This window comes from Amblyraja radiata, chromosome 17 (genome assembly GCF_010909765.2).
Source record: "Amblyraja radiata isolate CabotCenter1 chromosome 17, sAmbRad1.1.pri, whole genome shotgun sequence".
Taxonomy (NCBI): Eukaryota; Metazoa; Chordata; class Chondrichthyes; order Rajiformes; family Rajidae; genus Amblyraja; species Amblyraja radiata.
The window spans coordinates 26,965,976-27,038,064 of NC_045972.1; the positions used below are offsets into that span (position 1 = coordinate 26,965,976).

At 46.3% G+C, this 72,089-nt stretch overlaps 2 protein-coding genes across 2 annotated transcripts in view; both read left to right on the forward strand.

The window, feature by feature from the left end:
* Window positions 1–3,043: 3,043 nt before the first annotated feature.
* Window positions 3,044–51,217, forward strand: LOC116982594 (cadherin-5-like). Its single transcript, XM_033035871.1, has 13 exons — window positions 3,044–3,055; window positions 11,059–11,219; window positions 31,506–31,694; window positions 33,678–33,969; window positions 35,033–35,152; window positions 36,721–36,888; window positions 37,837–38,015; window positions 39,243–39,484; window positions 41,714–41,847; window positions 43,555–43,667; window positions 44,778–44,886; window positions 45,233–45,481; window positions 48,921–51,217. Exons 3-13 carry the CDS (start codon window positions 31,521–31,523, stop codon window positions 49,406–49,408), a joined length of 2,268 nt encoding a protein of 755 aa, XP_032891762.1. The 5' UTR covers window positions 3,044–3,055; window positions 11,059–11,219; window positions 31,506–31,520; the 3' UTR covers window positions 49,409–51,217.
* A 6,411-nt stretch (window positions 51,218–57,628) lies between these two features.
* The window catches only part of bean1 (brain expressed associated with NEDD4 1), a gene marked incomplete at its 3' end in the record, with an annotated part of 26,461 nt that continues 12,000 nt past the window's right edge, over window positions 57,629–72,089 (forward strand). Inside the window, exons 1-3 of the mRNA XM_033036510.1 lie at window positions 57,629–58,124; window positions 60,646–60,720; window positions 65,226–65,360. Coding sequence (XP_032892401.1) covers window positions 58,094–58,124; window positions 60,646–60,720; window positions 65,226–65,360 — 241 coding nt within the window. The remainder of the gene's footprint in view (window positions 58,125–60,645; window positions 60,721–65,225; window positions 65,361–72,089) is intronic.

Genomic DNA, 72,089 nt, shown 5'->3' on the forward strand with positions numbered 1-72,089 from the left:
AGCAATGTGATGGATGTTTATGTAAAATATGTTGTGTCTTGGGTCTATTTGTTTGTAATGTATGGCTGCAGAAACGGCATTTCGTTTGACCTCAAGGGGTCCAAATGACAATAAATTGAATTGAATTGAAAAAAAAAGCAGTAAGTGTCCACCCTTTACCTTGATCTTCCCATCATTGCTGTTGTTACCTCCTCTCCTGACTATTGTAATCGACACCTCACCTCAATGACATCGCAGCCTGTAACTCTGTGTCTCCACCACTGCGCCCCCCACCACTGCGCCCCCCACCACTGCGCCCCCCACCACTGTGTTCCCCCACCACTGTGTACCCCCCCCCCCACCACTGTGCCCCCCCCCCCCCCACACCACTGTGTCTCCACCACTGTGCCCCCCCCCACACCACTGTGTCTCCACCACTGTGCCCCCCACCACTGTGCCCCCAACACTGTGTGTCCCCCCCCCCCCCTAACACTGTACCGCCCTACCAGCGCTTGGTGTTTAGCTGATGACTGACATCCCCAGCGGCAGTGAGATTGGCAACAGCAGAGGGAGCAGCTTGTCTCGTGGATCAGAGAAGAGAACTTCCCAACACTTCTGTGGCACACACCTGATTATCCCCAGCAGCGTAAACCAGTCAGGATTTCAGAGCGCTTCGCCGTCTTTACTTCAGTTTACTTCACTGTACTTTAACGAGGCGGCATGGAACCCGGCTCCTCTGAAATCTTCCGATCCTAATGCCCTTTAAAAGTCATAATTTTCTTCGCAGCTTTTTTTCCCCTGAGCCTGAAGAAGGGTCTCAACCCAAAATATCACCTATTCTCTTGCTCCTGCCTGCCTGACCCACTGAGTTATTCCAGCACTTTGTATCTATCTTATGGTCATACCTTCCTTCTGTGTTAAGAAGAATGTGTTACTCTGTTGCGGCTCACCGACTCACACTTCTTCCCCCTTGTATTTGAGAAGTGAGGGTTGGAAGGCGGGGGTGGGGGGGGGGGGTGTGGGGTGGCGGGTGATTAACAAAGTGCACATCGCTCATTTCTTTACCGCGGGTCAGAGAAGAGAACTTCCCAACACTTCTGTGGCACACACCTGATTATCCCCAGCAGCGTAAACCAGTCAGGATTTCAGAGCGCTTCACTGTCTTTACCAAAGATCCTATAGCGGAGCTCCGCTATAAGATCTTTGGTCTTTACTTCAGTTTACTTCATTGTACTTTAACGAGGCGGCATGGAACACGGCTCCTCTGAAATCTTCCGATCCTAATGCCCTTTAAAAGTCATAATTTTCTTCGCAGCTTTTTTTCCCCTGAGCCTGAAGAAGGGTCTCAACCGATAATATCACCTATTCTCTTGCTCCTGCCTGCCTGACCCACTGAGTTATTCCAGCACTTTGTATCTATCTTATGGTCATACCTTCCTTCTGTGTTAAGAAGAATGTGTTACTCTGTTGCGGCTCACCGGCTCACACTTCTTCCCCCTTGTATGTGAGAAGTGAGGGTAGGAAGGCAGGGTGGGGGGTGGGGGGGGGGGGGGGGGGGGGGGGGGGGGGGGGGTGGAGTGGAGTCTGACTAACAAAGGGCACATCGCTCATTTCCTTACCGCCCACGGGTTTCCTGTAAACAGGACAGCAAATTAATCCCGGCGTCTTGTGTCACCAGTTTGGCCTCTTGGAAATTTTCCTTGTAGTTAACGTCACAGGAACTGCCGTAAGAACTGGATTAGAATGTTTTAGCTATAAGCAGAGGTTTGACAGACTTGGTAAAGACACAAAATGCTGGAGTAATTCAGCGGGTCAGGCAGCATCTCTGGCGAGCATGGGTAGGTGGCATTTCGTCCCTTCAGAATGAAGAAGGGTCCTGACCCGAAACGTCACCTATCCCAGATTCAGGGACAGTTTCGTCCCAGCTTTTATCAGGCAACTGAACCATTCTATCACACACTAGAGACTCACCCTGACCTACCATCTACCTCATTGGAGACCCTCTGATTATTTTTAAATGGACTTTACCTTGCACAAAACGTTATTCCCTTTATCCTGTATCTGTACAGTGTGGACGGCTTGATTGAACTCATGTATAATCTTTCCACTGACAGGATAGCACATAACAAAAAGCTTTTCACTGTACCTCCTGACCTGCCCTTTACCTTATTGGAGCCCCTCAAACAATCTTTAAGTGAACTTTAGCGGACTTTATCTTGCATTAAACATTATTCCCTTCATCCTGCATCTGTACACCGTGGGCACCTTAACCGTGTATAGTGATTGGATAGCAAGCAACAACAAGCTTTTCACTGTACCTCAGTATATGTGGTAAAAAACTAAACTCAACTCAACTTACAGAGAAACTTGCTGTTTCTTCTCTGATTTTACTCGGATTCTTTTGTGAGATGCTGTAGTGTTTCACTATGTCTGAGGCACTATGTAAATGAAACTGGTTGTGTTGTGGAGTACACCGTCAGTGGGAGGAAACAGCTGTGGGACACAGTTACCGTCGGCAGCCACCGAACAGGAACCTGACGAGGAGCAGCAACGGGAAGGGAGAACAATGGGACTTGGCTCGGTTCAAAGCCAGACCTGGCTGGATGTAAATGGACAGAGGGCAGGGTCTACAGCTGTCAGCCCCGGGTCAGTGTTACCATCGCCCTCCCCCTGTTCGCCCTGATGCTGATTGAACCTGCTCACCAGTGCTCTGTCCACCTTATAAAACTATATTTGTTACCAGGACTCGAGGGCTTGAGCTAAAGGGAGAGGTAGGGCGAGAGAGAGAGAGAATGAGAAAGACAGACACACAGACAGAAAGAGAAGAGAGAGAGAGGGGGGGGTCTGGAGAAATATCGAAAGAGAAAGCGATGGAGAGAGAGAGATAGAGAGTGTCTTACTATCACATGTCCATAAACCGAACTATTACATTTTTACTTGCATGCTAGGACTTTATTCCTTGGAGCTCAGGAGCATGAAGGGTAATCTTATGGAGGTGTATAAAATCATGAGAGCAATAGGTTGAATGCCCAGTCTTTTTTCCAAGGACAGGGGAATCAAAAACCAGAGAACATGGGTTTAAGGTGAGAGGGGAAAGTTTTGAAAGTTTACGTTTCTAATACATAGGAGCAGAAGCAGCCCATTCTGCCCATCAAGTCTATTCCAATACATCAAGTCTCAGCCAATGGTACACAAAAATGCAGGTGAAACTCAGTGGGTGCAGCAGCATCTATGACTACTTAATAACTACAGGCCTGTCGCACTGACCTCTGTAGTCATGAAGACCTTTGAAAGGCTTGTGCTGGCCAAGCTGAAAAACATCACAGTGGACCCTCTGCAGTTTGCATATCGGGCCAATAGATCTGTGGATGACACAGTCAACCTGGGCCTGCACTTCATCCTCCAGCACCTAGACCGCCAGGGGACCCATGTGAGGATTTTGTTTGTTGATTTTAGCTCTGCATTCAACACCATTATGCCAGAGCTACTACACTCCAAACTTTCCGAGTTGACTGTGCCTGAACCCCTCTGTCGGTGGATCACCAGCTTCCTGACAGACAGAGAGCAGCATGTGAGGCTGGGTAAGCACATCTCTGACCAGCAGACCCTCAGCATAGGAGCACCGCAAGGCTGCGTACTCTCTCCTCTACTCTCTCTACACCAATGACTGCACCTCCACAGTCTCCTCTGTCAAGCTTCTCAACACAACCCTGATTGGACTGATCCAGGATGGGGAGGAATCTGCCTACAGACAGGAAATGATACAGCTGGCATCCTGGTGCCATCGCAACAACCTGGAGCTCATTGCTCTTAAGACAGTGGAATTGATTGTAGACTTTAGGAGAGCTCCCCCTCCCCTCACCCCACTCACCATCAACAACACCACAGTCACATCTGTGGAGTCTTTTAAGTTCCTGGGAACCATCATCTCCAAGGACTTTAAGTGGGGGGCTACCATCGACTACACAGTCAAAAAGGCACAACAGAGGATGTACTTCCTGCGGCAGCTGGGGAAGCACAATCTGCCACAGGCAATGATGGTCCAACTCTATACGGCCATCGTAGAGTCTGTCCTCACCTTCTCCATCATGGTCTGGTTTGGCTCAGCCACCAAGCATGACATCTGGAGGCTGCAGTGAATTGTCCAATCAGCTGAGAAGGTTATTGGCTGCAACCTTCCCTCCATTGAAAAAACTGTACACTGCAAGGGCCAGGAAGCGAGAGGGTAAGATCATCTCTGACTCCTCTCACCCTGGCCACAAACTCTTTGAATCACTTCCCTTTGGAAGGCGACTCCGGACTGTCAAAGCTGCCACAACCAGGCATAAAAGCAGCTCTACTCAATAACCAAAAATCTGTAGCCTCCTTTTAGCCTCCTGTAGCCTCTGGTATTTTATTTAATTCACATGTTTAATCAATAATGTTTTATTATTAATGTTTAATGTTATATGTGTTATTCCTAACTGTCACTGTGTGTCATATTGTCACTTGCAGACGGAGCACCGGCAAATTCCTTGTATGTAAATACTTTGGCCAATAAACCTATTCATTCATTCATTCAAAACAGGCCATTCAACCCAACGCCCACCCCAACCAACATGCCCCATCTGCACCAGTCCCACCTGCGTTTGGCCCGTATCCCTCGAAACCAATCCTATCCACGTAAAATGTATCCTAACCATGTAAAACCTATCCTTCTGAAGGCATGAAAAAGATTAGATGGGTGAGCTAGCTTGTATTTACAAAGCTATGTTTTGCCAACACCGACTCAGTGGAAAGGAAATGGGGGAATTTCAGTATCAGCTGACACAGAGTAACAAAAGTCCATGTCCGCAATCAGGAACTTGCATTCACCTCGAGCAAGATCAGTTCCTGTTACTGACAGCTGAAGGAAAAGGATGTTGATCCAAACCTCTTCCATTTGGCTGGAAGTTCAAAAAAAAATCCTCAGAAGTCTCCGTCATCAACTCCAACGGCAGCGGGGGAGCGGGGCAGAGAAATTGCTGCCTCCACAATGGTCTGTTACATAAAACCCCAGACTACAGTCACCCAGTCACAATGTCATTAGCTGGAAAGACAGCAGAGATCTACAAGGATGTCGCCAGGACACAAGGTCCTCGGTTACAGGGAGAGATTGGCCAGGCTGGGCTATTCCTTGGAGCACAGGGAACAGAGGGGTGATATTATAAAGATGTATAAAATCAAGAGGGGAATAGATAAGGTGAATGCACAGATCCTTTGCCCTAGGATAGCGGAATCAATACCTAGAGGGTGTGGGTGAGAGGGGATGAGAGGGGAAAGTTTTATTAGGAACACAAGAGGCAACTTTTCCACTCATAGGATGGTGGGTGTATGGAACGAGCTGCCAGAGGAGCTAGTTGAGGCAGGTACTACAACAGCATTTAAAAGGCAATTGGACAAGTACAAGGATAGGAAAGGTTTAGAGAGGGTATAGGCCAAACGCGGCCAAATGGGAATAGCTAAAATGGGGCATCCTGATCTGCATGGACAAGTTGGGCTAAAGGGCCTGTTTCCATGCTGTATGACTCTATGACGATGACTTTATGAATCACTGCATGGTGAGTGTACAGAAGAGACTAATTATCCCATTGAATCTGTACTTACTCTTAGCAAGAGCATCCAGCCATTCTCCCTCTTCACACAGTGCTGCAAATCCTTCTTTTTCAGACCCATAATCCAGAGTGCAACAATGAAATCCACTTCCACAATTCATCCCATGTGTGCATTCAAAAGTCAGAAGTCAACACAAGAATGTTTAATGGTTGTATGTAGCTTTTAAATAATTCAAAAGATTCACCCTCCACAACTTTGGGACAGAGAATACCAGGGATTCACTGAGAGAAGACATTTCAACCTCTACCCTGATGTGCCAAAGCAAGAACACACCAAAGACGTACAAGTTTGTAGGTTCATTGGCTTGGTATAAATGTGAAAATTGTCCCTAGTGTGTGTAGAATGGTGTTAATGTGCGGGGATCACTGGTCGGTGTGCGGACTCAGTGGACTGAAGGGTCTGTTTCCGCGCTGTATCGCTAAACTAAATTAAACTAAACTTCATAGTTGCTTAGAAACAAAAAGCTGGAGTAACTCAGCGGGCCAGGCAGCATCTCTGGAGAGAAGTAATGGGTGACGTTTCGGGTTGAGACACTTCTTCTTTCTCTACTCAAGTAACTACCCGAGCAACTGGTCTTGAGACATGTCAAAAATGAGGACGTTAACTAAAAAGAAAAGTTAAGTGTGGTGGGGAAGTTAATGGGTTGTTAAACTGAGGGTCAGTTTACCAGGAAGGTCATTGAAGAAATGGGTTCACGTTAAGTCGAGTTTATTGTCCTAGTCATAAGTTCAGTGAGGTGCAGGCAGAATGGAAGTCTAGCTTGCAGCAGCATCACATGCACATATAGAACACAGAAAACATAAACCACTCAGAAATTACCTATAAAATTGGACAAGTCAATGAAAAGAAAAAATACCGTACAAAAATCAAACATGACTGCAAAAGACAATTAGTAATAAATAAGTCCATGGTGGTGCAAGAATTGGTCTGTAGTAGATACAAGGAACTGCAGGTGCTGGATTACAAAAAAAGACACAAAATGCTGGATTAAATCAGCCAGGTCACTGGAGCTGTGACTGCCTCTAAACTAAATTAGGTGTTCCCCTTCTCCATACCTTTCATGATGCCACCGTACTAGTCTCCCAGCTACAGGAAGGATGTCATTAAGTTGCAGAAGAGGTTCACCAGGATGTTACCTGGGCTTGCGGGCTTGAATGCAGGTTGGATAGGCTGGGGCTATCATCTTCGTAGCATAGGAGGCTGAGGGTTGACCTTATTGAGGTGAACAAGATCATGAGGGATAAAATGAATGCTCACAGTCTTTTTCCCAGGGTAGAGGATCCTAAACCTAGAGGGCATAGGCTTAAGGTGAGTGGGGAGAGATTTAAGTTGGACCGCAGGGCAATTTTTTCACTCAGGGAAGTCCGTATCCTAAATTGGTTGCCTGAAGAAGCTATAAAAGCAGATAAAATAGTGAGATTAAACGAGAACTTACCAGTTTGAAGTTTGATCTGTATTTTATGAGGAGTTACGATGAGGGTATTACGTGAAGAACCCGCTCAGAGCGCAGGCGCGGCATACTTCCAAGCAGCGGTGTGGAATCACAGATAGACACAGTTATTTTGAAGTAAACATAGTAAAGATAAGGAGACATCAATTTATTAGTTTGATCCATATAATGAGGGTGGGAGCGGAGGGCACGTAATCCCTCGTCGTAATTCCTCATAAAATACAGATCAAACTTCAAACTGGTAAGTTCTCGTTTAATCTTACTATTTTACTTCGGAGTCACGTGAGTGACTACGTGAAGATTTCAAAGCTCTGTGATTTCAAACCGTGTAACAGTTTCATTTCACTCACTGCCGAAGTTCTTGAGGGAGGAAGTGTTATCGTAATGAACCAATGAGTCTATTTGTAGAAAAACACAATGGTATTTTTTAAACAATAACAACAAAGAATTAAGTTGCTCCCCTGGGCTTAAATTAAATATTTGCAGTTCGTAAATCTTTGCTGCAAATAAACCAGGTTTTGCCAACGGCTTATTATGAAATTTCTGAACGGTCTTTTCCCTTCCCACCATCCTGCTGTAGCCAGGATGTGGTCTATAGGCATGTCCATTCTTTAGCCGTCGACATGGATGCTGCCCTGGTGGAATAAAATTTGTACATGTTAGTGTTTATCCCAGCAGTTTCTAGCACCTGCTTGAGCCATCTCGCAATGGTTTGGCTCGTACCCCACCATAAGGTTTTTGTGACTGACCCACAAGGCTTTTCATCTCCCTCGAATATTCTGGTTGTGTCTATGTAGGATAGTAGGTGGGCCATGGCACATAACCGTGGTTCTGGTGGGTAAGCCACGATTGGATTAGGTGTTCCTGGTCTGCTCTGTTTGACCAGTCGCTGGATAACGACAGATCTGGTCTGGAGCTGTGATCATGTTGTCCAGTCGCAATAGGTGTAGTGACTGGACCCTCTGAGCGGATACAAGTGCCATCAACATGAGCGTCTTTAGTGTAGCTTGCTCGAGGCCGGGGGATCTGGCTGGTGGCCATTCCCTGAGATATGTCAGGACCACACTGATATCCCAAATATGGGTATATCTGGGCTTAGGGCTTGATATTGTAAATGCCCTTCATCAGTTTTACCACCAGTGGATGGGATCCCATCGCCTGTTGTCCTGGCGCTGGTTTGAGATAAGCAGAAAGAGCACTCTGCGCTGTGTTGATGGCACTGTAGCTGATCCCTACATCGTGGTGTAGATGGCCAGGAACTCCAGTATGTTGGTGGCTGCAGCTGTTGCGTATGTTGTCCCTGTTTCCTGGCAGTACTTCTCCCTTTTTTGATGCTGGTTAAGTACTGCCTCTTGGTGGATGTTCGAAGGGATGCCGACATGGTGGTGATGGTTTGTTTGGACAATCCCAGTTCCAGGTAAGGTCTGTTCAAACTTGCAACCCAGGCGTTTAATTTTCTCATGGCATGGGTGTTTAGCTTACCTGGTAGGTAAGTAGCTGATAGCCAAATATGTCTTTCGACACACCATTGCCAAATCATGTTGACCAATTTGTCGCATGATAATGATTTTATGCCACCCATATGGTTAATATAAGCCATCACCGTAGTATTTATCAATTTGTAACCGAACATGCAAGTGCTGCATATTAGATACATATGCTTTTAAACCATAAAAGGCGCCCAACATCTCTAGATAGTTAATGCCCAGTGTAAGTAGTAATGATGACTCTAGGTTAGTCCATCTACCACTTGTGCTGGATATGGAGTTAGTCGCTCCCCAGCCTTGAGCACTGGCATCTGTTTGAATAACTAAAGTAGGGTTAGTGATAAAGATAGGGCTGAAACTATGCCAAACGTTTTCTGCCCACCACTGTAGCTCTGATATTGTTTCAGTGGGTAAGTTCATGACACGATCATAGTGACCTGTATGTCGTTTTATTGCCCGTACCTTTGCTCTCTGTAAATTTTTTGATAGTGCAAAGGTCCGAATTGTGTAGCCGGAAATGCTGCTACCATTTCCCCAATTACTCTTGCTACTTGTCGAATAGTTGGTCGCTCGTTGACCATTAATTTGTTGCATGATTGTGCTAATTCAACCATTTTTGCCTTTGGCAAGGTAACAGTCATATGGACTGAGTTAATTGTGAAGCCCAGGTAGTCCATGATAGTGGATGGCTTCAACTTAGATTTATCTGGATGTAGGACGAACCCCAGAGTTTCGAGGAGCTGTTTTGTAGCTGATACTGCTGCCACAGCCAATTCCATCGTTTTCCCTACTATCAGAAAATCCTCCAGATATGCCATGACAATATGTTTTTGTTTTCTTAGTATTGCCATGGCTGGGTTCAATATTTTGGTGAATAATCTTGGGCTGAAGTTCGCCCATAGGGCAATGCTTTGTACCATCCAGATAAATTTTAGGTATCTGCGATGATCCTTGTATATGGGTACTAGATAGTAAGCATCTTTAAGATAAATGCTTGCCATGAAGTGTCCTTTGGAATTCAGTTGTTTGGCAGTAACATATGTCTCCATTTTGAAATGTATATACTTAACAAATTTGTTTAGTGATGTTAAGTCAATGATGATGCGACAGCCACCATCTTTTTTGGTTTTAGTGAATATATTCGATACAAATTCCAAAGGTTCATGTTTGGTCTTTTCGATGACCCCCTTTGTGATAAGTCTCACCAGTTCAGCTTGTCCCTCACGTTTCTCTTTGACGGAGGGAGAATTACCCTTTGGGGCCATTGTTGAACTGGCGGCGTTTTTTCTGACATGAATTGTATTTTATATCCTCTAATGCTGTTGAGTATGTACTTGTCACTCGTGACCATACCCCATGCTTCTTTAAACAAGTGTAATCTCCCCCCTGTTAATAAAGCACCCTTATTATCTATATGCTGGTAGGGACCAGACCCACCTACCTCCATGGTTATTGGCGATTCTGTTTCTTCATTTTCCTGAAGATTTTGTTCTGACGTGCTGGCGATGTTGGGGTGAGGCGCATTTTCCAGAGGGTCTGCTGCGGGCCCTGATCTAAAAAGATCTTTGGGGATAATGTGCGGACCCCAAGCGTTCACCAGTCCCATATTGCGGACGTCGACTGGTGGATGCCGTGGTGTGCTGCCGCTTGGGTATCGGAGGTCTTGGTTTGCTCGTCCCGGGGCCTGCCCTCATTAGGCCGAAGGTTTTTGATGCTTCCTGCATCTCCTTCAGTTTTTTATTGAAATCTTTCCCAAATAGCAGCGCGTCCGTCTCCACAGCTGGACACGATGGGTCGAAGGATGATTGGGTTAATGTATGAGGAACGTTTGAAGGCTCTGGGCCCGTACTCGCTGGAGTTTAGAAGAATGAGCGGGATCTCATTGAAACCTAATGGATAATGAAAGGCCCAGCTAGAGTGGATGTGGAAAGAATGTTTCCAATAATGGGAGAGTCCAGAAAAAGAGTGCAAAGCCTCAGAATAAAAGGACATAACTTCAAACCGGAGGTGAGAAGAAATTTCTTGAGCCAGAGGGTGGAAAATCTGTGGAATTCATTGCCACAGACGGCTGTGGAGCCCAAGATATTGGATATTTTTACAGAAGAGATTGATAGATTTATGATTAGGAAGGGTGTCAAAGACCATGGGGAGAAGACAAGAAAATAAGACTGGAAGGTAAAAATAGATCAACCATGATTGGATGGTAGAGTAGACTCGATGGGCCGAATAGCCTACTTCTCCTTCTATGTCTTGTTGGCTAATGGCGTGTTTCATGCTGTTCAGCTCCATGTCACTACAACTCCACAACAAGCTGCTTCCCCAAACCATTTTGCTGCATGCAACAGTACTATTTAAATCATTTTTCTGGAAGTCAAGAGGCTACTTTAGGATAATTGCGATAATTTATCTGGTTTCCGACCCTCTCAGCTCTCTGCTCTGATATCACAAATATCGGACAATGGCAGGAAATGAGTGAATGGCAAAGGGACTGTGTCTCTCCCACAGCAGTCATTGCAGGCTGGGAGTTTACACTGTGACCACATAGGTCTACCCGGAGTACAATTACTTGAACTCTGCCAGAGATAGCTTTTCCTCCATCGGTCCTTATTTTTGGATGTAAACCGCACTACAAATACTGAACCAAACAGCGAACAGTGATTTAAAGGGAGGTGAGCAAATTTCATTCAAAATTCTACCTGGCTGGAGTACTAAAAAACTATTCTGGGGAGTCTGTGTGGTGGAGATTGAGAAAAGAAGAATCCAATGCTTAACTTAATGCAGATTTGTTCTGGGAGTGTGTGATTGGGCAGTGCAGAGGGAGCTTCACCCTGTATCTAACCCGTGCTATCCCTGTCCTTGGGGTGGGTCGGGACAGTGGAGAAGGAGCTTCAATCTGTGTCTAACCCATCTCTCCATGCCCTTGGAGTGTGTCAGGACAATGTAGAGGGATTCTCACTCTCTGTCTCACTACTGTCCCTGCCGTGTGTGTGTGTGTGTGTGTGTGTGTGTGTGTGTGTGTGTGTGTGTGTGTGTGTGTGTGTGTGTGTGTGTGTGTGTGTGTGTGTGTGTGTGTGTGTGTGTGTGTGTGTGTGTGTGTGTGTGTGTGTGTTGGAACATTGTGGAGGCAGCTTCTCGCAGTATCTAACCCACACTGTCCTTGCCTGGGGAATGTGTGGAGGGACAGTGTGGAGGGAGTTTTACTCTGTATCTAACCTATTCTGTCCCTGCCCTGGGAGTGTGTGATAAGATAAAATGGAGAGAGGATTATTCTGTGTCTAATCTGTGTTGCTTTGCCCGAGGGGGGTTTGAAAGACCAATGAAGATGGAGATGTACTCTAGCTAACCTGTTCCATCCATGCTCCGGGACTATTTATACAACAGTACTGAGGGACCTTTACACCATGTTAACTATTATCCCATTGATGTTGCTTTGTTGCTTTGTATCTAACCAACCCACCCGAGGAGTGTGTGATGTTACAATGTAGGGAGCTTCATTCTGCGTCTAATTTACCCTGGTGGTGCGCGATGGGGCAATACAGAGGGATCTTTTCTGTACATCTACCCCCTGTTCTCTTGCCCTGGAATTGTTCAATGGGACAATGTGGTGGCATCTTTTGTCTGGGTCTAACCCATGCTGTCCTTGCCCTGAGAGTGTGTGCGATTGATTTTATGATCAGGTAGCCTCCCAGTACATATGGAGGCAAGTTCTAAAGACAAGGCCAAGGCACAGTGTCCTCATTGTCCTGGGTCTCCATCTTGTAGGTTTCTTCAATCCAATCCAATCACCTCCGCATCTCCGATTGAGCACAACCATCACAAGGAAAAGCTTTAGTTTGACTTTTTAGAAATGCAGCATAGAAACAGGCCTTTCAGCCCACCGAGTCCACACTGACCATCGATCAACCGTTCACAATAATCCAAGTTATCCCACTTTCTCATCAGTTCCCTACACACTAGGGGCAATTTAAAGAGGGACAGTTAACCTGCAAACCCTCCACCTCTTTGAAATGTGGGAGGAAACCGGAGCACCCCCACGCGGTCACAGGGAGAACATATACGAACTCCATAGAGACAGCACCCGAGGTCAGGATCTAACTCGGAGGCAGCAACTCTACCAGATGCACCACAGTGCTGCCCTACAAATTATCCGTGTGTGATTGAACTATAATCTGAAGTGTGCTGCTTTTTAAAAGCTGGGATCAGTGGATTTTTTTTTTCGACATCAGAACAAAATCTGTTTCTGCAATCTGGGAAAGAGAATGTGACTGGTTACAGGGAACTGAGGAGAGAGGTTAATGAATCCTCCTCTGAGCAGTTTGCCACAGTGGTCTGTGCTGGGCTGGGCTCGACTGTCTACAGTTTATGTAAGTGACTTGGGTGAAGGTTCTAATGAGGCGAGAGTGCCCAGTGTGTTTCATTGTCTTGGGTACCAGGAGCGGAACAATTAAATTCTTACTAGTTGCATATTTACAGGCAGGTTAAAGCAACAAGGCCAGAAATAAATGTACACTCTTCAATAATATGATCAATTATAATTTATTCTAGGTAACCAGACCATCATAATGCAAACTAAAATATACAAAAACAACCTAAACAAAGTCTGTAGTAGACCGTTACTAAGTTAGAGTTGTGGTTATAGTTTAGTTTGGAGATACAAAGTGGAAACAGGCCCTTTGGCCCATTGAGACCGCATCAACCAGCGATCCCCGTACATTACTTCTATTCTGCACACTCGGGACAATTTACTGGAGCAAAGTATCCTACAAACCTGCATGTCTTTGGGATGTGGGAGGAAACCGGAGCTCTGGAGGAAACCCGCGCACATCACAATGAGAACGTGCGTACTCCCTACAGACAGCACCCGTGGTCAGGATCAAATCCATGTCTCTGGCGCTGTGAGGCGGCCACTCTACCATTGTGTCGCCCATAATATTGTGTATTGTAATTTAGTATTGTGCAGTGTTTTTCAAGAGTCTCACAGTTGATAGAAAAAAGCTGCAGTTGGTAAATGTGCCTATCACACAATGATGAGTAGGGAAGTAGAATCTGAAGGCTGTACAGCACAGAAACAGGCCCTTCGGCCCAGCTTGTCCATGCCAACTCAATTGGCTTACTGGGCTAGTTCCAGTTTCCTGCAAATGGCCCATATCCCTCTAAACCCTTCCTCTCCATATATCTTTTGAAAGTCATAATTGTATCCGCTTCTATAACTTCCTCTGGCAAATTCACTCCAGATACCGACTACCTTCTGAAAGAAAAAGTTGCCCCTGAGGAACAACACTTTTTATCTCTCCCCTCTCACTTTAAGCCTGTGCCCTCTAGTTTTAAAACCCTCTACCCTGCGGATAAAGACTGTGACCGTTCATTTTATCCATGTCCCTCATGGTCTTGTACACCTCAGTAAGATCACCCATCAGCGTCCAACACTCCCAAGAAAAAAGTCCCAGCCTATTTGATTTCTCCCTATAACTCAAGCCCGCAAGACCGGGTTTCTTCAGACTGATGGAATAGGGGGGAGAAAGATGGAAAAGAGGGGAGTAGGGGGAGAAAGCCTGGGAAGTGATAGGTGGATACAGGTGAGGGATTACAATGGGCAGATATCTGGTCAAAAGCTGGAGATGAGACTTATTGGGAATTGAATTAAAAAGAAGCTATTAAAAGAACGTATATTGTTGCAATATTAAATCACAACAGTGGCAGATTAGATGAAATGTCAGTGCAACCATCTTTTAAAGATAGACACAAAGGGCTGGTGTAACCCAGCTGGACAGGCAACATATCTGGAGACATTTGTTTTTGTCACAGGGTGTGACACAGTGGCACAGCAGTAGAGCGCCAGAGAGCCGGGTTCAATCCTGACTACGGGTGCTGTCTGTACAGAGTTTCTATGCTCTCCCTGTGACCACATGGGTTTTCTCTGGGTGCTCCGGTTTCCTCCCACACTCCAAATATGTGCAGGATTGTAGGTCAATTGACTTCAGTAAAAATTGTTAATGGTCTCTAGTGTGTAGAATAATGCTGGTAAACGGGGACCGCTGGTCAGCTGGGACTCATTGGGCCGAAGTGCCCGTTTCCACTTTGTATCTCTAAACCAAATTAAACTAAACTAATCTAAACTTAAAAAGGACAGGTGATGTTTAAGGTCAGGACCCTTCTTCAGACTTGAAACGTCACCATCTTCTTTCTCCAGAGATGCTGCCTAACGCGCTGAGTTAGCCCAGCATGTTGTGTCTATCTTTGGTATAAACCAGCATCTGCCATTCTTTGTTTCTACAGCTTATAAAGATGATTTTTTAACCCCAAACTTTCAGCTATGGGTGTGTGCAGGTTCCCATTGTGCTTGAACATCTTTGTCTCGGTGCCACAATGATTTCCAGGCACATTGTAACAGGAATCCCATTCATTTAGCCGAATGTGTGGGAAGCAAAACTGAAAGGAAGTGAGCAATAAGATAGATTGTTGACCCTAAACAGGAAACGCCTCATAGAGATGGTGAAGATGGTGCCGCAGCTATCAGCTCTGCCTCAGTGAGACGCCCTCTCATATCTTCATCTAGCAGCTCAAGTCCTACTTCAAAGAGTGCGTCATTTATCTGACGCTCCCAGTTCTGTTCTGAGGGAGCGCATATTGTTGGAGACATCTACCACACCCAGCGTACAAGATCCAGTGGCTCTGTTTGAAAGGGCTTGACTCCATGGAGCCCTGGGCCAAAGTTGTGACCCAAATTCAAGGGTTTTTGCCAGGGTAGAACTAGGGCTTCAGAGGTTCACTATCACTTGTCATAGCCAAGTTATCTCTTCAAGCTTCAAGTCCCTGGGCATTGATATTACCAACGATCTGCCGTGGACCAACCACATTGATGCCACAGTCACAGAAGACCACACCAGGGGGAAGATCCTACAGAGGTGTACAAAATTGTGAGAGGAATTGATCGGGTAAATGCAGTCTCTTGCCCAGTGTAGGGGAATCGAGAACCAAAGGACCTGGGTTTAAGGCGAGGGGGGAAAGATTTAAAAGGAACCCGAGGGGTAACTTTTTTACACAAAGGGTGGTGGGTATATGGAACGAGCTGCCGGAGGAGGTAGTTGAGGCAGTTACTATTGCAACGTTTAATAAACATTTGTACAGGTACACGGATGGGTTAGGTTTAGAGGGATATGGGCCAAACTAAGGCAGGTGGGACAAGTGGAGATGGGACATGTTGGTCAGTGTGGGCAAGTTAGGCTGATGGACCTGTTTCCACGCTGTATGACTCTATGACCAATGCCTCTACTTCCTAATGAGACTGAGGAAATTTGACAATCTCCAGTGATCCTTACAAATTTCTTCAGATGCACCATAGAATGCATACTGTCGAGATGCATCACAGCTTGGTTTGCGAACAGCTCTGCCCAAGACCACAAGAAATTGACAAGTTGGAGATGTAGCCCAGTCCAAAATGGAGCAGCTAGGCTTGTATACTCTGGAATTTATAAGGATGAGAGGATATCTTATTAAAACATATAAGATTATTAAGGGTTTGGACACGCTAGATGCAGGAAACATGTTCCCGATGTTGGGGGAGTCCAGAACCAGGGGCCACAGTTTAAGAATAAGGGGTAAGCAATTTTGAACGGAGATATAACCATATAACCATATAACAATTACAGCACGGAAACAGGCCATCTCGGCCCTACAAGTCCGTGCCGAACATGCCGAGATGAGGAAACACTTTTTCTCACAGAGAGTTGTGAGTCTGTGGAATTCTCTGCCTCAGAGGGCGGTGGAGGCCAGTTCTCTGGATAGTTTCAAGTAGAGTTAGATAGGGCTCTGAAAGATAGCGGAGTCAAGGGATATGGGGAGAAGGCAGGAACGGGGTACTGATTGTGGATGATCAGCCATGATTACATCGAATGGCGGTGCTGGCTGGAAGGGCCGAATGGCCTACTCCTGCACCTATTGTCTATTGTCTATTGTCTATCACACAGACCCGAAAAGCAGCAAACATAATCAAAGAATTATCCCAACCCGGTCATTCCTCCATCTCCCTGCTCCCCTTTGGCCTACCGAGTCCACACCAAACACGATCACCCGTACACTAGTTCTATCTTGCACACAAGGGACAATTTACAGAAGCCAATTAACCGACAAGCTTGCACGTCTTTGGAATGTGGGAGGAAACCGGAGCACCCAGGGAAAACCCATGCAGTCACAGGGAGAACGGACAAACTCCGTACAGACATCCCATAGTCAGGATCGAATCCCGGTCTTTGGCGCTGTAAGGCAGCAACTCTACCTCTGTGCCGCTGGGTCACCCAGAAAGGTCCCAAAGCATCGTCATTCCATTCCTTCCACAGATGCTGACTGACCTGCTAAGTTCGTCCACCATTTTGTGTTTTGCTCAAGATTCCAGGGTCTGCAGTTTCTGATGTCTCCACAATCAATTTATTGGTTGACTCAAGTTTGTGGATCATTTCACAGCAAAGTTTCCCACAAAGATGTTACTCCATTCCTCAAAATATGAAATTCGCAAGGAGCCTACAATTGGAAACCTTTCGAGGTTGACATATCCCAGAGTGAAATGAGTTCACAGCATGGTGACAAACCTATCTGGAATTCCAGCCAACTTTATTTAGAAGAGGGCGGCATGGTGGCGCAGCGGTAGTGTTGCTGCGTTACAGTGCGAGGGACCCATGTTCGATCCTGACTGCAGGTGCTACATGTACAGAGTTTGTACATTCTTCCTGTGAAGGCGTGGGCTTTCTCCTGGTGTTTCGGTTTCCTCCCACACTCCAAAGTCGTACAGGTTTGTAGGTTAATTGGCTTCAGTAAAAAATAATAAATTGTCCCTAGGGTGTAGGATAGTACAGGTGCATAGGGTTGTCGCTGATTGGCATGGACTCGGTGGGCCCAAGGGCTGTTTCCGCACTGTATCTCTAAAATCGAACGCTTAAAGCAAATCTGTCTAAAATAAATGGATAAACACCCTTCTTGAAACAGCAAAGGAAATTCAAAACAGTTCCAACAAGGCATTCATCACTGACTCAACACTGCTGGAAACATTGCTGGCATCATTTGTGTATTTGTTCATTGGGAGCAAATAGAACTGTGTAAACATCATTTTGATCATTTAGTTGGTTCAGTCGTACAGAGCACAATTATTACGTGGCTTATTGGCAATGTGGGTGCAGACATGATGTTTTGCTGGTTTCCAGGTAACACTGGATCAGACCAGGTAACACTGGAGGGAGATTGATAATCAGGTTGAGTGGTGACAGAACACCAGTCTTACTCCCAGTGTAAGCAAGACCAAAGAGTTGATCGTTGACTTCAGTGGGGGAAAATCAGAGATCTACAAACCTGTCTTCATCTACGGGCCGGTGGTGGGGAGAGTGAACAGCTTCAAGTTCCAGGCCATGTTTGCAGAGTACAATGCTGACATGTCTGTTGTGCTGCTGCAAGTTCTGTTGTTCTGCTTTGGGACATATATGGCAATAAAACTCTCTTGACTCTTGACTCCCTTTGCTCTTGACTCTTGCACCTCTCTGAAGACTTGTCCTGACTCCAGCATATTGATGCAATCATAAAGAAAGCTCATCAACATCTCCTCGAGGCGTTATTTATTTCCCTCCTGAAATAAGTTCTATAACGTATCGTATTGTATCGTACTTCAATTGATGATCGAGGAGATTCGGTATGTCAACAAATACTCTCTTGAATCTCGGCAGGTGTACAGCAGGGAGCATATTCACTGGTTCCATCACGGCCTTCTGTTTCATTCTGTAGCTCAGGTATAAAGGAAGCTACAGATAGTGGCAGATTCTGTTTTGTCCATCACTACTGCCCTCCCCACCATCAAATGGGATCCACAGGTATGCCTTTGGCACACCGTTTTCAGTTGAATGTATGTTCTGGTCGGGTATCAATATTGTACCCTCATAGAGTCACGAAGCTGTACAGCGCAGCAACTGACCATTCGGCCCACCTTGTCCATGCCAACCAAGTTAACAAATTAAAATTACATACAGAAAGGAAGAGATAAGAGGAAGGAGCAAGGGAAGGTCAGTCACTGGCGGAATAGCTAGTGAATATCTCCAAGTCTGGAGGAAGTGTAAATAGGGCAGCAATAAAATGTGAAAGTAGCAGAAGCAGGAATTGTGAAAACTGGAAGTATGCAAAGCAAACGCTGGAAGTTCAATGGTTCAATTGTTTTTTATTGCCCCATAATGAGGTTACAGTTTTTGCATACAGTTCAGTAAAAGTATTACTATACGTAAGCACAATCCTATTTAAGTTCAAGTTTACTTTAGTTTATTTTAAAGACCAGCACAGAAACAGGCCCTTCTGCCCACCAAGTCTGCTCCGACCGGTGATCACACCATACACTAGCACTGTCCTACGGACTCGGGACAATTTACAATTTTTATCTAAGCCAATTAACCTGCAAACCTGTACGTCTTTGGAGTGTGGAAGGTAACCGGAGCACCCGGAGAAAACCCATGTGGTCACAGGGAGAACGTACAAACTCCACATGGGCAGCACCCGTGGTCAGGTTTGGACTGGGTCTCTACCCACTGTGCCACCGTGCCACCCTTGAATACCACTTGAAGGATTGTGTGTGTGGACTCAACAAAGATGCAGTGTTTGGTTTCCCCAGTAGTACCAGAGACAGAGGGGATTACTACACATGGCTTAAGGCTCCCAAGAGGCGGCTGAGCTTTGTGTGGCCGTACTCAAGACCGGGACGCGTGGACCGTGGCTTCAGGGGGATCCCGCGACCCAGCAGACTGCCAGCCTGGGTGGGGGAAGCTGCCGAACCTGCTCCTGCTTGTTCCCTGAAGACCAGAGACCGGGAGGATGAAGCCAGCATCGACAGATGTGACGGGTGAGGTGAGAGGCCGGTGGGAGAGGAGAGGGAATCCGTGTCTGGCCCATCGCGTCCTTGTGATCAGATGCAGGAGGCACCCCCGGGAAACAAAGGAGGACGGGCGAGGAGAGGGGTGTGGCGTCCAAACAAGGAGATGGCTGGAGACCCACAACAGTCTGGGACTTGCCTGGAACAGGCACCGCTCATAAGAACTGGAGCGTGGACTTTGAAAATGGTGCCTAAATATGGCGCCTCTTGCTTGCGGGCACAGTAGACTATCTCTGTACACTTACTGATCGGGGATTGGGGGTAGGGCAATACTGTACTGGACTGTTTGTGAACAAAACAATTTCACTGTGTTAGCACTTTGCACATGTGACAATAAAAGCAGCATCAAACCACCATTGAACCATTGATTAGATGGATACTTGAGACTCAGCAAGGACATGGAGGGCAGAATGGCTGAATGACCTGATGTCAAAACAAGTAGGCCCTTCACTTTACAACATCTTTGGATTCCAAACCCCCCTGTCTTTTGATTCCTAAAGCCGACTAATCTGACTCTTGAACACGGCCAATGTACAAACCTGAGGATCAACATTCGTAAATATCCAGGCTCCCCTGGGGAAAGGAAGTTCTCTGCCTCCCCTTCCAGCCAGCCTTTCATTCCGAGACCATGTTGAGATTACCATCTTCTTGGCACAGTATCAAACCCAAAGAGAAAGAAATAAAGGATGCCACACCCTATCACTTCAGAGTTGTACCACCTCCCTGTACCATGAATAACATTATGTACGACAGTCCGATGAGAGCCACAGAGTCATAGTCAACCAGCACGGTGAAAGACCCTTCGACCCAACTCATCCATGCTGACCTAAATGCCCCATCTAAGTTTGTCCCATATGCTCATGTTTGGCCCATACCCCTCTAAGTGTCTTTTAAATGCTCTTATAGCATCTGCTTCAACTACTTCCTCTGGTAGCTCATCCAATATATCCACCACCCTCTGAGTGAAAAGGTAGCCCCTCAGGTTCCTATTAAATCTTGCCCCTCTCATATTGTTTGGGTAGCTTATAACCCAGTGTTGATTAATTTCAAGTAACTCCTACAATTCTCCCCCCCCCCCCCCCCCCCCCCCAATCCATCCCCCACCCTAGCCATCCTACTAGTAATTAGCTCATCTTTCCCCAGCCAACAATGGGCCATTATGGACTCCTCCCTTCCTGAGGTAAACACAAAATGCTGGAGTAACTCAGCGGATAAGGCAGCATCTCTGGAGAGAAGGAATGGGCGACGTTTGGGGTGGAGACCCTTCTGTAGCAGCAGAATTTATATCGTTCAAGAGATTACTCCCTCCAGCCACTAAGTGGACTACATGATTAAGTCGAATGTCGTTATACGCATGTGTGCTTTCCGTCAGAGACCTTCAGAGCTTCTTCACAGATAAATCTTCATAACACAGTCTTTTGATTAATAGATTCTTTATTTGTGAGGAAAAACAATAAGGTATACATCCAACCTTCTTCCGACGTACACCATAAACTTCATCGAACTTCAGCATATCACTTTAAAGGTTAGAAAACTCCTTGTATCTCCGTTACATTTCGCATGGTCAAAGCGTATGCCTTCCTCATGCAAGTCCTAAAACTAAACTAAAAACTAAGCTTCTGCGCAAGAAACCTAGCTCCAAACACGCCCTAGAATACGTTATAAATCCCACCCACATAATAACGGGCAGTCTAAAATTTAAAGACACATGCCATAAATAATGACACACAAAGCAAGCCAAATGGCCACTCAATACCGGCCCCTAATTGTTCCGAGTATATAACGAGGCAATTATTAATAAACATCAAAAAAAGTAGCCATGAAGGCTTAACATCTATCACAAGCAAAAAATCAGGGAATTGAATCCCGTGGCTCCCCGTCGGGGAATTGAACCCTGGTCTCCTGTGTGACAGGCCGGGATATTAACCACTATACTAACGAGGAAATAGCATGCACTATATATCAGCAATCAGAATTCTTCATCGACTCTTCCATCTTCACTTTCACCTTCTAGAAGCAAGCATAACTTGATTATTAATCTTATTAAAACACTGGTTTTAGTTTAAAGTCGTACCGTGCGCACTAAACCTTCAAAATCAGACATGATACCCAGTATATAGTCCAAAACATAACAGTCCAAAGCTTTGATAGCATGAAACGTCTTCCTCCATGTCCGATCAACTCATGGATTTGTTGTAACAAAAATGTTGAAGTGTGAAAATCCTTCCAGAGAATAACAGGATTTTTAGCAATAAAGTTCACCGTTAGGTTTGATTTAATTTCCGGATCATTAGCAGAGATTTCAAATCCCAGCTCAAGCTTTGGCCATTCTCTGTCTGGCTTACAGAGAAACTCTAGTTCATTGATCCATCTCTTCTCGCTTAAGAAGCGGTTCGCCGTCAGTTCTCTAGAAACATCATCCGCAGGATTTTCTTCCGTGTTAACATATTTCAATTGTGCAACATTAGTAACTCCCAATGCTCTTTCCATTGGCAGATTGTCTCTGTCCAAATCCAACTCTCTGGTTTCTTTAGCTCTGTCACCTGTGGAATTCTTCCACAATTAGAAACATAGAAACATAGAAAATAGGTGCAGGAGTAGGCCATTCGGCCCTTCGAGCCTGCACCGCCATTCGATATGATCATGGCTGATCATCCAACTCAGTATCCCATAGAAACATAGAAAAATAGGTGCAGGAGTATGCCATTCGGCCCTTCGAGCCTGCACCGCCATTCAATATGATCATGGCTGATCATCCAACTCAGTATCCTGTACCTGCCTTCTCTCCATAACCCCTGATCCCTTTAGCCACAAGGGCCACATCTAACTCCCTCTTAAATATAGCCAATGAACTGGCCTCAACTACCTTCTGTGGCAGAGAATTCCAGAGATTCACCACTCTCTGTGTGAAAAATGTTTTCCTCATCTCGGTCCTAAAAGATTACCCCCTTATCCTTAAACTGTGACGCCTTGTTCTGGACTTCCCCAGCATCGGGAACAATCTTCCTGCAATTGTTGCCTATCCACTTAGAAAGTGAGAATCCTCGCTTATTGCAAAGGGAAGTCAGATGTTTTACTGGTTGAATTGCTTCTTGCTCAGTGGACATGGATTTTAAGCAATCATCCATGTAGAAATTATTCTTCAAAGAGATTCTTACTTCATGCAATTCAGTATTCTCGCCAAACTTGCGTTTCAAAGTCTGGTTGTGCTGCTCTGCCATAGACGATTATTCGGCAAATTAACACTTTCTTGTTTGAAAGGTATGTCCAGACAATAGTGTCCGTCAATCTTTACTGAATAGTTCATAATATCCATGAATTTAACTCTTCATTCGACATCTCTTCAGATTCCTTGAAGAATTACTTTCATTGAAGTCATCACCGGCTTTTCTAATTTATCGGTAGATATTTGATTAACAGCAATGGTAGGATAGTTCTTATGATTCTTGTTTTCATTGTTCCTTTTCAAGGAGCCATAGATAACCCATCCAAGTCTGGTTTTTGTAGCATACGGTCCTTCGCCTTGGCTCCTAACAATCTGTATAGGTTCCAATGCTTTCAAAACATTTGTTCTGATAAGTAGATCAACACTAGAATTTATTTCAGATATCTTGACATCCTTCAGGTAATGCCATTGTTTCAAGTCTTCATGTCTTGGTATATTTTGACGACCAACAGGCTTGGTTCCATGTGTAAACACTACAGATATTGGTATAAAACTATCTTCTTCCAGACTGGATATCTCCATACTTGTAATGTAATTACATACTCTCTTTATCTTTATTCGTGGTACACAATCGAATCTTAGTCTCTTCTCCTGTGATGTTCAGCCTTCTCGTCAGGTTTTCTGTGCAAAAGGTAGTCGAGCTTCCGTGATCCAAAAAAGCATATGTTTGCAACACTGTATTCATCTTACTATTCCTCACTTGTACTGGTAAGATAGAAAAAGTACAAGCTTCAACCCCGGCCCCAATATGAGCAGTTACTTGAGGCGAGGTGATAGCATCACTAGTAGTTGGCTTCTTCTTCTGTTCCGTTTACTCCGGTTCCTCCTATTCCATTTGCTCTGGTGGATTATTTTCAGTGTGAAGTGCTTCAGGATGATATTGCCTGCACTTATAACAAATTATAGGACTCTTACAGACTCTCACCATATGTCCTTTTTTCAAACATCCAAAACATATTTCCTTCTCTTTCAAGAAATCCATCTTTTCTTCATATTCTTTCATCTTGAAGCTTCGACACTTTCTTATGGTGTGACCAACTTCATCACATAACAAACAGAATACTATTTGCTTGCTAGTAGATACATTTCCTTTCATTCCATCTGTCATTTCCACAGGTATGGTTGTGGTAGCAAAACAACTTCTCATAGGTTCTGATATTTCTTCAGGTTTGGTAAAGGTAGAACCTTTGTTAGATGCTTATGGTCTTCAATAGACCCGTGGTGTGGCTCTAACATGTACCATACTTCCTTGTCCAAGAAATCCACCAGGTCTGGTAGCCTGGCTACTTGCTTCCTCTCATCCATTATTCCGCCTGCTTCATCTCTCCACTTTTCTCTCAGTCTTCTGGGCAACTTGCAAATGATGACTCTAGTATTACTCGCAAGATTCATTTCCTCCATGTGGCCGAGATTTTTCATCGAGCTGCAACAACCTCTCAGAAATATTGCATAATTACTCAATGCCTTCCCATCTTCTGGCTTGATTTCTTTCCAAGCATGGGCCTTCTCCATGTATGCGTTAGCAATCCTCTGTTTATTACAATAACATTCTTTAAGTAATCTTCTCACCTTTTTATAGCCATGGCTGCCTGGCTCATTTTGACAACTTTCTACAAGTACCTGAATATCTCCGCTTGTGTACTTTACCAGAAATCGTAGGCGCTCCTTTTCACCCGTAACTTTCGTTTTTAATACTTCTTTTAATGCCCTTATAAAAGCCTCACACCACAAAGGATCTCCATCATATGTAGGAATTTCTGCTGGTGGTTGAGTGAGAGAGGTATTTTGTCGAGCTATGGTCTGGTTGAATTCAGCTTGCCTATTCACCCAAGCCAATAATGCATCCTGATAATAGAAAAATAGAAACATAGAAAATAGGTGCAGGAGTAGGCCATTCGGCCCTTCGTGCCTGCACCGCCATTCAATATGATCATGGCTGATCATCCAACTCAGTAATCTTTGCTTGGCTCCAATGAACGATAGACCGGCCTCCCTAGCTCATACTGGCTTGCTCGACCCTGTGCACCAGACCTCAGAAAAGCGTAGTCTGCTATTGGTTGTCCCGAGCATCTACAGACGCACCATTTTTTAATCTAGCACTCATTTGCTGAGATGAAGTTTCATCCATCTTACTCTGTTCCAATGGGTTTTCAAAGCCATGAAATCCGGTGGCCCTCAATTACGGAATTGATCCAACTGCTGTTTCACTTGGAGCAGTTTTTCCTCTTGGTCCAGAGCTCATCGTCTGCGATGATCTAGAGCTGCATCTTGAACCCTCACATTCCAGTATCTACTTCTTTGCTTTGGCCACCGCCATCTTTGTGTCTAGGTCCAGTTCTTCCTTTCGTCGCCTCATCTCTTCTTCTTGTCGTCTCATCTCTTCTTTTTGTCGCATCTTCTCTTTTTTCATCTGCTCTTCTTCTCGCTCAATCTCATGTTTCTTCTTCAAGGCATCCGCTTCTATTGAGAGAGCGGCTAGATCAGCTTCAACTCCCAATCGAGCAGAAATCCTTGATACTGAACTGGCTGTAGAACCAGATCTATGTCCTGATCTTCATGTAGATACTTTCAAGAATATCAAAGGGTATGCCTTCCTAATGAAAGTCCCAAAACTAAACAAAAATCTAAGCTTCTGCACAAGAAACCTAGCTCCAAACACGCCCTAGAATACGTCATAAATCCCACCCACATAATAACGGGCAGTCTAAAATTTAAAGACACATGCCATAATTAATGACACACAAAACAAGCCAAATGGCCACTACACCTTCTTCAGACTGATGTCAGGGGAGGGGGTGGGACAAAGATAGAATGCAGGTGGAGAGTACGACTAGTGGGAGAACTGGGAAGAGGAAGGGGATGGCGAGAGAAAGCAAGGTATCGTACACATTTCCTCCCTTCATCTGTTGCCGGCCAGTTCTTGATTCCCCTGCTCTGGGTAAAAGACTGTGCATCCACACTATCTACACCCCCTCGTGATTTTTCACAACGTTCTTTTTTAGATGAATTTACACTTACGATCACTCCTCAGCCTCCTGCACTCAAAGGAATAAAATTCTAGCCTGCCCAACCACTCCCTATAGCTCAGGCCCTCAAGTCCTGGCAACATCCTGGTATTGTTGGAAGGAGCTTGTGAATCGACCTTGAAGAGCAGAATGCTTTTGGCAAGCCTGTCTGAATTACATTGTGAAAGTTGTTCTTTCCCATCAAGGCGATCAGAACAAAAACAGCAAATACTCCAGTGGGTGGGTCTGAACTGATGGAAAGTCAGGGCCATGAGGAAAGATTTAATAGGAACCTGAGAAGTAACTTCTTTACACAAAGGGTGGCGGGTGTATGGAACAAGCTGCTGGAAGAGGTAGTTGAGATAGGTACTATTGCAACGTCTAACAAACATTTAGACAGGTACATGGATTGGATAAGGTTGGAGGGATATGGGCCAAACACAGGCAGGTGGGACGAGTGTAGATGGGGCATATTGGTTGGTGTGGGCAAGTTGGGCCGAAGGTTCCATGCTGTATGACTCTATGGGCTGTAACGCTTCATCCCTTGGGAATGATCGCTGCTTCCCCTGATGCCACAGCATTGGCCGACCTTGGAGCAGCAATGCACTCAATATCTATTTTTGGAAGCAGCAAAAGACTTTTAAATGGACAAGGACCAGTTGGGCCAAAGGGCCTATTTCCACGTTGTATGACTCTGTATTTGTATTTTCGGTCAGAGACATTTCTACAATCTCACCATTCCCTGGAAATGTTTCTGATAAGGAATAGATTGAGTAAACGCACAGAGTCTCGTGCCCAGAGTAGGGGAATCGGGAACCAGAGGACATCGGTTTAAGATGAGGGGGCAAATACTTCATAGGAACCCGAGGGGTAATTTTTTCACACAAAGGAAAGTGGGTGTAAGGAACGCGCTGCCAGAGGAGGTAGGTACTGTCGCAACATTAAACAAAACATAGACAGGTACATGAATAGGATAGGTTTAGAGGGATATGGGCCAAGCATGGGCAGATGAGACTAGTGTAGATGGGGCATGTTGGTTGGCTTCGACAGGTTGGGCTGAAGGGCCTGTTTCTGCGCTGTATGACTATGAGTCTATAAATTCCCTATATTTAATGCGGACACTTTCACAGATGTTGCTCCTGATCTCTTCAGGCAATTGAGAAGATCTTTCAATAGAGACTAATAATGATGGTTCTGAGGGTGGAGAAGAATACTTGTTGTTCCTTGAAGTGACTTTGGCAGAGTAGACTTGTGATGGTTTCAGCTGTTCCCATTACTGCACCATTGTTTTGCCACGGTTGAGTTTATGCATTTTAAATCCTGAGCAGTTGGCAAAATTGGTTATTTTCATGTTGCTTTTAAAAATCTTTATTTACTGCATTCCAAAGCACTACCAGATTAGCACAGTAGCGTGTCAATGGGCTGATGAGATTTGTCTATGTGCTGGCCGCTAGCTACGAGATAAAGACAAAGACTCCACACGTTGTGATCCAGGCCCTGTGTTCAGAGGGATTCCTGGAACTTATTAGATACAGTGATAAGGGTCAGTTAGCTTAGCTCCCATTCGGAAATGGAAAATACTGCTGACACACAGCTGTGGAGGAACAAATGGCAATCGTAAAAATAACATAAGTAAAATGAGGTTGATAGGGTAATGGGACATCTGCTTAACTGCCAATGGGGTTGGATTGAACTGTGTTCATTGTTCTCTGTCCATCAGAGGAGCTTACTTCAACTATTCCTTTTCTTCAGAGATGCTGTCTGACCCGCTGGGTTTCTCCAGCTTTTTGTGTCTATCTTGTACTTACTTTACAGCTGTTGTCAGAGCAATCTGATAAGGGTGTCTGGGATTACCGGGAGAAAGCAGGAGAATGGGGTTGAGAGGCCTAGATAGATCAGCAATTATTAAATCGCAGAGTAAACTTGATGGGCCGAATGGCCTAATTCTGCTCTTAGAACTTATGAATTTATGAACTTATGATAACTGAAGAAATGTTAAGAAAGGGGGGAGAGAGAAAACGGGAAATTATAGACCAGTCAGCCTTACATTGGTAGTGGGGAAGTTGCTGGAGTCGATTAATTAAGATGTTGTAGCAGTGCATTTGAAAAGCAGTGACAGGAACGGTCAAAGCCAGCATGGATTTATGAAGGGGAAATCATACTTAACTAATCTTATGGACATTTTTGAGGATGTAACAAGTAGATTGGATAAGGGAGAGCCAGTGGATGTGGTGTATCTAAACTTTCAAAAGCCTTTGACAAAGTCCCACACAAGAGATTAGTGTGCAAAATTAGAGCACATGGTATTGTGGGTAGGGTGTTGACATGGATAGAGAACTGGTTGGCAGACAGGAAGCAAAGAGTAGGAATTAAAGTGGTCCTTTTCAAAATGGCAGGCAATGATTAGTGGGGTGCCGCAAGGCTCGGTGCTGGGACCCCAGTTGTTTACAATATATATTAACGATTTAGACGAGGGAATTAAATGTAACATCTCTAAAGAGGCTGTCCCACATGGTGCGACCTAATCCGCGAGTTCTGCCGAGTTTGCCCTTGACTCTTACTCGCAGCATGGTCGACACAAGGTCGTAGGAGGTCTTTGTAACTCTCCTTCACGCTCGAGAGTAGTCCCCGTGTACTCGAGGCCTCAGCTAGGTCGCGGCGTATTTTTCAACATGTTGAAAAATGCCCGCGAGTAAAAAAAGGTCGCCATGGAAAAAATCGATACTTTTTTTACTTGTAGGTTTAGTCGTAGTAGGTCGAGGTAGGTCGTAGTAGGTCGGCATGTAAGTTGTAGGTAATAGAGGGTAGTCGAAGGTAATCGAACTAAAAGAGGAGAATTAGGCCATTCGACCCATTGAGTTTGCTCCACCATTTGATCATGACTGATCTATTTTTCCCTCTCTTTCTGATTCTCATTCCTTCTCCCCGTATCCTTTGACACCCTTACTAATCAGGAACTTATCAAATCTCTGCTTTAAAAATACCCAATGATTTGACCTCCACAGCCACCTCTGGCAATGAATTCCACAGATTCACCACTTTCTGACGAGAAATTCCTTCTCATCCCCATTCTTTACCACCTCGGACTTTAGTATTCAATGCTGTTGTTTCACCTACGCCCATGTAGGAGTAGGGACCTGCCTCCCCTCTATAAACCAGGCATTGAGTTCAACACTGTAAGCAACCCTATGGTCACACCGATATCGCAGCGGAAAATAACAGGCTGTCTGCACAATGCACAAACAATCCCAGTGGGAAGAATGCCAGACAACCTCCACAACAGAGATTTCCCCAGCTTAATGGCAGGAAGGGTGTGCTAAACAACCAGAGCTTATTTAAAGCAAGGTTTGGATCTTGTTTATACGTTGACCCAAGTTAGCTCGAATGCAAGAGACAATCAGCATTGTTTCAACTTCTCTCGTTAAAGAGACCCTCTCTCAAAGCTGTGGCTTGTGCCCTGTGACAAGGAACTCAGCTTTGGTTATCTGAGCAATCACACCGATAACACTCACAAAGAATGAGGCAGGGTTGATGCTTTATGTGTGTGGAACATAAAGTGTTGGAGTAACTCAGCGGGTCAGACAGCATCTCTGGAGGACATGGATAGGTGACGTCTCTGGTCGGGACCCTTCTTCAGGCTTTGAAGAAGTTCTCCTTCTTTTCCTACTGTTTCCACAATGCTTTGTTTGTCTGCTAACGAAAAGATATGAAACGGGAGCAGGAAAAGGCCATTTGGCCCCTTAAGCTTGTCCTGACAATCAATATTTAGTTTAGTTTAGTTTATTGTCACATGTACCAAGGTACAGTAAAAAGCTCTTGTTGCATGCTCTCCAGTCAGTAGAAAGATTAGACATGATATAATCGAGTCATCGACAGTGTACAGATACAGGATGAAGGGAATAACATGAATTATGCTAGTGCAAGAAAAAGCCCAGCAAAGTTCGATCAAAGATAGTCCGATGGTAGCTCAGGACTGCTCTCTAGTTGTGGGAGGATGCCAGATAACAGCTGGGAAGAAACTGTCCCTGAATCTAGAGATGTGCGTTTTCACACTTCTGTACCTCTTGTCCGATGGGAGAGGGGAGAAGAGTCCAGGGTGAGTTTGATCCTTGATAATGCTGGTGGCCTTGCCAAGGCAGCGTGAAGTGTAAATGGAGTCAATGGAAGGGAGGTTGGTTTGCGTGATGGTCTGGGCTGGGTCCACAACTCCCTGCAATTTCTTGCAGTCTTGGATGGAGCTGTTTCAAACCATGATGCGATGCATTCCGATAATATGCTTTCTACGGTGTCTCTGCAGAAGTTGGTGAGAGTTGTTGGGGATGTGCTGAACTTCCTATCCTGGACCTTATGCATCAAGAAGAACCTTCAGCACCCGTGGTCAGAATCAAACCCGGGTTTCTGGAGCTGTAAGACAGCAAATCTGCCTCCTCGCCACTCTGCCACCCCTGATCTTCAGACATCTTTGTCAGACTGAAGAAACGTCGCCTATCCATGTCCTCCATAAATGCTGCCTATTGCCCCTGTCCCACTTAGGAAACCTGAACGGAAACCTCTGGAGACCTTGCGCCCCACCCAAGGTTTCCGTGAGGTTCTCGGAGGTTCCCGGAGGTTCCGGTCACAAGACCTCCCTGGTGGAATAAAACTGGGTGAAAAAAAGGTCTTACCTTCCACTACCCGCAACCTCTGGTAAACACCTTCAACTGGCATCGCAACCGGCTTTGACTAAAAAATTACCGATTTTTAAAACGGCAACCTATTTTTAGTCGAGGCCGGTTTTGAATTTTTTGAAATAATCTCCGGAACATCGATGAAGCTCGACTACGCGGAAACCACTTTCGACCATTAGGGAGAGTGACAAAAACCTCCGGGAACCTCACGGAAACCTTGGGTGGGGCGCAAGGTCTCCAGAGGTTTCGGTTCAGGTTTCCTAAGTGGGACAGCGGCATAACCCTTTGAGTTATTCTAGCATTTTGTGCTCTACACTACTGTAAAATGTGTCTATTTAAAATCAAGGAAACCTCTGCCTTAATAATGTGAGTTATAGTCATGCAGCACAGAAACAGGCCCTTTGGTCCAACTCATCCATGCCGACCAAGATGCCCCATCTACACGTCCCATTTGCCTGCATTCACTCCATTACCCTCTGAACCTTTCCTATCCATGTACCTATCCAAATATCCTTTAAATATTGTTGTAGTACCTTCCACAACTACCTCCTCTGGCAGGTAGTTCCATATACCCACCACCCCCTGAGCGAAATAGCTGGCCCCTTAAATCAGTCCTATTAAATCATATTATCAGGATGCATTGCATCAAGGTTTGAAACAGCTCCATCCAAGACTGCTTAAAGTGAGAGGGAAGAGTTTTAAGAGGGATCTTAGGGGCAACTTTTTGACTCAGAGAGTAGTCCATACCTGGAACGAGCTGCCAGAGGAAGCCATAGAAGCGGATACAATTACAGCTTTCAAAAGATATTTAGACAGATATATAGATAGGAAGATTTCAGAGGGACAAATGCAGGCAAATGGGACTAGCTAACTTGGTCGCCATGGATAACGGATAAAGCGCTAAAGTGAACACTTACAGTCTTTTTCTCAGGATAGAGGATTCTAAAACTAGAGGGCACAGGCGATAAAGTGAGAAAGTGAACACTCACGGTCTTTTTCCAAGGATAGAAGATTCTATAACTAGAGGGTACAGGCTTAAGGTGAGTGGGGAGAGTTGACGAGGGATTAAAGGGCCCGTTTCCCTACTGTGCAGCGCCATGACTCGATGCCACTGTGGGTGAGCTGAGGGTTTGTGGTCACCTCTTGCTTGTGTTGTGTTGCAGGTCCCTAGGATTACCATGTCCAGACCCACGCTCTCACTGCGGCTGCTGGTGGCAGCAGTTACCTTCGTGGTTTGTGCGACACAGCAGGTCATCAGCATGGGAGGCAATAGCAGTCTACCCCAGTCGGACTGGATCTGGAACCAACTGCACTGCTGGGAGGGCCTCTTGGAGCCCAGACAAATTGGAAAGGTGAGGCACTCTCTCCCCACTCCCCCATTCAGCCTGGAGGCAGGTACTATAGTGGCACTTCAGCGGCTTTTAGATAAGCTCATGGATGTGCAAAGAAATGGATCGCGTGCAGGCAGAGGAGTTTAGTTGAACTTGGAATAGTGTTAAAATGTTATATCCTTACAGTCATAGAGAGAATGCAGATAAGTTAGACTTTAGACTATGGAGATACAGTGTGGAAACAGGCCCTTCGGCCCACCGATTCCACGTCGACTGTACACTAAGACCATCCTACACACTACGGACGATTTATAATTTTACCAAAGCCAATTAACCTACAAACCTATTTCTCTCTATATCTCTCGTTTCCCTTTCCCCTGACTCAGTCTGACGAACGGTCTCGAACCAAAACGTCAACTATTTCTTTTAGTTTAGTTTAGTTTAAAGATACAGCGTGGAAACAGGCCTTTAGCCCACGAGTCCGCACCAACCAACGATCCCCGCACATTTACATTTATACCAAGCCAATTAACCTACAAACCTGTACGGCTTTGGAGTGTGGGAGGAAACCGAAGATCTTGGAGAAAACCCACGCGGTCAAGGGAGAAGGTACAAACTCCGTACAGACGACACCCATAATTAGGATCGAACCTGGGTCTCTGGTGCTGTGAAGCAGCAGCTCTACCGCCACTGTGTTTCTCCTCTTTATAAAAGTAAATGGTGCAAGGTTCTCAATGAGGTAGGCTGGGAGATCAGTACTACACCCTTAGCTCACAAGAGAAACCTTCAGTAGTCAGATAACAGCAGGGATGAAGCTGTTCCTGAATATGATGGTATGTACTGTCAACCTTTTATATCTTCTACCCGATGTGAGAAGGGAGAAATGGGAATGACCAGGGTATAAGCAGTCCTCATGTATAGTATGATTTGGGTAGATAGCACACAAACAAAGTTTTTCACTGTATCACGGTCACAGTAATAAACCAGTACCAATATCAGTGATCATCTCTTAAATAAATACCAACACGTCCTAGAGAACCCAGGATAGACCCAATATATCTGCTCTGTCTCCGACCGGAAGGCATTGCAGAGGGTGGTGAAAATTGCCCAACGCATCACCGGTTCCTCGCTCCCCTCCATTGAGTCTGTCCAAAGCAAGCGTTGTCTGCGGAGGGCGCTCAGCATCGCCAAGGACTGCTCTCACCCCAACCATGGACTGTTTACCCTCCTACCATCCGGGAGGCGCTACAGGTCTCTCCGTTGCCGAACCAGCAGGTCCAGGAACAGCTTCTTCCCGGCGGCTGTCACTCTACTCAACAACGTACCTCGGTGACTGCCAATCACCCCCCCACCCCCCGGACACTTATTATCACTTATAATTATTTATTCAAATCATTTGCTATGTCGCTCTTCCAGGGAGATGCTAAATGCATTTCGTTGTCTCTGTACTGTACACTGACAATGACAATTAAAATTGAATCTGAATCTGAATCTGATATATCAAAGTAAAATACAAAAAAGATTAAATCCAACAAATGGAAGGAAAGATCGGTTCATAAAATACTTCAATTCCTCAGGCGGGGAACTCGATGCAAAAAACAAAATATACGGAGATTACTAATGCCCTTGTCTATGTACCCCAATAATCCACTGAAATCAGGCAACTGAACCATCCTCACGCCAACGAGAGAGCAGTCCCAACCTCCCATCTACCTCATTGGAGACCCATGGACTATCTTTAATTGGACTTTACTGGGGTTTATCTTGTCCTAAACATTATTCCCTTCATCCTGACTCTGTTCACTGTGGATGGCTTGATTGTCATCATGTATAGTCTTTCCAGTGACTGGTCAGCACGCAACAAGAACGTTTTTCATTGTACGTCCGCACACGTGACACTAATAAAGTAAACTAAACTGAAAGCTGACCTCATGAATGCACAGATCTGCAGACAGTGAATCAGAAGGCGACAAAGATTGAATGTATATGAATTTTATTTTCCAGATCAAATCGGTTTTGCACATAGAAGGGCAGACCATGTATAAGGTCCAAGGGGAGGGAGCTGGAACCATCTTCAAGGTCAACCCCGAGACTGGCGACATTGGTGTCTTCAGAGAGTTGGATCGGGAGAAGAAAGATCAGTACAGATTACAGGGGAGTGTGATCGACAAGAAGACTTTGAAGCAAATTGGCACCAGCGCCAACTTTACCATTCGAATACTGGACCTCAATGACAATGCACCCATATTCACCAAGGATCCATTCAATGGAACCGTTGCTGAGATGTCCAGCAAAGGTAAGGACTCGGAAATATTCATCAATATGGATAAGAATGCCTTAGATAGGTGAAGGGCTAGGGTTATTATTGTCACGTTTCACAGATCAGATGCGCCGTACACAAATACATTCGGCAAACCTAAGTGCAATAGATAGTGAAAGGGAAGATACAGAGTGCGGAATATAGTTCTCAGCATTGTAGCACATCAGTTCCATAGACAGAGTCCAATGTCCACAATGGGGTAGAGGTGAATCAGACAGTACCCCAGCTTATGGAATGTGGTGGTACACACTTTCAAGCTTCTATACCCTCTGCCGGATGTAAGCAGAGAGAAGAAGGAATGACCGGGGTGGGACAAGTCTTTGGTTATGTTGGATGCTTTCCCGAGGCAGCGTGAAGTGTTGATGGAGTCGATGATGGGGAGTCTGGGTTGTGTGATGGACTGGGCTACATCCACAACTCTGCAAATTCCTTGCGGCCTTGGTCAAAGCTGTTCACAAACGAATGTGTGGTGAAAGATGGTTTCATCACACATGGTTGATGAAAATGTACGCTGTCGGGACATGCTTTCTGTGGTGTATCTGTAGAGTTCTTGGAGGCAAGCCAAATTTCCTCAGTCTTCTCAGGGCAGCATGGTGGCACATAAATAGAGTTGCTGCCCTACAGTGCCAGAGACCCGGGTTCCATCTTGACTACGGGTGCTGACTGCATGGAGTGTGTAAGTACTCTCTGTGACTGTGTGGTTTGCTCCAAGTGCTGCAGTTTCCTCCCACACTCCAAAGACGTACACGTTTGTACGTTAATTGGCTTTGGTAAAATTGTAAATTGTCCCAAGTGTAAGGGGTGATCGTTTTAGTGTACAGGGTGATCGCTGGTCGGCGCAGTCTCTGTAGGCCGAAGGGCCTGTTTCCGTGCTGTATCTCTAAACTAAACTAAACTAAAGTAGAGGCGTTGGCATGCCGTCGTAGCTGGTAGATTTCCATCGAGTAGAATGCAGGAGACGAGATGGATGGCATAAATTGGACGTTTCAGAGCAAGGTCGCATTTTGACTCATGAGTTTGTTTTCTTCCCCCACCCTAGGCACATCTGTCCTGACCATCAGCGCCCATGACCCAGATGACCCAACTGTGAGCAAACATGCAAAAGTAACGTACAAGATTCTGAGCGAGCAGGATAATTTCTACATTGTTTCAATGTCCGGTGAGTAGCCGATATGATCTAAAGCAACCCTCTCAATGATTCAATGATCCAATCAATGAAACTTTGTCGTCAACTGCACCTAGGTACAGTGAAATTCTTTGGTTTTACGTACAATACACAAAGTACGCAAAGCGTAGCCACGTTCCTGGCACTGACAAAGCTACAAAGTACTCAGTGTTCCAATGGCCCTCTGTTCTTGCTGTTCCCCACCTCATTGTTCTAGGTGCTGGGTCTCTCTTTGTGCTTGAACTCCCCGCCTGCTGAGTCCCTCTTTGTTCTTAGTGTCTCCCCCTCTCACCCCCTCCGGCAGATCCCTCGTTATTCTTTGCATCACAACCATCATTCCGCAGCTGGTGCTCATGTCGTCTGCCTCTCCCCCATACGGATTGCCAGCGAGCCGTCCCTCTCCGATCTTTCAGTCTTCGTGCCCCGTGATGGCACCTTCCGCAGCCGACCTTGAAGACTCGAAGGTTTAGACCGCTCGGTTCCCCCACCGGTCCTTTGTCCAGCATCCGCCGCTGTCGCCGACTCTCTCTTCCTTCCGGTTCTCGGTCTTTGGGGTCGAGGGGGAGACGAGCCTTGGACCGGCTCCCCCAGTTCCGTGGCCGGCTGCCCGTCGGGGTTTGGTAACTGCCCGCGCCGCCCCATGTCCATCGACACCGGCGGTTCAGAGGATGTGAATGAAACCCAACTTTCAGAAGTACACGGTGGTCTCCAAACTATTCAGCAGCTTATGAAGACGCCATGTCTGATTCGGTGCCGATAGCGGGGCAGTGTTTTAAACAACACGGCCAATGGCAATTTTACCTCCAAATTTCTACTTTACACTATCAGTCTCAAACCTTCTTCATTATCTTCAAGAGAGAGTCAAGCATTGTATCGGGATGCGTCACAGCATGGTTGGGGAACAGCTCTGTCCAAGAAGGCAAGAAATTGCACACGGGTGCGTAAGCTGCCCAGACCATCACACAACCTTTCATTTTCTCCATTTACACTTCATGCTGCCTCGGCAAGGCCAGCAGCATAATCGAGAACCAGTTACACCCCAGTCACTCCAGAACTGTGAAAACGCACACCTTCAGATTCAGGGACAGTTTCTTCCCAGTTGTAATCAGGCAGCTGAACCATCCTCTCAGCAACTGGTCCTGACCTCCCATCCACCTCCAATGTGGTGTATCTGTAGAGTTCTTGGAGGCAAGCCAAATTTCCTCGGTCTTCTCGGGGCAGCATGTTGGTACATAGATATCAAACTATCAATCTATCTTTGATACCTTCAAACTATCTTCAATCAATCTTTTCTGAACTTTACCTTGCACTTAACATTATTCCCTTCATCTTGTATCTGTACACTGTGGACAGCTCCATTGTAATCACGTATAGTCTTTCCGTTGACTGGATAGCACGCAACAAAAAAATGTTTTCACATTTACTCGGTATACGTGACAATAAACTGAACTAAACAAAACTAAACTAGAGGGTATAATTCTTCATATGCACCGGCAATGGAACAATAAAATCCTTGCAAACGAATGCTGTTAATTAAAATCACTCTTATTTTTCTAACCTAGGAACCATATATGTAAATAACACAAACCTGGACAGAGAACGGAAGAAGGACTATCAGCTGATAGTACAGGCCAAGGACACGGGGCTTGACCAAGGAGGAATGAGCTCTTCGGCAACTGTGCACATCTCTCTGACCGACATCAATGACAATGCCCCCTTCTTCCGGCACAGTAAGGACTATTTCATGTCATTGGAGCAGAATTAGGCCATTCAGAATAATGAAAGCCCTGGATAGAGTGGATGTGGAGTGGATATCTCCACGTAAGAGTCTAGTTCAAGAGGGTACAGCCTCAGAATAAAATGACTTACCTTTCGAATGGAGATGAAGAGGAATTTCTTTAGACAGAGGGTGGTGAATCTGTGGAATGAGGGTGGTGAATGTGGAGTGGAGGCCAAATCATTGGATATTTTTAAAGTGGAAATTGACAGGTTATGATTGGTATGGGTGTCAAGGGTTATGGGGAGAAGACAGGAGAATGGGATTGAGAGGGAAAAATAGATCAGCCATGATTGAATGGTGGAGCAGACTTGATGGGCTGAATGGCCCAATTCTGCCCCTATGTCTTAGTGTTTCATGATAAATGCAGGCATCATTGCTGTGGACAGAACCATCCTCTCACCAACTAGAGAGCAGTCCTGACCTACCAACTACCTCATTGGAGACCCCCGGACTATCTTTAATCAAACTTTACTGGGCTTTATCTTGCACTTAACATTATTCCCTTTATCTTGTATCCGTACACTGTGCATGGCTCAATTGTAATCATGTGTAGACTTTCTATTGACTAGGTAGTAATCAACAAGGAAGATTTTCACTGCACCTTGATAGACTGAATGGTAGATCAGCCTTGATTGAATGATGGAATAGACTTGATTTGCCCAATGGCCCAATTATGTTCCTATGCCTTAGTGTTTCATGATAAATGCCGGAATCATTGCTGTGGATTAACAGCTCACTGTCACTGACTAGTTGTGGAAGTACCATAATAATCCAAGGTACACCATGCCTCTTGTCCCATAACTGATTGACTATCACTAAGCAAGTGCAGGGCTGATGTAGATGTTAGTGTTTGCTCAGGGTCCAGGCCGGGTTAACGTGAGTGTTGTCCCGTGTGCAGGGCAGTACAATTACACTGCATCGGAGGCGACCCCTATCGGAGATGCTCTCGGCCGGGTGAAAGCAGAGGACCTGGACGAAGGCACAAACGCAAGGATATTGTACACAGTCATTCCCGACGACATCTTCCAGATCACCACAGACCCACGCACACAGGAGGGGGTGATAACTTTAAAAAAGGTGAACCGCCGTTCATTTGATCCAACCTTCCCTGCCCCTGTAATGGGAGTGTGTGATGGGACAGTGTCAAGGAAGCTTCACTCTGTATCTAACGCACGCTGTTCCTGCCCTTATTTATACAAAATGCTTGTATTTAAAACAAACATAATCAAAACTGTCTATATTGGCAGTTTACAAAATAAAAAGTAATCAGTTGTAGAGTGTGCAGGAGCAGCTTCCACGTCACGGAACGGCACGCTGGGCATCTCGGAAAGGCGGCTCATGTTGCGTGGGGCCGGCTTTCGGGAAGGGACCCAGGCCGTGGGTGATCCTATGAGCAATTCATAAGGAGCGAGTGTAAGCTCAGTCGGAATTGTTCCATGCACATGCCTCTCCTCAATACCCACCGTGTCCGGTCACTCTCGCAACAACAACACCCCCCTCACCCTGAGGAGCAGCGCCCTGGCTGAAGGGAACCAAATTCCTAGCTTTAAGCAGAACACGATAAAAGGCAGGCAACTCCCGCCTAGCGCGTCGACTGATGCCCACTGCCGGGAGCCGTGTGCCCTCCTGGAGGCAGCTCCCCTGGGGCCAGCGTGTGCCATCTAGGAGGGCACTCAGAATACATGAACCTCCACAGGGTCCTGAGACGGAGAGCCACCACCTGGGTACAGACACAGACCAGCGACTGGCCACCCTCCTTCAAGGAGAGACTCGGAAGTTTCTCTGCATTGGGAGTGTGTGGCAGGACTATGTAGACGGCGCTTCACCACCATTCTTAGTCAAACCTCTGGGTAATTCCTTCTCCAACCAAGTTCTTATTGTGACCGCGTGGGTTTCCTCCAGGTTTAGTTTGGTTTAGAGGTACAGCAAGGAAACAGGCCCTTCAGCCCACCGAGTCCGTGCCGACCAGCGACTCTAGCACACACTACACACTCGGGACAATTTACAATTTTTACTGATTAACCTACAAACCTGCACGTCTTTGGGGTGTGGGAGGAATCCGGGGCATCCGTAGAAAACCCACATGGTCACGGGGAGAAGGCACACACTCCATACAGACAGCGCCCATAGTCAGAATCGGACCGGGGTTCTCTGCCGCTGTAAGGCAGCAGCTCTACCGCTGTGCCACAGTGACGCCCCGGCATTCCGGTTTCCCCCCACATCTCAAAGACGTGCAGGTTTGCTGGTTCGTCTCCCTCCTGGTTAAACTGCCCCCCGATCACTGCCCGCCTTCCATCCCGACAGCCGCTGGATTTTGAGACGCAGCGGAGGCACCGCGTGCGGGTGGAAGCCGAGAACCCCACCCTGGTGAATGGCAAGCAGTACAAGACGAGCACCACCCTGCTCATAGACGTGCTGGACATCGACGAACCTCCTGTCTTCAGCCGGTCCCGCTACATCCTCCGAGTGGCCGAGAACGAGCCCAATGCTACGGCCATGGGGAGCGTGTCAGCAGCAGACCCCGATCACGCAAAGCAGCCGGTCAGGTAAGGGACCAGCAGAGGCTCGTATTGAAATCAGCAAACCACTGCATCCCCCGGCTGCAACTCTAGGTGGTGTTGTGTAGCAAGGAACTGCAGGTGCTGGTTTACAACGAAGATAGACACGAAATGCTGGAGTAACTCAACGGGACAGGCAGCATCTCTGGATAGCAGGAATGGGTGACGTTTCGGGTCTGAAGAAGGATCTAGACCCGAAACGTCACCCATTCCTTCTATCCAGAGATGCTGTCTGTCCCGCTGAGTTACTCCAACATTTTGTGCCTATAGTAGGTGGAGTTGGTCCATGTCTAAGGGACAACACTGGATCTACAACCAACCAGTGCCCTCTCCCTCTCACACTCCCCATCTCTCTCTTCCTTGCTCGTCCGTTTGTCTATCCTCCCTCTCTCCTCCCGCTACCTTTCCCCCTCTCTCCTCCCCTTCTCCGTCCTCTCTCCCCCTTCTCCCCTTCCTCTCTCCTCCCCATCTCTCCTCCCCCTTTCTTCTCCCCCTCTCTCTTCACCCTCTCCTCCGCTCTCTCCTCCCAACCTCCCCTCTCCTCCCTTGTCATCCCACTCTCCCTCTCCCCGCCTTTTCTCCTCCTCTTTTCCCTGCTCTTTTCTCTCCTTCTTCCCTTTCCTCCCACTCACCATCAGGTAAGAGCTACAATGTAAGAGACCTGCATATGTTCACACTGAGATAAGCAAACCCCACTGCAGGTGCTGGAGAGCTTCAGTGGGAGCAGACGTCAAGATTCCATAGTGTTTCATTGTCATTGTCATTTCATTGTTACTCAGCGCTTGTAGTGTGTGACAGGACAGGGTGGAGGCAGCTTCACCACAATTCTAAGTCAAACATTTGGATAATTCCCACAGGACATCCCAAAGCACTTCACAACACTTGTGTTACGAGTTTTCCAATAAGAGTCCCATCCCGTTAACAAAACATGTTGCTCTATGTTCTTATAGTTTTTCCTTTAAGCCCATCCCTGGATGTTCCCCACACCCTTCTCTGGGCTGCATAGTGGCATCGGAGGCCCGGGTTCAATCTTGATTACGGGCGCTGTCTGTACAGAGTTTGCACGTTGGACAGGCAGTATCTGTAGAGAGAGAGACACACACACTAAATTCACATTTCGGGTTGTAATGTAATAACAAGGATGTGCACCAACAATGGACTCAAAATGCTGGAATAACTCAATGGGTCGGGCAGCATCCCTGGAGAACATGGATAGGTGATGTTTAGGGTCAGACAGTCTGAAAAAGGATCTCGACCCGAGACGGCACTATTACTTTCCCCCAGGGATGGCGCCTGACCCACTGAGTTACCCCAGCACTTTGCGACTATCTTATGTTTCAGGTCAATGACATTTTATCGATACAGGAGGATGGTTGAGATTTTAAGTGCAGATAGATGTGCAGGAGCAAAAGGGGAAATGAGAGGGAAGACCGGGGAGGAAGATATCATCAGAAGAAAGGTCATCGATCCGAACGTTGACTCTGTCTCTCCACAAACACACGGAGTTGTTGCAACATTTTCTGATATTACTATCGGTTTATTACTGTCACGTGTACCGAGATACAACAAAAGACTTTGTTTGCATGCTATCCAGTCAAAACATGAGTACAATCAAGCCACACACAAGTACAACAGGCAGTGCAAAGAGAAAAATACCAGAGTATTTAGATAATAGTGTTACAGAGAAAAAGTGCAAGGCCCACTATGAGATAGTTTGGAAGTTTGGAACTCTAATCTAGCTTATGGGAGGACTGTTCAGTAGCCTGATAACAGTGGGGAAGACCTTTTAGACTTTTAGACAGCATGGAAACAAGCCTTTCAGTCCACCGAGTGCGTGCTGACCAGCATTCACCCCGTACACTAGTTCTATCCTACACACTCTGAACAAATTTACAAATTACAGAAGCCAATTAACCTACAAACCCATATGTGTTTGGTGTGGGGGACCAGAGTACCTGGAAAAACCCACGCGGTCATACGGAGAACATACAAACTCCACACAGACAGCACCCGAGGTCAGGATCGAACCCGGGTCTCTGGTGCTGGAAGGCAGCAACTGTACTGCTGCACCACTGTGCCGCCCATTACTGTGTTTACCTATTCCTGAAACTTCAAGTTTTTGTATCTTCATACTTTAGGATGCTCAAAAGATTATTTATTCATCGAGTATTTTATGTTCTGGTGCGGGCAGTTCTAACAGCTGTTGTTTATTCCCAGCTATTCATTGCTGAATGGCAGGGACTTATTCAGAATCGGGGGCAATGGAATGATTTACACCAGAAAGCCACTGGATCGAGAAGCAGTGGCTTGGCACAATATCACCGTGGCTGCCAGTGAAGTTGGCAAGAGCAGTAAGTGTCCACCCTTTACCTTGAACTTCCCATCATTGCTGTTGTTACCTCCTCTCCTGACTATTGTAATCGACACCTCACCTCAATGACATCGCAGCCTGTAACTCTTTCTGAAGATCTGTTACTTTGGTAACGTTGTTAGCGCCTTCTACATGGCGACTCTTGTATACTTGCACTGTATGAAAACAAAGAATCTCACTGTAGCAAGGACACGTGACAATAAATTATCAATCAATCAATCAATCAATCAATCAATCAATCAATCAATGCTCAAAATATAAAACCCAAAATCCATCAATTCAATTGCTCCGGGTGCTCCGGTTTCTTCCCACACTCCAAAGATGTACAGGTTTGTAGGTTGGCTACAATTGGCTTCTGGAAATTGTAAATTGTCCCTAGTGTGTAAGATGGGGCAAGTGTACAGGGTGATCGCTGGTCGGCACGGACTCGGTGGGCCAAAGGGCCTGTTTCTGCGTGGTATTTCTAAAGCTAACCTTCTCCCACTTACTAATTATTTTATCTCTAAGGCTCTTCGTTCCAACACATCCTTACCAACCAGAGACTACTATAGAAAGTTTCTCTCATAAGTCCATTTACAAAATGAGAACGGCTACTTCCATTCATACCTTCACAAAGCCTCAGGCCATCCATAGGTGGCCAAACACATTGAGCCCAGCTGGGCGACAAATGGGTCAGTTCAGTGTCATCCACACTTCTGTAGGTCTGGAATCTGGGGGGGGGGGGGGGGGTCAGACAGCATCTCTGGAGAAAGTCCTTAGAAGACATTCATGAACCAGACAGGTTTTAGAGAGCTAAAGTCATAGTGCTCAGAAACAGGCCCTTCAGCCCACCTTGTCCTGCCAACCAAGTGAGCACTCTGGATTAGTCCCATATGCCTGCATTTGGCTCATATCCTTCTAAATCCTTCCTATCCATATCTGTCCAAATGTCTTTTAACAGTTGTAATTGTATCCACTTCTACAGTTTCCTCTGGCAGTTCATTCTACCCTTTGAGTGAAAAAGTAACCCCTGAGGTCCCTCTTAAATCTCTCCTCTCACCTTAAGCTTGTGTCCTCTAGTTTTAGAATCCTCTACCTTGAGCATTCATGCATTTTCACGCCATTTCACCATGCCTTTTCATGATAATTCATAGTTTTGACCGTTAGGACAAATTAATTTAGTTCAGTCAGATTCCCCAGGGGCAGTGCTGGGATTTGAACACATGTCTACACTTAAGGACTGGACAATTAGCTCAGTGGCAGAATCATAACCCGGCCATATGTTACTGACGACCAGCTCAATGATCTTCGTCTCTCCTCCTTCATTCTTCGCCCTCTCTCTCGCCCCCTCACTCCTACCCATCCCCTCTCTCTCCTCCCTCTCTGCCTCTCTCCTGTGTCTCTCTCCTCTCCCTCTCCTCTCTCCCTCTCTCTCTTCCCTCTCTTTCCTCCCTCTCTCCTCCACCCTCTTCCTCTCTCTGCCCTCTCTCTCCTCCCTCTCTCCTCCTGCTCTCCCCCTTCCCACCTGGCAGAAGATGCTGAAAGCTTCGCCCTGCAAATCCACTACCATCCACCCGCCGGTTTCCCTCATAACTACTACAGGGTATCTATAACCTGGTCGTTTGTATCCCGGGAGCCCTGCAGAGACATCCATTCTAATTCCAGGCCTCCAGGTGTTTCACCAAGTATTCTCTTGCTTGCTTTACAGATTCCACATCCTACGCACCTGTGGCAATAAAAGTTCTGGATAAAAATGACAATGCTCCCACACTTGCTGACAGCTACTTCCCCCACGTCTGTGAGAATGATCCAGTTGGAACGGTAAGTGGAGTTGGTCCATATCTGTATGGCAACACTGCGTCTACAACCAGCCAGTCTACAACCAGCCAGTCTCTCTCACCCTCTCTTTCTTGCACCTCCATATGTCTTTTTCTTGGTCTCCCCCTCCTTTCTCCTTCTCTCCTCCCTCTCTCTCCCCTCTCTCTCCTCTTCTTCACCCTCTCTTTCCTCCATCTCCTCTTCTCCACCCTCTCCTTCACTCTCCTCCTCCCTCTCTCTCCTCCCTCTCTCTCCCCCTCTCCCCCCATCTCCTCCCCCCTCTCCTCCCTTCTCTTCTCCCTCTTCTTCCCTCTCCTCCTCTCTGCCCTCTCCCTCGCTCTCCTCCCTTTCTCTCCTCCCCATCTCCTCCCCCTCATTCCTGCCTCTCTCCCCTCTCTCTACACTTTATATTTCCCATCCCCGATTCACTGACTACAAAAGCTTGAAAGCATTTACCACCAAATTCATGAACAGCTTCTTCCCCACTGCTATCAGAACAAAACTCTCATAAACTAAGAATTTGGCCCGATCTCCTAATCTACCTTGTTGTTGCCCTTGAACTTTTCTCATCTGCACTTTCGAGCTGTGCAACCAATTTACGATGCATCCTGACAGGATACTCCCTATAGTGCATCAGTGGACGTCGGTGAGAATTGTTGGAGATGGCACGGTGGCGCAACGGTAGAGTTGCTGCCTCACAGCACCAGAGACCTGGGTATAATCCTGACTACGAGTGCTGTCTGTACTGAATTGGTACGTTCTCCTTGTGACCGCGTGGGTTTTCCTTAGGTGCTCCGGCTTCCTCCCACACTCCAAAAGCACACAGGTTTGTAAGGTAATTGGCTTTGATAAAAATCGTAAATTGTCCCTAATGTGTATGATAGTGCTTGTGTAATAGGGATCGACATGGACTCACGTGCCTGTCAACACAGACACAAGTGGGCCAAAGGGCCTGTTTCCTCACTGTATGTTTAAAATAAAATAAAATAAATATGCCAAACTTCCTTGGTCTTTTTAATGCAACAATACACAACACTTCACTGATTCCAGCTATGCTATTATATTAAAACATGCTACACCTCACCAGATTTAACAAAGCAATTTGATTTTCAGGTCATCCAAGTGATCTCTGCTGTCGACAAGGATGAAATGACACCAGATGTGAAATTCTTCTTCAGTATTCCACTGAAGGCCAGTAACTTCTCTGTGAAGAACAATGGTGGTAAGTAAATTACTCTGGTTGCAAAGGTCAAATAATGGGATATAATTTGGATTGGGACGCTTCTTATCTTTGGTATAAACCCAGCATCTGCAGTTCCTTGTTCTTTCATTAATGATTTCCTTCCCTCTCTCCCCCTTTCACACCCTCTCTCTCCCCTTCTCCCCTCTCCCTTCTCCCCCTCTCCCCTCTCCCCCTCTCCCCTCTCCCCCACACTCTATCAACCTCCTATCCCTCTCCCCCTCTCTCCTCTCCCCTCCCTCCCCCTCCCCTTTCCGTCCCTCTCTTCCTCCTTCCCTCTCTTCTCTCCCCCCTCTCCCTTTCTCTCTCTCTCTCTCTCTCTCCCCAGATCACACTGCCAACATCACCGTGAACCAGGCAGGCTTCAACCAGAAGGAGATGAGCAAGTTCTCGGTGTTGATCGTCATGGAGGACAATGGCATTCCGGGCCAGAGCAGCAACGCCACGCTGGACATCAGTGTGTGCTCATGTGACCGGAGCAGGAAGCCCATCAACTGCAGCCACTTGTCCGCACTCCGCTCTGGGGTCACAGTCACCATCCTGCTCATCATCTTCCTCTGCATCATCGTCACCATCGGTGAGTCTGCTCGCACCCCACCCAATGCGTCTCACATGGCACATGCAACACAGAACATGAACATGCAACCTGAATATAGAACACGCAACATAAACATGGAACATGCAACAAAATCGTAGAACATAAACATCGAACGCAAACATAGGACATGCAACATAAACATTGAACATAAATATAGAACGTAGACTTAGAACATGAACATAGAATATAGAACATAGAATATAAATATAAACAGCGAATGTGAACATAGAATGCGAACATAAGCATAGAACATAAACAGAACATAGAACATGAATATAGAACATGAAGATAGGACATAGAACAGGAACTTAGAAAATAAGCAAAACATAACAAAGAACATAGATCATAAACATAGAAAATAGAGCAGTAAAGTGCCAGAGGGATATTGTTTGGAGTGATATGGGCCAAATGCAGGCAGATGGGAATAGCATTGATGGGGCTTCTTCAGTTGGTATGGGCAAGTTTGGCCGAAGGGCCTGTTTCCATGCTATATGATTCCCTGTCTCTATGACAAGAAGAAGCCCTTTGGCCCACAATGTCTGTGCCAAATGTGATGCCAAGACCTTCTCATATCTCCCTGCACACACTCCATACCCCTCAATTCCCTGCAATTCCATGTGCCCATCCAATAATCTCTTAAATGCTACTATCATATCTGCCTCAACCACGACCCCTGGTAGTACTTTCCAAGCCCCCATCACTCCCAGTATAAACAATCTAGCCCCGCACATCTCCTTTAAACGTTTCCCCTCTCACTTTATAGCTATGCCTTCTAGTATTTGATGTTTCCTTCCTGGGAAGAAGGTTCAGACTCTATCTATGCCTTTTATAATTTTATATACTTCTATCAGTTCTTCCCCTCAGCTTCTGGCGTTCCAGAGAAAACAATCTGTCTAACGTTTCCCTCTTGTGGTGACCTTTCCTTAAATTACCCGACTTCTGCTAAAATTGGCCTCAGCCACAAGTCAGAATTTACCTGGGTGCTTGAAGAAGGGTCTTGACCCGAAACGTCACCCATTCTTTCTCTCCAGAGATGCTGCCTGTCCCGCTGAGTTACTCCAGCATTTTGGGTCTATCTTCAGTTGAAACCAACATCTGCAGTTCCTTCCTATACCTGGGTGCTTGTTGGTTAGCATGGACTTGTTGGGCTGAAGGGTCTGTTTTCTAGCTGCATGACCCATGACCTCACAATACGTGGATATGGAGGGAATGGAGGGATATGGATCATGTGCAGGTAGATACAGTAAGAAATGGACACAAAATGCTGGAGTAACTCTGCGGGTCAGGCAACATCTCTGGAAAAGAAATAAGTGATGTTTTCGGGTCAAGACCCTTCTTCAGACTGAGAGTCACGGAAATGAGAAATGGGAGATATACAAGAACCAGACTCTAAGTCGGAAGAAGGTTCCTTCCGACACATAGATAAGAGATGGTCTTGGCTTCATGTTAGGCACAGACATTGTGAGCTAAAGGGTTTGTCCCTCTGCTATACTCGTCTATATTCTATGCTGGTGTGTATATCTGTGGACGGTGATGCACTTGTTACGGATATTGCCTTCATCTCTAGTGTGCCTCTTCCCGCAGGACATCCTAAAGCACTTCACAACACTTGTGTTACGAGTTTTCCAATAAGAGTCTCATCCCGTTAATAAAACATGCTGTTGTCATCCCCTCTCACGTGTTTGTATAGTTTTCCCATAAGCCTATCCCTGGATGTTCCCCCACTACCCTTCCCTGGGCTGCATAGTGGCATCAGAAACCCGGGTTCGATCCTGACTATGGGTGCTGTCTGTACAGAGTTTGTACGTTCTCCCTGTGACCGCTTGGGTTTTCTCTGGGTGCTCCGGTTTCCACCCACATCCCAAAGATATGCAGGTTTGCAGGTTAATTGGCTTTGGTAAAAAATTGTAAATTGTCCCTAGTGTGTGGAATAGTGCAAGTATATGGGGCGGTCGATGTGGACTTATTGGGCCGAAGGGCCTGTTTCCACACTGTATCTCTATAGTCTCATTTAAAGGGTGTTCAACATGACACCTTCTCAAGGTGGCACAGCAGTAGAGTTGCTGCCTTACAGAGAGCCAGGATCGATCCTGACTACGGGTGCTGTCTGCATTTAGTTTGTACGTTCTCCCTGTGACTGTGTGGGTTTTCTCCCCCCACAACCTAAAGACGTACAAGTTTGTAGGTTAATTGGTAAATATAAAAATTGTCCCTAGTGGATGTAGGATAGGGGATCGCTGATCGGCACGGACCCGGTGGGCTGAAGGGCCTGTTTCGGTGCTGTATCTCTAAACTATGTTTAAACTTGTCCTGATATTATTGACTCTAACCAACTTTTCCCTGTATTCTCCAATGGACCCCCAGTTAATAGTGATCAGCAGTGTTAAATCTGCCCTTAATCTTCATTGCTCTATGAATCTCATCTTCAGCCTCTCCGCTTCACTGAAACCCTTCAACCCTGATACAACTCTCTGCATCTTTTCCAAATACTTCACAAGCCTTGCTGCCGTGCGCCAGCTGAGACCTGAATAGATATACATTATTTATACTTCATTTATAAAATATTTAAGATTTATTAAAAATTTACAATTTTGTAAAAGTTTATTGAAAGTTCCTTTCCTTTTGCAAAAACCTCCATCTGCCTTCTCCACAACCAACAATCTGCACTGTCACCTTCATTCACCAAGGAGTCTGGAATCAGGGCTTTGTCCTGCCCATCCTCTCCCTCCTCTCTTCCAGCTTTGCTTTAGATACAGCGCGGAAACAGGCCCTTCGGCCCTTCGAGTCCACAACGACCACTGTTCAACCAGTTAACTAGCATTATCCTACACACAAGAGGCAATTTACAATTTTTGCAGGTAAAATAACCTACACATTTGTGTCTTTGCAGTGTGAGAGGAAACCAGAGAAAACCCACACATACACACTCTGAACAAACAGCAGCTGTAGTCAGGATCAAACTGGGTCTCTGGCACTGTAAGGCAGCAAATCTACCACTTCCCTTCCCCTCCCACCCCCCACCCCCAGTTCAATCACCCTGAGGAATGGTCCAAACCCGAATTGTCACCTCCTCCTTTTCTCCAGAGATGTTGCCTGAACCACTGAGTTCCTCTTGCAGTTTGAGTCTATCCTCAATCCTTATCTCACAGCTTTTTGTCCTTTCATCGCTGGCCTGTGTCCACCCATCACTTGCCAAGTTTTGACCTCTCTTTCAGCCTTCTCCCCTCCACTCCACTCCACTTCCCTGCCACAATCAGCCTGAAGAAGGGTCTTGGCCCGAAACGTCACCTATCCATGTTCTAGCACTTTGTGCCCAAGGTTGAGGAGCGGTTTTGTCACCCAAGTTGTTGTTGTGCATTTGCCTGTCTTGGTCGCCCCTCCCAATGTTCACAACCTCTCTTTCTCCCCTCCATGCCAGTCCTGGCGGTGCTGATAGTGCGCTGGAAGCTGCAGCGGAAGAGTTCGTTCGGGGGCCTGGTGAAGGTGCCGGGGGAGATCCGGGAGCAGCTGGTGCAGTACGACGAGGAGGGAGGGGGAGAGATGGATACCAACAGCTTTGACATCTCCGTGCTGAACTCCCTGCGGACCAAGGGAGCGCGGCCGCTGAGGGTGACCGACTGCCCGCCCGTGTACGCCCAAGTCCGGAAGCCCGACGACAACATGGGCACGGTGGTCAGGATGAAGAAGGACGAGGCGGACGGGGATAGGGACGGGCTTCCCTACGACACGCTCCACGTCTATGGCTACGAGGGTGCTGACTCGGTGGCCGAGTCACTTAGCTCCCTCGATGTGTCCTCCGTCGACTCCGAGCAGGATTACGACTTCCTGAATGACTGGGGCCCCAGGTTCCACATGTTGGCCGAACTCTACGGATCCGACCCTTGCAGAGAGAGCTTGGCATACTGAGGTGGGAGAGGCATGTGAGAGGGGGAGCATTCTGGTGGTGGAGATACTAACTGGATCATCAGTAGGTATACTGTTGGATAGCCACTCCGTCTATCCATGCAGTTATCACACGCAGTTAGTTCATCACCAATCTCATAAATTACAAGAGCGGAATTAGGCCATTCGGCCCATCAAGTTTACTCCGGCATTCAATCATGGCTGATCTATCTTTCCCTCTCAATGCCATACTCCTGCCTTCTCCCCATAACCCCTGATTCCCGTACTAATCAAGACTTTATCAATCTCTGCCTTAAGAATATCCATTGATTTGGCCTCCACCGCCATATTCGACATAAATTCCACAGATTCACCACCCGCCGACAAAATAAATTTATTCTCCACTCCTCACCTCCTTTCTAATATCTCAACTCTCTCCACGTCTTGCTTTGGTCCCTCACATTCAAACTCAGATAGGAGCCCCAAGGAACTACAGATGCTGGAATCTTGAGGAAAACACAAAGTGCTGAAGGAATTCAATGGGTCAGGCAGCATCTGTGGAGGAAATGGACAGATGATGTTTCACATCACAAAACATCGCATGTCCTTTCCTTCCACAGATGCTGCCAGGCCCGTTGAGTTCCTCCCAGCACTTTGTATTTTGGATGGAAATCCTGCTTGTTTATCCTTGCAGATTGTGCTCCAAATAAACTGTGCGGTCAAATTAACTGACATTTCTAGATTAATACGGGTGTCAGAGGTTATGGGGAGAAGGCAGGAGTATGGGGTTAAGAGGGAGAGATAGATCAGCCATGATTGAATGGTGGAGTAGACTCTACTCCTATTCCTTATGACCTTATGACATGATAGGAAACTTCAGTACAGCTCCACCAACGATTTTCCGGCAACTGGTGATCCTGCACCTCCTTTCATCCGGAAAACATTAAGAGAGCACATTTGAATTCCCCCACGGCCTGAAGTTGCCCCAAAAATGTGGCACTTAGGCCAGGTATGGTGGCCAACCTTGACCTCATCGGGACCTCCGCGGCTGGACTTCCAATCGATGGAACTCCGGCCCGGCCAGAGCCAACAGATCCGTTCCCATAGCCGATTTCCGAGGCCGACTTTTGCGGGCCAGTACCTCGGCGGCCTAGGCGGAACTTTCCGCTACCATTAGGCTCCTCTCCGAGGCCGTGATCTCTGTTGGTCCGGCAAAATGGATACTCTTGAAAGGCTCTGAAACCAAAAGTGCCGGAATATCGGTGGTGGGCCTGTATTTATGTCAGATCAAGTGATTATGAATATCAGTGAGATTTGGATGCTTTTCTGTCCATTCACTTACCAATCTTTGGGAATTCAATCCATTGGCATTGCTGTAGGAAAACCACACGTACCATGTGTACTATACATTCCTTTTATTCTGTAAACTTGGAAATCCTCAGGTGTAATCATTCCTCTCTCTCTATTTCAATGTATCTTAACTTTTTTTAAGTTTTGTTTTTCAATGCCCAATGTAGTGTGTTGGGAAAGTCGTGAACGTTTGGTGCCTCTGTGCAGACAAAATATTCTCATCCACCTTATTTTAAGCAAACTGATTTTTTAATATCAACGTCGGTGAACAGCTGAGGTATTGCACAGCAGGGCCTTCTCAAGAAGAAAGTGTGTTTTTTAGTGACTCTGTTCACATTTTATATTGTATGTGCCACATTCAGGCTGTGACCAATATATCTGTGATGTAGTATTCATTTGTTATTAACATGTTCTTTGTTGTAAGCCGGTAATCTTCAGTAAGAGTTTGTAAATGTCAATAAAATTAATTCAAATAAACTTAAATGCAGACTGTTTTAGGAACTTGGAATCATAAGAATAAGAATTGATGGCACAGTGGCAGTGGAGTTGCTGCCTTACAGCGCTAGAGACCCGGGTTCGATCCTGACTACTGGTGCTGTCTGTAAGGAGTTTATACGTTCTCTCTGTGACCGAGTGGGCTTTCTCCGGGTGCTCCGGTTTACTCCTAGATCCCAATGTGGTGCACATTTGTCGATGAATTGGTTTCTGTAAATTGTCCCTCATGTGTAGAATAGAACTAGTGTATGGAGTAATCGTTGGCCAGCACGGACCTGGTGGGCCGAAGGGCCTGTTTCCACACTGGACCTCTAAACGTAAACCTAAATTAAACTAAACCCAGTACTTCCCAGTAAACCCATTAACATCTAATTGATCCACACCCCCCCCTCCCCCTTTTCTCTCCAATACCCCCCTCTACCCCCACCCTTCCCTCCCCTGGGCCCCACCTGGGCTCCCACCTATTTCCCCTCCCCGCTACTTTCCTTCCCCTGGCTCACAAACCGCAACTCTTCAAACCTGTCTCACGCCTATGGTATTTAATCTCTCTTTGTTCCATCTACCACCATGTTAAAAAAAAGTCTCCCCTTGCCCATGTTGATCTATTACCAGCCAAGTTTTGTCCTGTCTCTCCTCTTTTCCAGCTTTCTTCTCCAACCCCCCTACAGTCAGTCTAAAAAAGGGTCCTGACTCAAAACGTCGCACATCCATGTTCTCTAGAGACGCTGCCTGACCCACTGTGTTACTCCAGCACTTTGTGTCTTTCTGCGTAAGCTATTGCCTGTAAAATACCAGGACTTGGAATTTTGCAATCAGTGAACAGACAGGAAACACCCACATGTGTACGACGTTTGAGACAGGTTGTCACTTCCTTTCTTTGTTGTCTGTAGCCGGATCAGTCAATCGACAAAGAATCAAGAGCAAAAAAACACCGACAAAGAAATTTCATAAAGGTACTTCAGAGATGGAGGTGCTCAGGTTGCCTGGCCAACACGTGACTCCAGATCTACCAATGTCGGTGACTCTTCACCACCTTCTTGGTCGACGGGAAGTTGGGGGTGGACAACATGTCTAGCACTGACATCACAGCTTGGTTTGCAAACTGCTCTGTCCAAGACCACATGAGTGGCGGATGTTCATAAATTAATGTGATAGGAGCAGGATTAGGCCATTCAACCCATCAAATCTACTCCACCATTCAATCATGGCTGATCTAACTTTCCCTCTCGACCCCATTCTCCTACCTTCTCCCTATAGCCCCTGACACCTGTACTAATCAAAAACCTGCCAATCTCTACTATCCATTGATGGCCTCCACAGCCATCTGTGGCAATGAATTCCACAGATTCACCACCCTCTGACTAAAGACACTCCTTCTCACCTCCTTTCTAAAAGGTACGTCCTTTTATTCTGAGCCTAGACTCTTCAACCAGGCCTTTCACTATTCAGTAAGTTCCAATGAGGTCCCCTCACCCAAATTGGAGACGAGAAAAGTTCAGAACAAATCTGTGCCAGCAACAGATATCCTCGGGATAGGTGGAGTCCATAATGGCCCATTGTTGGCTGCAGAAAATGCACGAATGACAAGTTTACAAAGATACAAACAGTGAAACCAGTAGGACGACTAGCGTGTGGGAGGAGGGGAAAGGGGGGGGTTGGGAAGGTAACGCAGAAAGGAATAGGTGTTTTGGGTCAGAACCCTTCTAAAGACTGAAAGATAGAGATGAGAGGGGTGGATCTTTACTCCAGAGGTGCTGCCTGACCTACTGAGTTACTCCAGCATGTTGTACACCAACTTTTGTACTGTTTGTGTTCCATGTTCCCTCTCTTTCAGTCCCCTACAAATCATCCTGTTTTTTGGAGTGTGCTGTAATTCTGCAACCAGCTCAATAGGTGGCATCAGAATGCAATGGAGAGAAAAACATAAGTGACTGCAGATGCTGCAATCATGAACAAAACACAAAGTGCTGGAGGAACTGAGCAGGTCAGGCAGCATCTGTGGAGGGAATGGACAGACAACGTTTCTTGTCTGATCCTTCCAACATGACTGGTGGCAAAGAGGAGATGCACATACCAGGGATGATGTTAGTCTCCATTGGTGTCCATGGAGAGTGACACTCTCGTTTACCAGGGATGATTCCAGGAATGATTGGATTAACATATGATGAGCAGCACTGGGTCTGTTCTTGGACCTGGATAGAGTGGATGTGGAGAGGATGTTTCCATTAGTCCAACCCAAAACATCACCTATTCCTTTCTGCATTCCCCTCCCAACCCCCCATCTTTCCCCTCCTCCCACACGCTAGTCATCCTACCAGTTCCACTGTTTGTATCTTTGTACACCTGTCATGAGCACACTTTCCCCAGCCCACAATGGGCCATTATGGACACCACCCTCCCTGAGGACATCTGTTGCTGGCACTGATTTATTCTGACCTTTTCTCCTTGCCAGTTTGGGTGGGGGGGGACCTCATTGAAACTTACCGAATAGTGAAAGGTCTGGTGGGAGAGTCTAGGCTCAGAATAAAAGGGTGTACCTATAGAAGGGAGATGATGAGTAATTTCTTTAGTCAGAGAATGGTGAATCTGTGGAATTCATTGCCACAGAAGGCCGTGGATGCCAAGTCAATGGATATTTTTAAAGTGGAGAATAAACGATTCTTGATTAGTATGGGTGTCAGGTGTTATGGAGTGAAAGCAGGAGAATGGGGTTGAGAGGAGAAGATGGATCAGCCATGATTGGATGGCGGAGTAGACTTGATGGGCCAAATGGCCTAATTATGCTCCTGTAACGTGAACTTATGAACTTATTTCACACCTGCCATCAGGAAGACGGTACAGGAGTCTGAAAACTGTAACGACCAGTTTCAGGATCAGCCTCTAACCAACAACCATCGGGCTACGGGAAACTACGAACTCCAACAAAACTATGAACTACCTGGACTACACTTTAGGTTACCTCGGGCTTTGTTTTTATTTTGCACTATATTGGGATTCTCGGGTGCCGTCTGTGTGGAGTTTGCCTGTTCTCCATGTGACCACGTGGGTTTCCTCCCGGTGCTCTGGTTTCCTCCCACATCACAAAGACATGTGGGTTTGTAGGTGAATTGGCTTCTGTAAATTGGCCACAACTTGTAATGGGATAACGAGTGTGAACGGGGGATCGATGGCCGGCACGGACTCGGTGGGCCGAAGGGCCTGCTTCCATGCTGTATCTCTAGACTAACATAAACTAGTCGGAGCAGAATTAGTAACCTGGGACTTTGAAACAGCAGTTGGCAGGCTCGTTATTGTAACTGAGGGTGAAACCGTGCTGTTCTATTGACAGTCGTGACTCATACCTTGACCAATGCAGAGAACTTTCACAATGCATTAACAGCTGCTTGACATTTGCTGCATCTTTAGCTGGCAGCACAGTTGCAGGGAACAGAAGACACAGCACCAGACTCTGCCAGGACCAGGAGAAAGAACGGTGGAGATTTCCTCTATTTATATCCATTTCCATGACCTCAGAAGGTCAAGTGTTGGACAAGGGCATCTTTGTTATGCTCACGGAAAGACTCACGAGGGTATTATATCCTTCCAAATACAGACAGGTTCATTAGTAACTGAAAATGCTGCGAAAAGCAGAGAATGGAGAAACACGGAACCACAGTCAAAATATGTAGGAAGGAACTGCAGATGCTGCGTTACACCAAAGATAGACCTAAAATGCTGGAATAACTCAGCAGGTCTGGCAGCATCTCTGGAGAAAAGGAACAGATGGCGTTTCAGGTTGGGACTCTTCTTCAGACAGCTGAGGGGTTCCGACCAGAACTAAACTCCTTATCGCTAATACCCTCAAATCCAGGCAGCATCCTGGTGAACCACATCTGCACCCTCTCCAAACCCTCCACATCCATCCTGTAATGGGGAGACGAGCACTGCGTGTAATAAGACCATATGATATAGGAGCAGAAATAAGCCATTCAGACCACCACCTGCTCCACCATTCGATCATGGCTGATCTATTTTTCTCTCTCAACCATATTCTCCTGCCTTCTCCCAATAACATTTGACATTTCATTCATCATCGTTGAAAACATTAGCGACGCAGTGGTCCTGGTTTCTGACGGGACAGTGACGGATGCACCACACATCTCTGTCCTCCAGTTCAGATTCAGATTCAGATTCAGATTCAATTTTAATTGTCATTGTCAGTGTACAGTACAGAGACAACGAAATGCATTCCTGTGGACTTCCGCTGCTGGAAGTATAGGATTTTGGTGTGTGTGCTTTATCATCATTCCTTACAATGTTATGTACAACAGTGATCGCAACTTCTACTGAAGTGTGAATAGCCGTTGGCTCGCTAGAAGCTCATCCGCACTTTGACAGGTCTTGTTTTTGGTCCTGCTGGGGGTCCACAGCCCCCTCCTGTGGTAAACCAGGTGGGGGAGACGAGACAGGTTTAGTCACCGACTATCCGACCATGGAGCAGGTAGCATGGGATTACATGGTACCCGTGGCGGGGGGGAACTCCCCCGACCTGACCTGAAAAGTTGGCGGGGAGGGTGTAACATTTGAAGGGTGTAACATTTGACACCCTTACAAATCAAAAACCTATCAATCTATGCTTTACAAATACTCAATGATTTGGCCTCCACCACTGTCTGAATTCCACAAATTCACCACCCTCTGGCTAAAGTTCCTCCTCATCTCCATTCGATGCACCAAATGTGGCCCAACCAAAGTTTTATAGAGTTGCAATCTGCTAACTGGTAGATTCATTAGTTTAGTTTAGTTTAGTTTATTTTTGTTTATTGACACGTGTACAGTGAAAAGCTTTTCTGTTACGTTACACACTCAGCGGAAAAACTATATATGATTACAATCAAGCTGTCCACAGTGCACAGATGCAGGATAAAGGGATAAAGGAAATAATGCTTAGGTACAAGACACCATGCACTCTCCATGAGAAAAACTTTTTTTCCCGCCACCAGTATTTCCGGAAATCTACAGGGAAGGAAACATCACCGTCAGGTCTTGAGGTGGCACTGTGGTAGAGTTGCTGCCTTACAGCGCTTGCAGCGCCGAAACCCGGGTTTAATCCTGACTACGGGTGCTTTCTGTACGGTGTTTGTACCTTCTCCCCCTGACCGCGTGGGTTTTCTCTGAGATCTTCGGTTTCGTCTCACACTCCAAAGGCGTGCAGGTTTGTAGGTTAATTAGCTTGGTATAAATATAAAATTGTCCCTAGTGTGTGTAGAATAGTGTTAGTGTGTAGGGATCGCTGGTCGGCGTGGACTCGGTGGGCCGAAGGGCTTGTTTCCATGCTGTGTCTCTGAACTAAAAATAAACAAAGTCCTGGATCAGGTTTTCCAAACGTGAGCTTTCCTTCCCACTGTTGGAACTTGTGGAGATTCATTCATTCGCCGTTGATGCAAGGAGTCTGTGATCTATGCACTGGTTTAGAGTATTTGTTCAGCAGACATGAGTAACCCAACCCATTCACCATCGTAATTAGACGTGGCACTCGGATTCTAGGGGGACCTGGTGTTTTGCTGGCTGCTACCAGATGAGACCACCGCACAGGGTAGGCAAATAGCTCCCTAACCCGAGCTGGCAGATGGGTCTCCTTCTACATGTATTCCCTGAGCTGTACAACTGCGTCAACACCCGCCGGCATTTCACAAGCATCAGTCAAGAGTCAGGAGTGCTTTATTGTCATGTCCCAAAACAGAACAATGAAATTCTTACTTGCAGCAGCACAACCAATATGGAAACATAGTACTCTGCAATGCCTATAATTAACAAACAAACAAAAAACAGACAAATAAATTGACAATAGTCATGCCAAAGTCAAAAATAATGGCCCCAAGTTTATATAGGTGAGAGTCTATTTGGAGATTGTCGTGTTTAATAGCCTGATGGTTGTAGGAAAGAAGCTGCTCCTGAATCTGGACGTTACATTTTTCAGGACCTGTACCTTCTTCCAGATGGCAGGACTGATCTGTAACATGCAAAACAAAGCTTTTCACTGTACCTCCTCAGTACATGTTTAGTTTAGTTGAGAGATACAGAGCGGAAACAGGCCCTTCGGCCCATCTAGTCTGCGCAAACAGGCCCTTCGGCCCATCTAGTCGGCGCCGACCAGTAATCGCCGGCGCGGAAAATGTATAATTTTTAACGATATCAAATTAACCTACAAATCTGTAGTTTTTTGGAGACATGTGAGGAAACCGGAGCACCCAGAGAAAACCCACACGGTCACAGAAAGAAGGTACAAACTCCAGACAGGCAGCATCAGTAGTCAGGATCGAACCCGGGTCTCTGGCGCTGTAAAGGCAGCAACTCTACCTCTGCGCCACTGTGGCGCCCCACATGTGCCAATAATAAACCTAAACCCAAGATAACAAAACCACATGGAGATGTTTTAAACGAGGTCACACACACACGCAATCTTGCCTGAGGTCCCCCTCTCTCTCCCAATACACCAAGCTGGATGAGATGCATTGTGTCTAGTTGTGGAGAGCGGCGCAGCTCTCTCGTGGAAGTAATCCAGTGCTCGTATTTTAACAGAAAGAGGATGAGCAGCTAGGACGAGCAGAGCGCTGGAGCTAACGGGTTACTCGTCCATTGCAGCAGATAAATATTTTGGCAGCGAGAGGCAGAGAGAGAGAGAGGGGGAGATTTCAAGCAAATGGTAACCACATCCAGCCGCGAATGGAAGGTATAAAAAGGCCCTTTTTACGTTAAAAAAAAAAACACAACTCCCTCCTTCTCCGATCGGAATCACCCGCCGACAGGGAGGGGCAAAGACGAAGGGGCATTCATCTTAATAGTTATTCGGTTCGTGCAGATTTATGGATTAAGAACCAGCATATGGAGATTATCGTTATTTACCTATGCTCAGGTAAGGTCATCAAAATATTCCTCGTTTTCCACATTATTCAGCCTCAAATTCACCTTCCCCAAACTTCACCCCGCCCTTAACAAGGAATTGATTCCCAGTGTAATATTATTATCTTGCTCCCCCAATCTCTTAACAAAACACCACTAATAGTCGCCGATGTTAATGATTTAAATCACATATTTATTTGCTGTGTGTGTAAAGGTTTGCATTTATCATCCCGGTTTCTGAAATGGTTTTTTTTCGAGGTGTAAAATCAAGTTAAATACGGATTGTTTTCTGTCGGGTCCCGGTTGTATGGCTTTTAGTGGCATTAAATGGCCCTTCAATCGGTTACTGAAATCCCCTTCGCTGGATTATTTTTGTTATAGAGGGCTTCAGACTGTCCGCTGGATTACATTCCATGGTGAAGTTTCAAGGGTCTGTTTCCATCGATCACCGAGGCCGTCTTTTTGGGGGGGAGCTTAAAAAAGGATGATTTCAACCCGACCTAGTTCAACTATGTGCGATAGATACCTAGAATACTTAACTGCATTGATGGATGGCACTAAGGCTGTTCCCTCTCTGAGTTAAAACATCAATTCAAAAATAAATCAAATGTGGTCAAAGTTGCCCAAGTCAGTCCATGATGTCTCTCAAAATGGTTTCAATTAGTTTCCCCCCCCCCCCCCCCAAAAAAAAACAAGTGCAGGACAAGGGGTCACAGTTTAAGGATAAAGGGGAAATCCTTTAGGACTGAGATGAGAAAAACATTTTTCACACAGAGAGTGGTGAATCTCTGGAACTCTCTGCCACAGAAGGTAGTTGAGGCCAGTTCATTGGCTATATTTAAGAGGGAGTTCGATGTGGCCCTTGTGGCTAAAGGGATCAGGGGGTCTGGAGAGAAGTCAGGTACAGGATACTGAGTTGGATGATCAGCCATGATCATATTGAATGGCGGTGCAGGCTCGAAGGGCCGAATGGCCTACTCCTGCACCTATTTTCTATGTTTCTAAATCCACAGGAGGTAAGAGGTAAAGTCAGACAGTGAGAGGCATTAGGATATCTCAGGGGTTTAATCAGACTGTTGGACAGGTGGTTTAGTTTCACTCTGAGGATGTTTCAGTGCTGGCATTGTTTGAGAGAAAGGCAGAAACAAGGAACTGCAGATGCTGGCTTACACGAAAGGGTACAAAGTGCTGGAGTAACTCAGCGGGTCAGGCAGCATCTCGTGGGAACATGGGTGGGTGACGTTTCAGGACCAAAACATCACCTGTCCAGAGGAAGAAGGGTCCTGATCCAAAACATCATCGCAGAGGAGGGGAGAATTACACTGTGGATGAGCATTAACTGTGTTACCTGGATTAGTTGGTGCTCAGTGTCAATGGAGCCATTTTTCATACGAGACTTGCAGCTAGAGTCCAGATAGCACACAGTGAGTAGAGCCTCTGCCTCACAGCGCCAGAAACCCAGGTTCAATCCTGGCCTCAAGTGCTGTCTATGTGGAGTTTGGACCTTTTCCCTGTGACCCCATTGGTTTCCACCGAGTACTCCGATTTACTCCCAGATCCCAAAGACTGACCCCTGATGCGTGGGTGAGTGGTGGACTCTGGCAGAGTTGAGGGGAATGTGTAGGAAGGAAGTGCAGTTGCTGGTTTGCACTGAAGATAGACACAAAATGCTGGAGTAACTCAGCGGGTCAGGCAGAATCTCTGGCGAAAAAGAATAGGTGACATTTATGGTCTGAACCCTTCTTCAGACTCTAGCCCACAGCTGATGAGAAGCAATGGATTGACTGCCAGTAGCTGTAATCCGGGTTGTGCCTGAACTGGGAGGTCTGGAACCGGAGTTGCAAACCATGAGACACAAGATGGAGACGCAGGCACACATGGAATGAGCCGCCAGGGGTGGTAGTTGAGGCAGGTACTATAACAATGTTTACAATTAATTTGGACAGGTACACGATAGGGAAGGTTTAGGCTGATGTGGGCCAAACATGGGCAGGTGTGACTAGTGTATGTGGGGCTATACAGCATAGAAACAGGCCCTTCGGCCCACCCGCTCCATGCTGACCAAATTGTCAGACTGGACTATTCCCATTTGCATGCATTTGGCCCATATCTCCCCAAACCCTTCCTATCCATATATCTGTCCAAATGACTTTTAAAAATCAAACAATTTCCCAGCCCTCTCAATGTGCTGTCTGATCTGCTGAGTATTTCCTGCTCTTAAGGACACAAAGTGCTGGAGCAACTCAGCGGGTTAGGCAGCATCACTGGAAAACATGGATAGGTGATGTTTCAGAAGAAGGGTTTCGACCCGAAATGTCACATCCATGTTCTGCAGGGTTGCTGCCTGACCTGCTGAGTTACACTATCACTTTCTGTCCTTGTGTGTACCAACCAGCATCTGCAGTTCCTTGCCTCTACATGTTTCCAGCTCTAGGCTGTTGTTTGTGGAGACTTTCAGCATCCAAGCTACTTTACTCCTGTAAGAGATGTTACTCTTTACTCAAGTTGTGATTCTTGTTTTCTTATTTTTCTAGCCAGTGTCTTTTGCCTTCCTCTCATTCTTGGGAGCTCCATTCGTGTCGGTCTAGGAGGCAATTACTCCAATCTCTGTGAGTTACTCCGCTGACGTGACTATTGTTATTGGGGAAGAAAAATTCACCTCTGGGTGCCTACACTGAGTGAGATTGGCCGTATGTTCACACGTTAGGTTAGAATGATTTTCGATCTTAGAGAGGTGTATAACATCATGAGAGGAATAGATCGGGTGGACAATCAGAGTGGGGAAGTCTCTTGCCCAGAGTGGGGAATCGAATACCAGAGGGCTTAGGTTTATGGTGAATGGGGAAAGATTTTATAGGAATCTGAGGGGTAACCTTTTTCACGCAAAGGATGGTGTGTGCATGGAACAAGCTGCAGGAGTCCAGTGTCCGCTGGTGTCACCGACTCTCTCCTCCTTCCGGTTCTTGGTCTTCGGGGGCGAGCGGGGGACAAGCTTTGGACCCACTGCAGATGGGCTCTGTGGCTATCTTTCTGTCAGGGTTTGGCAACCGCCCGCATGGCCCTCAGAGAGCTTCTGCCACGTGGCCCTGTGTCCGTCGTCGCCGGTAGCTCCTCAGGTCTTCGGGGATGAGCAGGGCTGGGTTCAGCGGCGGCTGCGATCCGCCGGTCTAATGGCGTCTGGCCACGCGGCCCGCTAGTCTAACTAGTGAACAACAGCAAGCTCCTTCTCTTGTTGCTGGGTTTGGGATGGGCGTGATGTATGTTCCAACCTGAAACAACTTCTCCCCATTTACCCTCCACAGATGCTGCCTGACCCACTGAATTCTTCAAGCAGTTTGCAGAAACAAGGAACTGCAGGTGCTGGTTTACACTAAGTGCTGGAGTAACTCAGCGGGTAAGGCAGCATCTCTGGAGAACGTGGATAGGTGGTGTTTTGGTAGATCAGAATCCGAAGAAGGGTCCTGACCCAAAACGTCACCTATTCATGTTCGCTGAGGTACTGCCTGACCCACTGAGTTACTCCAGCACTTTGTGTCCTCAAACAGATTGTTATATTAAATATCCATCATTTAAATATGAGCTGCCAGAGGAGATGGTTGAAGCAGGTGTAATAACAACATTCAAATGACATTTGGACAGGTAGACGGGTTAATGGGCAGGAAAGGTTATGGGCCAAATGCAGGTAAATTAAGCTTAGATGCTGCCTGACCCACCAAGTTACTCCAGCCCTTTGTGCCTTTTGTTGCTGCTTTAATCTGTTTCCTGCATTCTTATATGTCCAACCAGAATTTGACTTTGTCAAGGCATAGGTAATGACAGACTCAGTGGTGGTAAATGGCTTTAATATGAACAAGTATTTGAAGTTAGAAAATAGACACAAAATGCTGGAGTAACTCAGTGGGTCAGGCAGCACCTCTGGAGAAAAGGACTAGGTGTAGTTTCGCATCTAAAGAAAGTTTCTGACTCAAAACATCACCTATCCATGTTCTCCAGAGATGCTGCCTGATCCGCTGAGTACACCAGCACCTGTGTCTATCGTCGACATAAACCAACATCTGCAGTTTCTTCCTTCACATATTTGAAGGACAGCATGGATAAGGTGGGCCAAAGGTTCTCGACTAAATACCTCCAGTCATACAGCCTCCGTAACCCTCCGGTGCAGATAATTCCTGCGAGGTATTGGCGTTCATGAGGAGAAAATCCAAGCGTCTTAGTTTTAAATGGCTGCTCTCTTATCTTGTAACGATGTCCTCTTGTTAGAGACTCCATGCCATTCTACAACTCATTAACATAGAAACATAGCTATTCCACCGTGGGTCACAGATAGCTAGGTTGGAGAAACGGTTTGAAACTCAGAAGATAATGTCAACCTTTAGTTGGAGATAGTGGAGAGCCACAATCTGGCACAAGCTCAAAAGAGCAAGAAATTGGAATGAAATAACACAGTGACTGGGCAACTGCAACAGTAGTTATACCAGGAGCAGTTGAGATAGTGAGACTCTGCAGTGAATATACAATAACATGGACCCATTACCTGCCACGCTTTGTCCTGCCCCTCCTCTCTTCTAGCTTCCCCTACCCCCCCCCCCCCAACAATCAGTCCGAAGGGTCCCGACTTAAAACACCACCTTTCGATGTTCTCCTGAGATGCTGCCTGACCAGCTGAGTTCATAATAGGTTCATGTTCACAAGTCATAGGAGCAGAATTAGGCCATTCAGTCCATCAAGTCTACTCTGCCACTCAATTATGGCTGATCTATCTTTCCCAACCCCATTCTCCTGCCTTCTCCCTGTAACCTTTGAAACCCTTACTAATCAATAATCTGTCAATCTGTCCACCATCTGACAAAAGAAATCCCTCCTCATGTCCTATCTAAAGGCTGCATTCTGAGGCTGTACCCTCTGGGGCTAGACTCTCCCACAAGTGGTAACATCTTCTCCACAACCACTCTATCTGGGCCTCTCACCATTCATTAGTTTCAATGAGATACAAAAGTGTACAAAAACATGAGAGGGATAAATCGGGTAGATGCATAGGTTCAAGGTGAAGGGGAAAAGATTTAGTAGGAATCCGAGGGATAACTTTTTTCAAACAGAGGGTGGTGGGTGTATGGAACAAGCTGCCAGAGGAGATAGTTGAGGCTGGGACTTTCCCATCATTTAAGAACCAGTTGGACAGGTACATGGATAGGACAAGTTTGGAGGAATATGGACCAGGCACAGGCAGGTGGGACTAGTGTAGCTGGGACACGTTGGCCGGTGTGGGCAAGTTGGGCCGAGATGCCTGTTTCCACACTGTCTCAATCTATCACTCTACAACTCTATGAAATGCCCCCCTCATCCTTCTAAACCCCAGCAAGTACAAGGCCAGAGCCTTAAAACACTCCTCATACGTTAACCCAGGATCCCGGGATCATTCTTGTAAACCTCTTCTGGAGTCTCTCCAACACCAGAACATCCCTCGTCCGATATGGGGCGCAAAACTGGGGCACGGTTGCTGCCATACAGTGGCAGAAACCCGTATTTGATCCTAACTACGGGTGCTGATTGCACGGAGTTTGTACATTCTCCCTGTGACCGTGTGGGTTTTCTCCGGATGCTCCGGTTTCCACCCACACTCCAAAGACATGGGGGTTTGTAGGTGAAATTGGCTTCTGTAAATTGTCACCAGTGTGTAGGATAGAACTAGTGAATTGGGGTTGGTGTGGACTCAGTGGGCCGAAGGGCCTGTTTCCTAAAACTAAAGCACATGCAGTTCCTTTTTTCTACATCAGATTGGATTGACAGGAACTTCCCAGGACTTGTTTGCACAATGGGCCAGATCCAAAACCACATTAATAACATGATTCAGTGCACTTGCCTCTGGTGTTGTATCTGACATTGGAACTGGTGAACCTGCAACCTCTTGACCCACTGCTCTCCTGGGACTAGTCATCAATAGTCATTGACGTCAGGGATGAATTCATTGCTTCTTCATCGTGCGGGCAGGTCAGATTTACATGGATGTTCCTGGTGTGTTTTCCAGTAGGATGCCGAAGCTTCTTCAGACTTGAGACATGGACTGCTTCAACGAAAGCCCCATTGATGCGTCTTGTCCTCGCTCTCACTCTTGATTCTCTCAGAGTCAAAGCTACTATTCTCCTCCTAGATACCTTGCCCTATCCTGCCTTTCCACTCTCCTGCCTAAATCAGGCTGCTCTGGATGCATGCAAGGATGGTGACACATTGGAACTCTGCAGGATCAGATTGTGGAGACGGGCAGTATTTAAACAAGGAGTCAGCCCATCAATGATACATCTCCAGTAACCTTGGAGCATTTACCACTTCAAGGCTTCTTATAACAAGCGTGCAAGTCTCTGCTCCCCGTGTTAGAAAGCACAGTGATCGAGAGGAATCAATGGATGTTTGAAGCCATTATATCGAATAAAACTCCCAAACAATTACAAAATGCACCGTGGTTCATGATCGGATATTAATGTTGGGATTCCAAGCCTCAACTCTTCAGACATTCTTTCAGTTGCTGTATATCTGACCTCTATCTATGTCTAGTGTGTGTTGATGAGCACATGCAAATTATAATGGCCCGGTCTTTGTACACTTTTAGAGGCACAACATGCAAACAGGTTCTTCAGCCCATCAAGTACATGTTGACCATTGATTTTAAGGTGATGGGGGAAAGATTTAATATGAACCTTAGGGGTAACTTTTTAACACAACGGGTGGTGGGTGAATGGAATGAGCTGCCAGAGGAGGTAGACAGGAGAGAAGGATCCTGACCAAAAATGGCACAGGTCCTTTTTCTCCAGAGATGCTGCCTGACCCACTGTGTCACTCCAGCAATTTGTGTCTATCTTCCATATTGCCAGAGGAGGTAGTTGAGGCAGGTCCTAACATTTGAGAAACATTTGGACAGGTAAAAGGATAGGATGGAGGGATATGGGCCAAGTGCAGGCAGGCAGGACTCGTGTAGATGGGACATTTGTTCTGGGTGGGCAAGTTGGGCCAAAGGGCCGTTTTTCATGCTGTATGACTCTATGACCAGTTCATGCTCCGATGTCTTATGGTCTTATAGCCTTGCTATGAAACTGATGTCCATCTTGTCTGCTTCACTCAGATGAAAAGAACATACTGCCCTGCAAGAAGGATGAACTCCAGTGTGGCAATGGTCTCTGTCTTCTCAACTGGCTGCGTTGTCACTACCGGAAGAACTGTGCCCGAGAGTACACCTCCATCAAGTTAATATGCTCAAGTAGGTCCTGCCTTTGTAACTTCAACACTGCCAGCGCGCCGGCATAAAAGCACCAGACCATCCCGTCAACCGCTCTCGCCTCTGGGTTGCTTCGAACGGCAAAGGTTTCTGTGCCGACATCCTGCCCCTGGCCTGGCGCAGCGTGGTTCTCCTCTGTGCCCACTGCAGAGACGTCATGTGGCCCCTCACCCTGCGGTGAGCGGGCTCCGGTGCCTGCCCTTTGCCCCATGCCCAGTGTCTCGTCGTGTACGGACCCCGCCTCAATGCTGGCCGCTGGGATCCACACAGCGTCGGGGTCAGAGCTGGTGGGCACGAGCGTCAGATCGAGTGATGGTGAGTGTCGCATCACCGTCTTATTAACCTCTACAGGATCTGAAACAGGATAGGGGGTGCGGGGTAGGGGGAGGATAAGTTATGCTATGTGTAGTTTGGCAAACGTTACCCGGGGGGGGGGGGGGGCACAATGGCACAGTGGTAGAGTTGCTGCCCTCCAGCACCAAAGACCCCAGTTCAATCCTGACCTCAGGTGCCGTCTGTGAGGAGTGTGTACATTCTCCCTGTGACCGTGAGGGTGTTCTTGTTCTGAAGAAGAGTCCCAACCTGAAATGTTATCCCTCCACAGATGCTGCCTGGCCTGCTGAGTTCCTCCAGCAGTTTGTTTTTCATAGTCATACAGCGTGGAAACTGGTTCTTGAACCCAATCTGCCCACGCCGACCAACCTGCCCCATCTACACTAGTCCCACCTGCCTGCGCTTGGCCCATATCCCTCTAAACCTATCCTATCCATGTACTTTTCTAAATATTTCTTAAACATTGTGATAGGAACTGCCTCTTCCACCTCCTCTGGCAGCTGGTTCCATACTACCACCACCCTTTGTATAACAAAAGATACCTGTCAGGTTCCTATTAATTATTTCGCCCCATACCTTAAACCTATGTCTTCTGGTTCTAGATTTCCCCAACTCTGGGCAAAAGACTCTTGTGCCTCTACCCGATCTGTTCCTCTCATGATTTAGTACACCTCTATAAGATCACCCCTCATCCTCCTGCACTCCAAGGAATAAAGTCCCAGTCTGCTCAACCCCTCCCTATCGCTTGGGCCCTCGAGTCTTGGCAATATCCTTATAAATCTTGTCTACACTTTCCAGCTTGACTACATCTTTCCTATAACATGGTGCCCATGAATAGGAACAACTGGCTTAGAGGTGCAGTGAGGGGGATCTAGATTGCTGGAATGGCCTGAATCAAAGGCAAGCTCTTGACGTTTATAGGGTTGCTTGGAAGGTCATTTGTGTTCATGAGTTATAGGGGCAGAATGAGGCCATTCGGCCCATCAAGTCTACACCACCATTCAATCAGGGCTGATCTATCTTTCCCTCTCAACCCCATTCTCCTGCCTGCTCCCCATAACCTCTGACACCCATACTAATCAAAAATCTGTCAATCTGCGCTTAAAAATATCCTTTGACTTGGCCTCCACCACCGTCTGTGGCAATGAATGTTGTCATCTGTCAGGGTGAATCCATCCCATTGTGCTCATAGTGTTCCACTCTACCTTAGTGCACAGATATTAATGAAGGGAATTAATTTTAGATTCTTTACTCCTTTCTTGTGGAATAGGTACAGCCCTGCGCATTTAATTAACCCACTCCTGTGGGAATTTCATCCAGCAGGATAATAAATCTCCTGGAATATTTTTTTTAAAAAGCTCAGTTGAAATGCAGCTGCAAGTGGGATAGGACCATTTTATATGGGAGTCTTTCAACGTTTATTTACGTTTAATGTGCTATCGGCTTTCTAACTAATCACAACTGTAAGCAGCTTATACAGCGTTCAATCAAATTTCAGTCTATTTATCCCTTCTCTGAGAAATAATCTGCTCCTTCCTCTAGACCCCCAGTTCTTTCCATGTTTCAAGAAGTCTTCTGTTTTCCAGAGCTTTAACATAGAAGAGTACAGCTGGAGAACTGGCCCTTCGGCCCACAGTGTCCATGCTGAACGAGAGGGGAAATTGGATCAATCCCATCTGACCCAGACCCCTCCATTCCCTGCCCAACTAAATGCCTCTTAAACATCACTGTGATGTCTGCCTCCACTACCACTCCTGGCAGCACAGTCCAGGCACTCACCCACTCCCTGTGTAAAAAAACTTGCCCCACTCTTCTCCTTGAAACTTTTCCCCTCTCACCTTACAGTTATGCCCTCTAGTCTTTGACATTTCCACCCTGGGGAGAAAGGCCCTGACTGTCTACCCTTTCTATGTCTCACATAATTTTATCAGGTTGCCCCTAAACCTCCAAGGCTCCAGAGAAACTTGGAAAAACCTCAAAATAAGGACGAGTTCTACCTTTCCCACCTCCTTGCCAGTTTACACTGGTGCACTGTATATGCAGATATTGCGTTAAAACCCTTGCCTTTGTCAAAATGGCTGAGACCTTGGACAAATGGGAGCAGAGCTGTTAAGTTCCCGGACTAATGTCTGTGGAGGGACCATTGATCTGATGTTGCTTTTTGTCAAGGGTCAGTCAGTGGCACAGTGTATTGCCACTAGTTCACAGCGCCAGAACCCAGGTTCGATCCTGACCTCGGGCATTGTAGCCAATGTAAGGGTAGCCAATGTAATGCCACCTTTTAAGGAAGGGAGGAGAGAGAAAATGGGTAATTATAGACCACTTAGCCTTAAATTGGTAGTGGGGAAGTTGCTTGAGTCGATTATTAAAGATGTAATAGCAACGCATTTGGATCGGATTTATAAAGGGGAAATTATGCTTGACTAATCTTATGGAATTTTTTGAGGATGTAACTAGTAGAATGGATAAGGTAGAGCCAGTGGATGTGGTGTATCTAGACTTTCAAAAAGCCTTTGACAAAGTCCCACACCTTGGGATTAGTGTGCAAAGTAGGGTATTGACATGGATAGAGAACTGGCTGGCAGACAGGATGCAAAGAGTAGGAATTAACGGGTCCTTTTCAGAATGGCAGGCAGTGACTAGTGGGGTGCCATATATTGGGGGATCTAAAATTATAAAAGGACTGGACAAGCTAGATGCAGGAAAAATGTTCCCAATGTTGGGCGAGTCCGGAACCAGGGGCCACAGTCTTAGAATAAAGGGGAGGTCATTTAAGACTGAGGTGAGAAAAAAATTTTCACCCAGAGAGTTGTGAATTTATGGAATCCCCTGCCACAGGGGGCAGTGGAGGCCAAGTCACTGGATGGATTTAAGAGAGAGTTAGATAGAGCTCTAGGGGCTAGTGGAGTCAAGGGATATGGGGAGAAGGCAGACACGGGTTATTGATTGGGGACAATCAGCCATGATCACAATGAATGGCGGTGCTGGCTCGAAGGGCTGAATGGCCTCCTCCTGCACCTATTTTCTATGTTTCTATAAGGCTTGGTGTTGGGACCCCAGTTATTCACAATATATATTAACAATTTTGATGAGATAATTAAATGTAACATCTCCAAGTTTGAGGACGACACAAAGCTGGGTGGCAGTGTGAGCTGCAATGAGGATACTATGAGTCTGCAGGGTGACTTGGATATGTTGGGTGAGTGGGCAGATGCATAGCAGATGCACTGATCATATTGAATGGCGGTGCTGGCTCAAAGTGCCGAATGGCCTACTCCTGCACCTATTTTCCATGGTTCTATATTTCTATGTTGCCTGTGCAGAGTTTTTGCACATTCTATCTGTGACCATGTGGGTCCACCAGGTTCTCCAGTTTTGTCCCACATTCCAAAGACGTGTGGTTTTGTAGGTTAATTGTCCCGTCTAAATTGTCCCCTAGTGTGTAGGGAGTGGATGTGAAAGTGGGATAACATCAAACTACAAATTCAAGTCTGGAATTTAAAAGTAACCAAGGAAAAACACACAATGCTGGAGTAACTCAGCGGGTCCAGGCAGCATCCCTGGGGAACATGGATGTTTTGGGTCAAGACTTCTTCAGACTGAAGTAGGATCCCGACCTAAAACATCATTTGTCCCTGTTCTCCAGAGATGCTGCCTGAAGCGGTGAGTTACCCCAGCATTTTGCATCTTTCCTTGGTAAACCAGCATGTGCCTTATTTCTAGTCTGAGTAACCATGTCATAAAATTATCACCTTGTCGTAAAATCCTACATGCTTCGGGGAAGGATATCGATCCTATTTATCCAGTCTCAGTCGATTTGTAATTCCCTTTATTGTTTATTTTGTGTTCATGTTCTGAGTGTAGTGCAAGAAAGGCCACCATTTACTGCCTCCCTCATCCCAGGTTGCCTCACAGAGTTTGCCCTACTTGTCCACTTCTGGCCCATATCCCACCAAACCTTCCTATGCATGTGCCTGTCCAAGTGTTGTACTAGTACCTGTCTCTACCAGTTCCTCTGGCAGCTCAGTCCTTATGCCCACCACCTTCTGTGTGGAAAATGTTACCCCTCAGATCCCCTTTCAATCTTGGGATTCCAATTACAACTTTCCCCTGGCTTCCCGACTCTTATACTCAATGCTCCAACCATTGAATGCAAGCACACCTTACCCCTTCATTACCACGCTTTCTACTCTTGTTTAGTTTATTTTAGAGATACAAGATGGAAATAGGCCCTTTGGCCCAACGAATCTGCGCTGATCTGCAATCACCTTCACACTAGTCCTATCCTACACACCAGGGACAATTTACAATTTTACCAAAGCCAATTAATCTACAAACCTTTACGTCTGTGGAATGTGGGAGGGAACCGGAGCACCCGGAGAAAACCCACGTAGTCACAGGGAGAACGTATCACCTCCATACAGTCAGCACCCGTAGTCAGGATTAGGTCCGGGTCTCTACCACTCTACTGTGCCGCCCAATGTTCAATGTTCTTATACCTGTCCATGCATTCACTATACTCTGGCTGTGTTCCATAGAGTTGTGAGCGACAGTCTGTTGTCTGGAATGCACAATCTGTCATCCAGGGAAATAGGATGGTGGGCTGGTGTGAAATAAAGCTGAGGTGATGTCTGGTGACTTTGAGAGATTTAATTAAGTGGCTTCAGGTAATCAAGGGCCCTGGTGAACGGCACCAATCCAATACACTGGCAAATAGCACAATGGGTTTCTGCAGTGATGTTCAAAGTTTCCTGTAAGACGAGCCTTTGTCACTTTGGAGCAATTAGTGGTGTCGCAGGTGGCTGGTACAGATGCCAGGTGCTTCTCCCCACACTCTTCAATTTTCTTTCCAATTAGTGGCACTCTCTGTTAACGGTGCTTTTAATTACGTTCTGCAAGGTGAGAGATCGCAGAGCCCTTCCCTAGCAAGGGGGAACGTGGCTGTCCTGTTAATCTCACTGTTCCTGCTTCTCTCTCGCTGTTATCATTCCAACTTTGTCGCCTTCTGTCATTGTCAGAAAGCCATCTGCATTGAAACACTCCTGCTTTGTGTCTGTGTCTGAGTATGTGTGGGCGTGTGTGTCCGATCGTGCTTGTGTGTCTGAGTGTGTATCTGAGTGCATGTGTGTTGTGCGCAATGGGAATAGACAACTAAAGGGAAGGGTGGGCATTGGGGAATGAAAGTTACATCTGCCATCCACAAAAAGTGAGCAAAAGTTGCTTGTTTGCTGTTAAATCTGTTATGAACATCAATGTAGGGGCAGCACAGTGGCACAGTGGTAGAGTTGTTCCCTCCTACTGCCGAAGACCCTGTTTCGATCCTGATTATAGGACTTTGTATGTTCTCCCTGTGACTGCGTGGGTTTTCTCCGGGTGCTTTGGTTGACCCCAGTCCAATTACTTTTATGAAGCTCATTATGTTGCTCATTTATCATATGGCACCCAATGAGGCATCTATAATCTATATCCTTTCCTCTGGTTTGACAGTTCACACCTCTTCTCTCCTTATCGGACACCCATTTGTCTTATTTTCATCTCTAGCCTTTGTCACTGACTCCACCCATCTGCCAATCCCCCCTCACCCACACCTGTATCCACCTATCAATTGCCTTGCTAGTGAGGGGCTAACTCAGTGGGAGTCATGCAGCATCTCTGGAAAACATGGATAAGTAACATTTGAGGCCTGAAGAAGGGTCCCAACCCGAGACGTCACCTATCTGTGTTGTCCAGAGATTCACTGTTCCTCTGTACACCTGACAATAAACTAAACTAAACTAAACAGTCTGGTTAATAGTGAGCGTGATTTGCTATTTAAAAACCCAGCAGGTTTGGGAGAGAAATATGCATTCCTTCCCCATATTGGATTTATCGATGTCATCAAACCCACCAACATCAATCAGTTTAGAAGGGTCCTGACCTGAGACGTCACCTCTCCATGTTCACCAGAGATGCTGCATGACCCGCTGAGTTACTCCAGCACTTTGTGTTTTTTTACCTTAACTACAAACAATAGGATGGTGGGGAGGAACAGAGAGTTCCTGGCCCTGTTCCTGAGCAGCACAATAAGTGCTCCTCGACCCTTTTCAAGAGGAAGAAATGGAGAATGTCATTCCCTGAAATCAATGAACCATTGAAGTACACTCATTGTTCAAAATCATGAACTTACAAAGACAAGCTGCCGCAAACATCTCAGCCTTGTCTGAAAGACTGTGTGGAGAGAATAAGAGTGAAGAATAAAATACCCAAGGGTCATCTAATGCCCTTTGCCTTCTCTTTCCCCTTCGCCACCACCATGAATATAAGAATCTCATTCGTAGGGAATTGGAAGTTGTAGCTGAGGAGAGAGGCTTGTATGGAAGGAGGTCATCGAGCTGTACA

Excerpts from the sequence above, each read along its gene's own strand:
- LOC116982594 (XM_033035871.1), top strand. The coding sequence starts at position 31,521 with ATGTCCAGACCCACGCTCTCACTGCGGCTGCTGGTGGCAGCAGTTACC. Across the intron at positions 33,970-35,032 it reads TGCTGAGATGTCCAGCAAAG|GCACATCTGTCCTGACCATC; the intron begins GTAAGGACTCGG and ends CCCCCACCCTAG. Across the intron at positions 43,668-44,777 it reads AGAATGATCCAGTTGGAACG|GTCATCCAAGTGATCTCTGC; the intron begins GTAAGTGGAGTT and ends TTTGATTTTCAG.